Consider the following 72,089-nt stretch of genomic DNA (forward strand, 5'->3'; position numbering starts at 1 on the left):
CAGAGAATCATGAAACACCCCATTGTTTATGCAGCTCATCGCCATGTTCTATAGACAAATTGTTTTGCTTCCTACTTATTTTCTTGTACAATCTGTTCATAACCACCTGTTTCTCTTCTTTTCCAGATTCACACAGTAGTCACACCATTCATAGTCTCGTGATTTAATTTAATTTTTTTAATTTAAAATGTTGAGTGCCTGCTTATTTTGCATAGGTCACTATTCTTCACCTCTATGCATTTGACACCTTGTTTTGTGCAGGAAAAAAAAAAAAAAACGTATGAATTTACACAATTCCCCAGTGCAGCTGCTGTATCCAAGGACATGATGCTACCACAGCAACAAGTGCTGTGCTACTGCCTCTAGCAACAAAGATATTTAACCCCATCAGTGACAAAGAAACCACCAGTGCATTTTACTGAAACGCCATGCAAATTCTTACAGGCAAAAAATAGGTTAAAGCAGACCTATCCCACTTTGTGGCTGCTTTTCTTTTCCTTGTGTGACTTTTTATGCAGCTGGTTACCATGCCAGCAAACCATTTGTTGGAAGTGGCAGCATTATTTGATGTAATTCAGAAGACTGCAAAGCCATTGTGCTCACATCTATTCTTGTCTCTACAGAAGCTGATGCCTGTTCAGCTTAACAGCAAAATGGTGATGTGTTCCTTAATTAAGGGTTCACTTAGATTCCCCCCATATGATTTATTTTGTAGGAAGGAAAGAACATAGTAAACTGAATCGACAGCACAACTTAACCCCTTATAATTAATACAATGGAATTTACCCTTGGTACAGTATGTGCTTTGTGTTACAATAAAATATGGAAAAACCTAATGTGGTGGTAGAGGGGATACTTGCCTATTCCTAGGTAGGGAATCCTATTTCTACCAAAGCAAACCTAACACCAATCTATAGTAGAGTACACCAATGAAAACATGCATGCAATTCGTTATGCATGTTTGTCATTGGGGGCATATTTAAAAATAGCCTGCAAAAGTTGCAGATCTCAACAAACACCACACAAACCATTTCAACAAACTAATGCGCTTTAGGGTCTGGAGTGTCCCTTTAACCATAACTTGAAACAATCGCAGGATTAAGAGCTTTTCTTAATAGATTAATTGCTTCATGATTTATATCAAAGTAAAATAGAAATGAATAATGCGAACTGACAATCACAAAACAGGATGCCATTTGAAGAATATTTTTTTTTTTATATATCTTGTGATTTATCTCCAAACTGACACATTTGTGAAGGTGCAGATTCATTTGTTTATACATTTATACTACGACGCTGCAGATTGAATTTCTTTTTTACATTTATACTATCTATTCAATTTTGCTTCAGTTAACACTTAAGAGTACCAAAAAATCCTCCTTGTTGAAAAAACATTAAAAACCTTTCATATGGACATTTAATATTTGTTAAATTACCTCTCAAGACTTGTAAACTTTAGCAAACCTCAATTGAAGACTATGTTCAACATCTGACCTTGGTTATTCATTTGTTGATTAAACATCTTACTACACTTTGATAAGAAAATAAGGATCACCACCATTAACCCCTTAAGGACACGACATGTGTGACATGTCAGGATTCCCTTTTATTCGAGAAGTTTGGTCCTTAACCCCTTAAGGACCAAACTTCTGGAATAAAAGGGAATCATGACATGTCACACATGTCATGTGTCCTTAAGGGGGTTAAAGGACCACTCTAGGCACCCAGACCACTTCAGCTTAATGAAGTGGTCTGGGTGCCAGGTCGATCTAGGTTTAACCCTTTTTGCTGTAAACATAGCAGTTTCAGAGAAACTGCTATGTTTACCTATGGGTTAATCCAGCCTCTAGTGGCTGTCTCATTGACAGCCGCTAGAGGCCCTTCCATGCTTCTCACTGTGATTTTCACAGTGAGAAGATGCCAGCGTCCCTATGGACTGGCTGAATGCACGCGTGGCTCTTGCCGCACATGCAGCAGATGACTGTGAAAATGAGGAGGAGAGTTCCCCGCGCCGAGGCAGCCCGGTGGTGGAAAACAGGTAAGATTTAACCCCTTCCACCTCCAAAAGCACAGCGGGAGGGGGGCCCAGAGACCATATAGTGCCAAGAAAACTAGTATGTTTTCCTGGCACTATAGTGGTCCTTTAAGGTGTTATTGCAAGCACCATAACTTCAGTGTTTTGAATACTGCAATGGAGCTTTAAGTCTGTATGCGCAGAGTTTAAGTTTGAAACATTCCAATGTTAAAACAACTGTGTCAAATTGTCATTCTGGGATGAATAATTTTAATTCTGTGCATATTGGGTGTCTGTTCGCACACATAGCATGCTGGCAAAAGGCAACCAATGACAGCATAGGCCAGCAAGGATTACTCCAGCCAGAAAACACTTAATATATAATGTATTTCCTAATATAATGCCCATTTTCATAAATCTAAAACCAGCATTGAATATTAGCTTCTCTGTTGTGGTATTCCATTCCCCTATGGTAGGATCATTGAGGTTTTCCAGCTGGAAAGCTATGAAACTATAATATAATTAGTAATGGGTGATTTTATTTTCCTTTTAATGCATGTTCTGGATAGTTTTCAATTTTGCTTCAGTTAACAGTAAAAGCAGTATCTGAGCATAGCTGTGCACTCTTCGCTACACAGGTGGCCCCTATTGTGTGTTTGAAAAAGCAATGTGACATGAACTATATTAAATAGCATTACAACTGTAAGTAATAACCCAACGTATAGTTATTGAGGTTATTCACTAAAGAGAATTCCAGAGAAGTTAATGTAAGTTTAAAGTCAAAATAGCCAAACTATATAGTTCAATATTAAACCAGGTGGGTCGAAATAAATTTCACACAAAATTGATGTCAGTGTGTGTACAGTCTCGTTTTCCTTCTAAAATAACAGTTGACTCCAAGATATTTTTTTTAGCCACTTTACCCCCTTATAATCCAGACTTGTGTTTTGGTGTAGGTAGCCATACTTTTTAATTTCTTTTCTTGAAATGAATTCCTTACATTGAGTAATAACATTTTGGTAATACAGGTATACAATTTAATGATTTAATCTGCATTTTGTTTTGTCTTACAAGATTTATGTTGGGTTTTCTTTTTTTACAAGTTTAAGCCAGAAATATAGAACATTCAACCGATTGAGGAAAAAGTTAAATACATCAATAGAACATAAAAAAAAAAAAAAAATGATAAATCTCTTACAGTTTTATCTTAACTTGATTAACCAGGTTACATACCTCACAATAAAATACATGATTAGCTGTTACAATACACTTTAAAGGAACATACAATTTGTTATAAAATATTTTAATATCTTTTTTTGTTTAATTTATTCACGGCTATATGGATCTGGATCTTTAACCCTTCAGTTAAGGGTAATGAATTATAGTCCCATGGAACCGTGAAGAGTTTATCTTTACATCCTACTTAATTAGCTACACACATTTTGAATACAAGACTAAAAAGGCACCGACAGTACAAAGCAAGTACAAAGCTCTTTAAGTAATCTGTTAAGAGTGCATTTATATGAACACAAAAAGGCGATGACTGGAAAGATTTGACAACTGGTTGCATTTCCAAAAACATTTGCAGCTTTAGAATTTTAGCGTTAGTTTCTGCATCCGCCATTTCTGATCCGAACTATGGCAAATATTCCTCTTTGTAACATACAACCAAAACAGTATTAAACTGGTTAAAAATGAGACTTCAGGAATGGAGCAGAACTGAAATGACGAAGCAAAATACAGTAGATGGTAAACAACTTTTGAGGTGCGTGTAAGTGTAATTTATAATAATTAAAAAAAAAAAAAAAAAAGGCAATTTTTGCTGTTTAAATGCTCCTGGAAAACTTATTACATGAATGCTGCAATACTTTGATTGGAATGAAAGATGCATTTTTCCTGCTCCAATTTAAACAGAAAAGTGAAAGTCTATGTATCGCATGTATCCTACTGTCAAAATGAAACACTTAGAATTCTCTCAGATAAGAAAAGTCCAGTTCTATAGTGATGGCTGCCATCACAGGCCATTGAGCATGCAATACAGAAACTAGAGTAATAAACCCTGCTTCTGCTTGATAGTGGGTTTGTAATTAAACCAGTAAAATCCTAACCTCGTGAACTACAAATCAAGAATTTTCAGATGACATTGTTCAAGGAATGAAAGAAAATTTCTTTCAGAGTTTAAATATGGCTTCTGCTTTCCCTGATAGTCATGTGACAATGTGATCAAGATGATTAAGAGAATTCAGAGGAAAATAATGGAATATGTTAGTGCATAGATGTTCATTTTGTTTTATTTTGCCATTTAAGGTATGCCAGGTGAAATAATTTGAATATTTAAAAAGAAACCCCTCAACCCCCAATTATCCAAGTTTATGGAACTGCACATGGGCCCAATGTTATCACCAGGGTCCTAAAGTTAGTTTCTCTAAGTACCTAATATTCTGCTGTTCTTCTCCATTAAATCAGTTGTAATGCATAACCATCAAGCCAAAAGGAGTACGAGACAGCAATGGATCCTATTGTTAACAATTATAAAAATGGCAAATACCAAACGCACAGTTATAGAAAGGATTTTAAATAGTTTTTGTTATAAAGTTGCGAAAAAAATGAATGAAACAAATAGCATTAGGCTTGGAGAAAAGCAACAAGCCTGCATTTTTTGTTCATTCTCTGGAATTATGCGTAGTGTGAAATTATGGGATATCTATAGATTTCTGGATTGAGCAGTCTGAACTTTTCAGAAGTACATTATAAGCTGAAAAGAAAAACACTATGGGGAATGAGGTCAGGACTATGTAGTGGCTGGGTATACTTAATATTGGGATTGAAAAGTGGAATTTATACATCCCTTGGCATTATAGCACAGTTTGTATTTCCTCAAAAGATTAAAGTCTTAATAAAAAGAAAAGGAATGCTGGCTTTACATACCTAGTTTGCAGATACCCAAGCTGAACAGCAGCTCTCATGCGTTGGGTTGTGTTCAACCAGTCAATAATAAAGCAGACCAGCACATTACAGAAAGAAAATCTTTTGACATGCAAGTATGCAAAAAGCCACAGTGGACAGCTCTTTAGTAAATACAAATATTAAGGACACTAAAAGGTAGTTAGTATGGTAACTTGTTCAGTGTACATGATCATGTGGTAAACCTACTCACAAGGTTACCTATGTTTCGCTCGTTATATTAAGAAATTAGTCACATAAGTGTCCATATCTATGCTGCGTCAAAAAATAAAAATATATTAAGTTAATGAAGAGAATTTTTCAATTTATTTTTATCAATTACAAGTGCATTTTTTGTTCATGTTCCTAGGCAGTTTAGACATAGTTCTGCCACAATAAAAGGAAAGCAGACATGGGGTTCGGGGAGAAAGGAAAAAAGAAAGGTTTAAAATAGAGCTGTTTCATCCTCACGTAGATTATGGGATAACATTTCATATGAACAATTTAGAGGTAACAAATCTTCTTGTATCATCAATCATAGGCATGTGGCACTTAAGACAATTATCATTGCACAGAAAAGCTTAACAGTCATGCGAGGGCACGGCAATTTTAAACAAGGCATATCTTCCACCAAAGAGGGCAATGAGGAAAAGGTAGAGAGGCACTCCACAGAGACATGACATCTAATAAGCTCCACATTATACAACTCCAGGAACAAATACTTTGTAAAGAAAGGTTTACAGGGTAAAATAAGTGTTTAGTGCTAGCTTGGATGCTTGCTCTAACATGAGGAATGGGATTTAAATCTCAAAAAACAAAAACAAAAAAAAACAAAAAACTTTACAGCACTGTGGGTTTCAAAGAAATAGATTCTTAAAAAATGAAGTATGTGAAATATAATCTAAAACTTTCCCTACAGTCCAGAGAAATACACAACAGTGTCGCTCTATTTCCATGTGTTTGTGTATAATATGGATGTTCCACTGATTGAAAAGAACATGATATAGTTCTAAAAATAAGCTGCATGGTAGCCCAGAAGTGAAAATATTCAGTCTCATTATTATGCCCAAAGTTAGTTAAAACGTTTTGGTTTCACCTGCTGTATATTCCTCTGCCCTATAAAATTTCAGTTTCCATGCATGGAACACTCAGACCTAAATAGGTTGGTGTATAGCACAGACGAACGCCCCCAAGATATTTCTGTGTAAATGCTAAATTTTTCATCGATAGTTTGACTTTTGCATACACGTACATACAGACTTGTCTACAGGGGGAATATAACTTATCCTACAGGGTCCCTTAACCACACAGGTTGTTAGACATGGCTTGAAAAGCTCTGCTAAGTGTTAGAGAAAATCGGTAACCGTAATTTCATGATCTCCATCAGAATTTCAAAAGCATCCCACTGCAACTGTTTAAAAAGATATGTGCAAGTAAATAGGGCTTTTTCATTGATTTAAAGTGCCCAGAGAAATTACTCTCCCAAATAATAAGTTTAAAAAAAAAAAAAATTACAATGCCAGTTACCACACTCATCAGAAACATGTGGTTTAAAACACAATATGTAAAGCCCATGAAAGTCAGGACACTTTGTCCAGATAAAGAGAAAGAAACAACTGCATCTTAAAAAAAAAAAGTATATTATAAATGTACAAGCGGTTAATGAAGGTCTCATCAGGTGTGTACTTGCTGCACAACGCTGCAACAGGGCTTTACGAAAGGAGTGTCAAGAACAATTCTCCAGACCAAAAGAATTCATCAGAAGCATAAAAAAGCCACAACTACCAGGAACCGCCTCTCCTTAATGGCTCAAAGGAGTTAGACTGGACAAGCTGAGATGGGTCACAGGACATGGCCAACGAGGAAGAACTGGCAAGAACACAGATGTCTGAGAGTGCGAAGTCCTTCACAGCCTTTACCTTCAACAAAAACAAAACCACCACAATCAAAACAATGCTTGTTCATTTGAAACTCCTTTCAAAAAGTTTAAAACATCATTTGTGTTTAAAGCCTGAACTAGCACATTTACATACAGTCCTTCCTTATAGAACATATCTGCAAAGTGCTTTTTAAACAGATTTGGAAACCCAATTCATTTATTTCTACAGAAATACATTTTACTGTAAAAACTACTTTCTAAAGTTATGTTATTGTTATAAATTAACAATTTCCCTTCGTGTTTTCCCTCTAGCCGAACTATACAAGCCCAGTTTTCACAGCTATATATGCATAAAGAAGGGCCAAGTAAGTAAACGTGCCAAAAAAGGGCATGAGGAATCTGCCCACACATTCATACTGTCACTGAATTTCACACTTCTAGCTCTCCCTAGTCATGCCAACTAACAGAGCTAAAAAGTTGGCGAGAAACATGCAACATGCATTTTACTTTAACTTCACAAAGCCTCCCGGGAAAATCTGAAAACGGAGAATTTGGAAGTTTTGGATTGTACAACAGAATTATGCAGGGGAAAAAAAACATTTCATACGGAAATAAATATGATACATAAACAGCAATGTAGAGTGAAGAGGCTGCAATATTTTGTTGTATGCCATCAGAAAATAATTAATTTATATGGTAATGGTAGGCTGATCACAGTAGTTTGCCATTTGACCACTTTTTTTTTTTAATTGAATTTCAAAAAAAGTAGGGTGTATGAACATTTAAGGTAAAAGACAGGAGGGAAAAAGGCACGAGCATCAGAATGTCTTTACACAAATATAGAGCGGTGCAATAAAGCATAAACACCACCAACCTGATTCTGAATAATTAGAGGTATCTCAGGGTTTGATTCTGTCCTCCCATAGTCTCCCCCCTTTTCGTGTGTGGTGTGCTCGCTGTGTCATCTGAATGCAATGAGAACTGACTGACTGGTACAAGTGTAGTGTGTGCGCTGGCTGTGTGTTTGATGTGTGCGCTGGCTGTATTTAGTTGTTAGGGTGGTACACAATACACAAACATACTGACAAATCCCCCAACACACATGCACTCACTGATCCACACACACAAATTACACATTCTCACACATAGCAGCTGCCTGGATGTTCAGTAATGGATGTGCAGCTTGGCCCATATTTTATCTACCCATTAACAGCATGTCAGCCTCTGGGATATGACAGCACTCTGAATCCCAGCATCCATAAATCCTGTGCATCATAAGTAGTTGGCTGCTGCCGCTTATCACACCTCCCTGTGAGCTATCCGTGAGCTGCAGCATCCCGGTATGGCGTTTCTGAGTTTGTCAGCCCGGCTCTGTACCTGCCAAAAATACAATCCCTGCCCAGCACCAATTCCCCCGCAGCAAGTCTAAAAGAATTTAAAAAACAAAACTACTTTCTGCACGGTGCGCAGAACTGCCTGTCCTGGGTTGGAGAATATAAAAATCGACATTCCTAGGTACTGCAATACCTGTGCTCAGATTATGGTCAGTATCCTGGCTGGAATCTAGCAGTTTCTTCAAAAATAAGCTCTTTCAGCGTCTCCTTGGGCAAATCATCCAACTCCATTTCAAATTTAAATGGTGCTTCAGCTACAGGCTATTAAAGAGAACACAGGGTATATATTTAGCATGACATGTTCACTTATACATGATCTTTAAAAAATATACATTGCATTTGTTTCTGGACACGAGTGTGACATTAAAATCCTACAAAATGCTACATTCAGTATTCGTTTCACGATTATGGAGTTGCTCAACCACAATCAAATGTGAGCAGTTAAACTTGGAACTCCTAAAAAGTTTTAGTGGGTAGAAAAAAAAAAGTCAACTTATACTACATACTTATTAAAATTAAAAACAAAATGTTTGTGGAGGTCTACATGCTACAAATACCCCCATGAGATCCAACCCAATTAAAAAATAAAAATCATCACAGGATGCAGTGTGTGAGCGACATGAATGTCAACTTTGCCTATGTTGCTTTATACATCTTATGCACTGGACATTTTTTTTCCTTTTTAAGAAATTGAACCAAGAAGTTACCCATCTGTAAAAGCCAAGCACTTAACTAAAATGAAAAGTTCTCTCACTGGCACATGCAAGTTGTTTATAACATGTAAATGGAGACCCCACTCCAACAAATACAATTAAATTATTACAAACAAAACATGTGTAATGCATATACCCCAAATGAAAACAAGCATGCATTTAATTATCTAAAAACAGCTTGCAAAAGCTGCAGTTTTCTTGTCAGAAACTTTTGCAAGCCCTCCCATTATAATCCCACCAACATTTTGACACTGTAAAATCACAGACTTCCCAATGCAACTCAAGTCTTTCCAAGGCAGGTACTCTGTGCAATTGTCTGCCTTTAACCCCTTAAGGACACATGACGTGTGACATGTCATGATTCCCTTTTATTCCAAATGTTTGGTCTTTAAGGGGTTAAAATTTCACAAATAGAGAAGCCTACTAGTATCATTTTAGCTAAAACATAACATTTAATATATTGAATAAAAATATTGCTATTAGTGAATCAAAAGGTAAACCAAAAGAAAATTGGAAAATATCAATAATATAAAGCAAAAGGTATAAAGAGAAAACTATACCAGATCAAAAAACATGATAGGTGTTTATAAAAAGAAAAAAAGCCCCCACCCTCAGGGCCCCCCTCCCGCCAAGCTCTGGGGGGGGGAGGGAGGGGGGGAGGAAGGGGTTAAACTTACCTCTTTCTCCAGCGCCGGGCGGGGGACTCTCCTCCTCCTCCCCGGCTGAATACGCATGCGCGGCAGGAGCCGCGCATGCATTCAGCCAGTCCTTAGGAAAGCATTCACAATGCTTTCCTATGGAGGCTGACGTCTTCTCACTGAAAATCACAGTGAGAAGCGCGGAAGCCCTCTAGCGGCTGTCAATGAGGCTTAAACCTAGCGTGACCTGGCTGGCACCCAGACCACTTCATTAAGCTGAAGTGGTCTAGGTGCCTATAGTGGTCCTTTAAAGATTTTCTGTTTAGAAATTAGACCTTGGACATGATGTTTTACCAGAGTTGTATAGGCTGGGCACGTTCATAACTTATTCCTTCCTAAGTGCATACTTCAGATTAGTAGATAGCTTTTTGACGTAGAATAGGTGCCCTCGAAGGCACAGCTTAGAAGTTTACAGCAGCATTTAGGGATTTAAGTTACCGGTATGTACTCCGTGATTTTACTTTTTTTGCTGGTACTAGTAACAACTTTGGCTGAGTTTTTTCCGTTAGAATTAAGAACCTTAGAATAGTGATTCAAACTGTTCCCTTCAAGGAAAATTGCAACAACTGTATCTTACAAATCATCTTATGTTTTTGGATAATCTGGTATAGTTTTCTCTTTATACCTTTATATTATTGATATTTTTATTAATCAAATTCTCTTTTGGTTTGCCTTTTGATTCACTAATAGCAATATTTTTAATCAATATATTAAACGTTATGTTTTAAGCTTAAATTATACTGGTAGGCAAGCACTTCTCTATTTGTTATTCTCTATCTAGGGTTACCCCCTTTCTCTTGCCTTAGAATCTAAGACCTTCCTTGTTCCTACCCTCCACCCACAAAATGCCTTTAAAGTTTAGCTTCACTGAACCAACCAAGTAAAAGGATGGGTTGTCTAAGAGCTAGGGGGTTGTATCAAGGTTATTTATAAAAGTGCCAATTTCTATAGAAACTTGAGCTTTATTTCTTTTTCATTTTACAAAGAGGACACGAAGTATTTCAGCAAGGGCTTTAGGTATTTGGCGTGTTCATTAAAGCAACACAACAACAGGTTTAGTGAATACGCCTTTACACCTCTGGCAAATGTGAACAAAAAGCCTGTGCATTCAGGTAAACATTAAAGGGACGCTATCAGCACTAATACTTTAATTTGATTAAAGTGGCTACAATGTCTAGAACCCTTGGCACAGTTGCTCCATTAATTGTTACGCAATTATATATATTTTTCTCTTTTACAGTAAATGAGAATCCCCAGCAGTCCCTTACGTCTGCCGCTCAGACTAACGAGGAAGCATTAGCCTGAGTAGCAATGGGCTGTGGTGGGAGTCTACTGACTGCTTTTTTCACACTACTGTATGAATTGGTATGACTAAAAGGCAGCACAAGTGGGGGACGGGTTGTGGGAGGCCAGCCTCATTTTAATGTCAAAATGCTCAGAAAAAAGGGACAGCGACAAGAGGCTTCAGGCACTATAACCAGTTTAAACAGATGAAATGGTTATACTGCCTATTGTATCCCTTTAAATAAACTAAATTTTCCACATCTCCCTTAAATCCACATTTTTAATTGCAAGACACCTTAAAGGGACACTATAGTCACCAGAACAACTACAGCTTATTGCATTGGTTCTGGTGAGTAGAATCATTCACTTCAGGCTTTTTGCTGTAAACACTGTCTTTTCAGAGAAAATGCAGTGTTTACACTACAACCTAGTGATAACTTCACTGGCCACTCCTCAGATGGCTGCTAGAGCTGCTTCCTATCTCAGTCTTGCCTAGTTTGAATCACAACATTCAATATCTCCTCCCTCTGCATGCAGACACTGAACTTTCCTCAGAGATTCATTGATTTAATTCATCTCTATGAGGAGATGCTGATTGGCCAGGGCTGTGTTTGACTTGTGTTGGCTTTGCCGCCTTCCCAGTCTAAGCCAATCCTATGAAGAAGCATTGTGATTGGCTCAGAACACTTCTGATTATATCAGCAGACAGCTTGCTGTAAAGATTTTACTATATTTAGGGAGGCAAGAGGGGGTCGGGGAGACTAGATGGTGGTTTTAACACTATAGGGTCAGAAATATAGGTTTGTGTTCCTGACCCTGCAAGGTAAAAAAAAAAAAAAAATAATGAAAAAAAATAAACATTCTATTGTGCTTTACAGCAGGGATGCAAGGCAGAATGCATTACAGCAGGGATGCAAAACATTCTATTGTGCTTTACAGCAGGGATGCAAGGCAGAATGCATTACAGCAGGGATGCAAAACATTCTATTGTGCTTTACAGCAGGGATGCAAGGCAGAAAAACAATGAACAGAAACAAGGATGACCAGGTCCCTGCTCAAATTTCCAATGGTCAAGGTGCAACTACACATTAAAAGAATTAATGAAATAATCAAAGATAGTATTTCCTCAAGTCAATAGTAATTGCAATGCAAGATGCTCACTTTAAGTATGCCTTTAAATTGAAACTAGCAAAGTGTTTGGAGAGACTGTTGACCTGGTGTTGGGAGGGGGAGGTGGAGGGAAAGGGCGAGTCGGATAAGAGGACTGACATGTTTGTGTTTTATTTCTAAAGCCTATTAAAAAAAAATATGAGATTGTATTAACAAAATTATGCAATACCCTTTGCCAATTTGACCTTTTTACAGATAATGTTAAATCCTACCTAAATTCACACAAGTGAGCTTTAACAGTTTGTAAATATCTGAATTCCAGCAAAACCATCCACACCGTTAATTCAGCAACTAGTTTATGGTGAAAAGGTAATGTGGCCAACAGAAAATGACATCAACATCTTCCAGGTGAAGGAGAAGACCGAAACCAATTGGTGTAAATCTTAGTGATAGGGTGTCATGTCATGGAGCTCTGAAGCATTCCCCAAATCAGGAGTGTGAGGATCGTGGGATTTAGCGGTCAGTAAGGTGGACTTGGGGTAGAATGAAATAAAACACTGGGGTAATAAACAAAATCTATAGATGAGGCACAGGGAGAAAAAAATAAAACAAAAATTGCCTGGATAGTGAAAGGGAAAACCGATGGAATATATGAAAAGGGAAGGACAGGATTTGTATAAACAAAGGTCTAAAAAAACGTTGATAACCTGGCCTTGGCGCTTGGTTCTTCGTAAAATAGAGAAGCACATTTGATGGATGACCTAACTACCAAGGTCCGTGATTCAAACCGGTCCTACCAAAGACCTGAGGCCTTCGGCTTGATGGTCCTTATCAGAATGATGACAGTTACATGGAGTTTATTTTCACTAAGGTTGTGGGGCATCCCCTCCACCTTGGTGTTGCGCCTTTCTTTTTCTGTATCTTCTTTACTTAGGTAGGATGAATGCATAAAATGTTATAATATTGTGTACAATGGTGTATTTATTATCTAAAATTCTCATTTGCAGCTTGAGAGAGAAAATAGTTGATTCCTGCATAAACAAAAATCCAACTTGAATATAATGAAGTTACCTCATCACTTGGGTCATAATACTGCTCCAGATAAGGGTGAGCCAAAGCAGCTTCTACTTCAATTCTTTTGTGGGGATTGAAGGTCAACATTTTATCCAACAAATCCAAGGCTAGAAAAGAAAACAACAAAGTGCTGCTTACATGTTGCAAGCCTCATTCAATATCCTATGGTATTTTGGTATGGCCACTGTTTGGGCATTTCAACACTGCCTTAAAATTTCATGCAGGGAATATAAGGCAATGTGGCATACCTAACTCTAGTGGTTCCCAAACAAGTGACAGCACATGTTTGGTACGATATTTTATCCATGTTACATTTAGATGTAAGATAAGGTCATGTACATTATTAGCAACACAAAACAACATATACATTCATGACTGGAAAGTTCAAGGCACAGTAGGGTTGAATCTCTACTTGACAAAACAAGAGACCCAAAATCGAATGAAACCCCAGGCACCTGGTCAACTTAATTGCATATAAAAGAAAACACAAAACTATCTGCAGAACTTGCTTCATTTTCAGGTTCTGCATTCAACTCAAGAAGTCAGATATTTTGACATACTGCCATGAACAATACTGTCAGGTACACTAGTGTTGAATTTTGTGCAAAAGCTTCCAGTGCAACAATTTATACCTCAAAGGATTCCACTAGACAGCATTAAAACGGTCTCAAATGTATGTAACCAGAATGCCACGATAATAAAAAAAATGCCTTTTCCATGGATCTCAGAAGATTTTCTCTTAGGAGAAGTTGAGCTAAAAAGTAAATTCCATTAGCTCCCAATTATATTATTGACTCTGCAACAATGAAGCCCCACGTGTAGCAAAGAAACTGCCATTATATAGCTATTCTTTGCCCAGGTACTAGAAGTGAAATACTTTGAGTGACTACTATATTAACATCTGAGCAAACCAAGTTTACTTGGATTTCTTATTATCTAGTCAGATTTGGTTTTAATCAAGTCAAAGTTTCTATCTCAATACACGAATGCAAAGAAATACAATCATTTTAACAACCAGTAGCTCAAATCTCCCACATGTAACTTTACAACATTTATTCACACTAATAAAACCTGCCTCAAAGCCCACTCTCTGTATCACACGTTGCGACAGACACAGAACCTTAACCCATGCATGTGAATAGTTAAATGTATTGCATGTACAGCTATGATATTATGGGGTAATAATAACCGCTCCTGTCCTGGACCACTTCAATTTCAGTGTTTTGAACATAGTGACATGTTTGAGGTGTCATTCTTTGAAGAACTACATGGTTGCAGTATCAAAAAGGCACAAACTATAAACACACAGTCATGGTTGCTAAATTATCAACTATTTCCATAGCACTATTTCATCTGGAAACAATATGAATTTATGTGGGAAGTAAAGTACTCATTAAAATGTGACAAAAGCGTTATTACCTTTGGGATCTGCATTAGGAAACAGTCTATTCCATGGCACCTTATTTTTGTGCGGTAGAGAAAGCAAATAGTTTCTAGCTTTCAAATTGATTATACAATTGAGGTCCTCTTGTGAGGGAGATCCAAGAATGCCTAAAAGAGTAGATACAAATAAAAAGATGTGTCGTCCTCCAACAATATACCAACACTATATACACATTTCTATAATCTTTGCCCTTTGTTGGCCTTACCAAGAATATGATTGAGCTGATCAAGATAATGTTTCCCAGGGAATATGGGTCGGTTGGAAAGCATCTCAGCCAGAATGCAGCCAACAGACCAAATATCAATTGACTTGGTGTAACCCTGAAAAACAGGAATATATTAGCAACAAACATACATTGCAGAGGAAATGGATAGAACAAGCACTCAGCAAAAAAAAGTTAGAGCCAATGAATTAATATAACAATGTTTCTAATTTGCCTAGTCAGTCTAATGTTCAGAATACAAATCATTGACTGTTTTGCCAATATACGTTCTAGCGATCTGCAACCCTGGCACATCCATGGCACCATCACTAGTATAAAAATTAAAATAAAAAAAACTCAACCTCTTTGTAGGCTTTTATTTATATGTCATCTAATTTTAGTCTACACAGATTTAACAGGCTACATTTATCAATAAACTCTCTAGCTAGTCAAGCATTCAGTGCTAGACTATTGATGCTAAGGACTCCATGTAGGTCCTCAAATGTAATCTGTAATAAAAACTTTTACATGTGTCTGCTGATTACATCAGATTAAGATGTTGACACAGACCTCAGGCAAACGTGGAGGAATACAGTTTGCATTTAGCTTCAATAATCCTATCAAGGATGCAAATGCTGCACTTTTTCCCACTATATGTTTATTTGGTTAACGGATATTATACACCTTCACATATAGACATACAAAAACCGAGTGAAATAATTTGTGTAAGACATGCGCATAGTTTTACAGGTACCTTGAGTAATTTTGGATTGATTTTAGAAATATTCATACAAGCTTTAACTCTTTGCACTTCAAAAGTGAACAATGTTCTAGCAAACCCCTTGATGGTAAATCTAAAATGTGTGCTCTTTTACATTACTGCAATGCTGCTCCCTGGGTGAGGATGAAATGGAGCACAGTGAGTGTAAGGTACTTTTCTGGAAACGATCAATTTGTTTTATTCATTGGTTTTTACGGAGCATAGTATTTTACCAGGCAGATCAATACCGGTCTCTGCCAATGTACAATCTCCAGCAATACGGTTCTTACTGCAGCAGGATATTATTCCTCACAAGGGGTACTGTTAACATTCTCATAAGCTCATTTGGCAAAGTCCTCCACTGCATTTAAAACGCAGCATACCAACAGTCTTGCTCCTAACCTTCAAGGTTCCGCTTTACTCTATTGGTTATTAGACAGCAGAGACCCTGCCGTATGTCAGCCAAGCAGCTCAGCTGATGTCCCTTTCATAATGGCGAAATACTGAGTGGGATGAAGTGTTGATTTACACTTAGTGTGGGGTATTTACATGATGCATACATTTATGAAGAGAAGAAATATGAGCACTTTAGCAAATCTCTGTACAATGAATATTCTTAAATTGTCTTTGAAAAACAAACATCCTGTGGTCCCCACAGACAATCAACAGTCCAGGTTTTGTCAATTTCTCCATTTGAATAAAAAAAGGAAATACATCAATCCTGGACAATTGGTGGTCCATGAGGACTGGTTTGGGGACCACTGCTCTAGATAGTCATATAATGTGCAGTAACACTGGTCCTGTATATATATCCAAGTCTCATTTATCTAAAAAGCATCATAAGCAATCCTTTCTACAGATCAGCGAGATGTGGAAGTGTCATTACCTTGGAATTCAACATGATCTCAGGAGCTCTGTACCAGCGAGTGGCAACATACTCTGTCAGAAAACCAGTGTGATCATGATCTGGGTCAGCAACACGGGCTAGCCCAAAATCACAAATCTGTTTACAAACAAAGAAAATGAGTGAAGGTTTCAAAAGAAGTAGACATACAAATCGATATGTGTATTAAAATACAAAGCTGGCAAGCACATCAGTTGGATATTTAAGATGTTTATAGGATTTAAAAAAAAAAAAAAAAAAATCAGAATAAACTCTGCATTCTTCACAGAATCAAATTCCCGGGACTTTGGCTCAAAACTGGTTGGCGGTGAATAACATTTTTGAGAAGAAAAAGAATCACTCGGTGGAGGTGACCTTATTACAGCAACCGCACAAGTACTGGACCATTATTTAACAATTCTGTAGATATAAAACAAGAGTTTAAATCTGCTGTCCGTGACCGATGATTTCTGGTATGAACTGAGCAGCCGTTCCAAATCGCTACTTGGATGCCGCGTACGTTCCATTGTAACAAGAAGCGCGTCTATGGTAAAAGGGACCCAGAAAACTTTGTCTCAAGATTAAGATATGATCAGCGCAGAGTGGCATTCTGCTGCACATGTGCACTAGCCTCCCAATATGTTCCAATGTAAAGCGTTAGATTTTCTGAGATCACAGGTTTTGATGACAGGACAGCAGTGCGTTAAGTAAAACTACTTTAATTTTCTCCGTACAGGTGTGGGCTAGTAACCTAAGTGGCCACCATGGAAATATATCTTTAGTAATAAACGTGTGTAAATTTCACCTGTTTCATCTCAAACTATTTTTACGTCGTATTATACCCCTGCTACATAAAAGACCACTCTTTAGTAAATTTGCTTGCTAAACAAATCGACAATGCTTAACTTAATGGCTGTGTATACTTGCCAACGCTGTACAAAGCCTGTTCCCGTAAATGTACAGAATTTGCCTACACATTGTGTAAAGCAGGAAGCAAGGTACTAGCTGAATTTCCTATTTAACAATTTCATCAATGCGCTTTCTGGACATAAATAAACTGATTTCTAACAGTTTAAGCCCCAAAGCAAAGCTTTCATAGTAAAGATTTACATAGCCTTTCCATTTTTGTTATCCTAAAACTTTTTACCAAGAAGTATGGAAAATCTGACTTCTTACTTTCAGAAAAAGCATCAACACGGAAAAAATTTTGAAACTGCCTGCCTTCATACCTTGAGATCACAGGTAGTGTTAAGCAGTAAGTTTGAAGGTTTCAAGTCACGATGCAGAACATTGGCTGAATGGATGTACTTCAGTCCTCTCAGGATCTGGTAGAGAAAATAACAGATGTGGTCGTTGCTAAGGTGCTGTGTCTTAAGAAGCTTGTAAAGATCTGTCTCCATGAGGTCCTGAACAATGTACCTGAAAGATTTTGAGTTAAGGTTGCAAAACATCAACCCTACACATTCTTTTTGTGAACCTGCTAATTTCTACAGAAATCTTTATCAAATTGTAAGTATTCAAAATAAAAATTGAATAGACACATCAATCTCCTTATTTCCAGCCAGGTTGAATGCCTGCCTGGTGCCCATGCAATTTGACAAACTTATCTATTTTATTCACTTCATCTCGTTGAAATATTTACTAATGATATTATGACCAATCTGTTTCCCTGATGGGATAGACAGATTCATTTTCCAGTTCATGCCCTATAACAAAATGTTGCAAACGGCCCTAATTCAATGTGAGATGAACTGGAACGATGAGTGGTGCATCTTAAAATGTGTTGTACAATACTCATTGTAGATAAAGACTTCCATGTGAGTGTACAGTTTTGTCTGAAATACATTTATATATATTTCCTTTATTTGGAGAACCCATCTTATTTATTCACATCTGGGCATACTGGCATCAACAGTTAAAGTTTGTGTCAAATGACTTAATCGGAATAAAACCAATAATTGAAAATATACAAGTGCATTTTGAAGAGCTGTTTTTGTTATTTATTGGTCACACTTTTTCAACTTATGCTTCTTATATTATAGCCACACAAAAAAAAAATATGAATAAAATAAAGCTATACAAATTAAAGGAACTCTCCAAGCCCCATAACCACTGCGGCTTGTTACTAACAGCTGGGTGCTATGAAGGACCTATTTGTTTACATATTTAAGTGGTTTCATTAAGGCGATGGTATTGGCTAGGTACCCTATGCGGACTACAATATCCATTAAAAATACTTAGTTGCATATTTTCGTGTTTGGAATTGTTGTTTGATTGCAAACAAAACAAATTGGTAACATTTTGATATCATGCAGCTCTACGTATACTTTTTTGGAGTTTAACTTTTGTAACGAATATTCATAACTAAAAACAAAAAATATTGTCATGTACTGCACTTACATGGTTAGACACTCAAGTTTGGATTCAAGCATAATGCCAGCTATACACTCCATTGGCCTCCTCTGGCCATTTGTTTTGAACATGCTATACGCACATAAACCACTCAACTTGTTCAGTAGGCAATTTGTATTGTGGTCAAGGCTGTAAACTTGTGGCTTCTAACCAGAAATTTTTTACTCCAGGAAAAATAATGCACAATCTGCTCCAAACTAGAGATGTGTGCTTAAAGCGGTACTGGGAGATTTTGCATGTTTTTTTTTTTTTAGATTGTTCGAAAATGACTCCTGCATTGCAATTACATTTTCATCATAAATGTGTTCTTAAAAAGAAGAAAAAAAAAAAGAAAATGAATAAAGGTTTAGCATGAAAACCATTGCTGATCAAGAGTATTTTGTATAGGTCAAGCAATGCAATATGAGTTGTAAAGCAGATAAACATTTTCAAACTCTACAACCTAATAAAAACTAAAAAGGATACACATCTTTCATCGCCTCGATAGTTGGAGCCCGGATAATGTCATTGATTCCAATAATATTCTCATGCTTAAAACGCAACAAGATTTTGATCTCCCTCAGTGTTCTCTGGCAGTATGTTTGATGCTCAAATGGGCTGATTTTCTTGATGGCAACTCGTACTTTGTTGACATTGTCGTAAGCCGAACTAAAAAATAGTAAATTATTACATTATAAATATTTTACATTTGGTTATACCATTACAAAAAAAATTGGAGAAGATTTGTGTTTACAAAAAAGCATGGATGCTTGAGAGCTATGGACACTGATCATTTAACAACACTTATTAAATATATACTAATCGGGTATAGAGTGACTAAGAAAAACAAACAAAAAAAAAAAAAAAACAGTGTTTATTTTCTTGTGATCTGAAACTCTCCAAACAAAATTAAAATGCCATTTTGACAGCTTGACTACAGCAAAAAAAAAAAGTATTAATCATAAAAGAAAAGCGATTAAAATATTTAAACTCATGCTTCTTAGAGAAACAATCACATTTCTAGATTACTTGTAAAGCCAGACAGGCAGGCCATGTTTTCAAACCCTGAGCTGCCTGGTGTCACATCATCACGCATTATTTACTTTAAAGCAGTTGTCACTTATAGGGTCTTTGCATTGTTTTGCAGACACCTTAATATGGTAACATGCCTGCTAATGTGGAGATGGTTGAGGGGGACCCTAAACAGTCCCCCTCCTGTGCTTCACCATTCTTTGGCTCCTGGCAATTTTCTTTTTGTCACACAAAAAATGGGTCTATGAAGGATTCTGCAAGATTATGGGATCTTCCAGGAATCTGTAGCCCATCACGCAATACGGTGCCTTGAACTATCAGACATTTTGTGAGCAAAGACTGATGGAGAATGATGACAGAAACCTTTTGCCAAAGATTGCAAATTACATCAGATAAATCAGTACCTGCTTTGTCTCATGTGTATCTTGATTATACTGGAATTTTAAAAAGATTTCAACGCAGTCAAAGGGGAAAAAAATCCTTTTGATAAGGATTCCTGCAGCATAGCTAAATAACAGCAAATAACATTATTTTGACACTGCTATTGTGAATCAGCAACAAAACATTAAAATATTTGGTGGCTCCTTACCATAAAATTTGTACTCCATTAAAAATGATGCGGTCTACTTGGTAGTATGCATATTGTGTCGCTTTAAATTTATATTTTCTGCTTTTAACCTCAAAATAGTGACTTGAAAACCAAATTGCAAAACGAATGGTAAAAGAACCAAGCTGTGATTATGCAAGATTTGACAAATTTGTGCCCAAACTATTAAATGCGGCTTTTTATTCACTTATGGTTTTCGTGAATTAACTGACAGTTTATTTTCAAGAGACAAGCTTTTACATGGTTAAAAGAGACATGCATCCCTTTGAGACAGTCTCATTCAAAGGCTTTGCCTTTGAGTCAGACATCTCATTATGTCTGCAGGAAAAGCAAATAAATATAACTGCTTAATTTTTTACCAATAAGAACTGCCTAGATGACATCGCTGCCCACCAAATCACCAGGATTCAAGCAGCCCACTGGATTGCCACAGACTCAAGCACTAGAATTATGTAGTAACAACACTAATTGAATAACCCATTTTTTCAATGCAAAACATTTATTGGTTGCAATAACAATAGTACATCTGTGCTGGTCCATCCTAGGTCAGGTAAGTACTTGTGTTTTTTTTTTATAAATGTCACTTGTTTATAAAGAATAAAAATCAAGGGGGGCGGGGCCTAACCGTCGACCAAGCTGGTCGCACATGGAGAGCTCCGAGCAGAGTTTAGCAAAGAAGCAACATAATCAAGATAACTTGAACAAAAAATTGATAACCTGGGATAACAGAGCATCGGTGATATCCCGAGACTCATCTGGGTGGCATTCCACACTCGGAAAACATCCTAAACCAAGCTACAAATTGCGGCCTACCAGCGGCTGCAAATGCGGGAGAGGCGGCTGATCTCCCTGTGAACAGTAATACAAGATAGCGCTGACACCATCGGGACCCCCGTTTCCCCCTTGACGTTACTTGTAAAGTACATACCAACAGAGTTGTGGGGAGGAAAAAAGTGTGTATACACACACACACACACACACACACACACACACACTGCTCTGTAGAGTGAATCCCTCTATATACTGACACACTATGGTTGCCAATCTGTATATAGAGGGACTCACAGTGCAGAGCAGCGTAGCTGCAAGTCTGTGTATAGAGGAATTCACAGTGCAGAGCAGCGTGGCTGCCAGTCTGTATATAGAGTGATTCACTGTGCAGAGCAGTGTATGCACTAAATATATAATCAGTTCTTACACTTTATTTTTCTTTTCTGTATGCACAGAGATGTAGAGAATCAGGTTGTTATTGTTTCCCTGACTCATCCTTTGCAGCAGTCATGAGCGTGCACATAGCTTCTCGTGCATGGTTTGTGCTAGTTCACGTGAAACAAAGATGGCTGGATTAGTGGGTGGACAAGGGGTATAAGGGAGAGGTATGCCACACAAAACAGTATGTGTGTGTGTGTATATATATATATATATATATATATATATATAGTCTTGTGCTTGCCTCGGTGCTGCCTCAGCCGTCAATGCAAACCAGTGAAAGAGTGCACTCAGGGGGGCTTCTTAGGAAAAATATTTTTGATTTATTTCACAAACGTGCAAACATTCAAAGACGATCAAGTCGACGTTTCAGTCCCTGAAGGACTTTTATCAAGACAGTGAATGGCGGGAAGAATAGTGGTTTAAATACGGTAAAATTAGATTCTGATTGGAGAGTGAGCTATACGAAAGAGACTGTGATGTCACCAGTGATGTGTCAGAGTTCAGAGAGCATCATCCCAGATAGGAATTAACCCCATAAGGTACAAACTAGTGAGAAAGAAATAGAAAAGATGTGCGGCCGAGGAACAGATAATCTGCAAACTCAGACGTAATTAAAACACAAGGATGATAGAATGGAATCGGATAGAAATGCCACCCCAAGGTACTGATCTACTAAAGATCTAAAAAAAAAAGTAAATGCTCATGCAAGAAAAGTAATATTCAATTAAAGCTAGGGTGGCAAAATCCTACAAAGGAATTCAATAACCAGGTGAGATACAGTCCTATATAAAACAAAGTTACACGAATACAGTATCAACTGTAATCTAGATACATATAATTCTTAAAGTATAAAGACAGGTATGTAATGAGACCATTCAAACAATTTAGAGAACATTAGAAAGAATTGGCTCATCCCTATCTTTTCGGAATGAAACAATTCAAAGGGTTAATCTCATTCAGTCCCCCTGGAGATAATGTCCCCAGTGTAAAAATCCAAAAAGCAGGTTCTCTCTGTCACCCCCCCCTCAAACATTTCCTCGAGTTGGGACACACATTGCCAACACCGAAATTTATGGGCATTGAACATAAAAAAAATATATATATATATTTTTTTTTAAGTGATGCATGCCCCTTATATAGGAGAAGCAATCCAGCCTATAGCCACACAAACTTGCTGAGAAGGTATTCTATTTTTCAAATAAAACAACCTGTAATTCAGGTTTCCAAGGAGCAGACATCCAAAGAAAATTGTCATTTATAAATCAAAAAGACAAAAAAAAAATGTTTAGGCTCTGTGTGTACATTTGTAATGCACATATATAAGAAAGTCTGGTCTCAAGCATTATCTATACATCTTCCCTATGGCCACGTAGAGAGCTAGCGCACACCAATAAAATCTGGCATGCATGTGGGGTGGAAATCTCAAAAAAGTGTTTTGGGACAGTTTGAGATGTTTAATTTGGACAGAATAGCTGCCCCACTTGCAAAAGAGAAGCCAATATATGTGCTAAAGAGAGTACAATATTATATGAAATCTTTAAGAAAATACGAAGAGGCTATGATAAATGTAATCATTGAAGAAAAAAAAATCGTTAAAATATCCATATTTAAATTTTTTTTAAAAATCTACTAGTTTAAAAATTCAAAGATTGCAGTTTTTCTTCCAACTTTTCAAAATGGTCCACCAAATTCAAAATATATAAAAGCAATAAATGCATGTTATTTCCACCTAATGTTTATGGCATACATCAGCCAGATAATGCCGCTTTTCGATACTTCCTGTTCTTGAGAAAATAAAGCCACTTCCGGACACATTCTTCTAACTTTATACATTCTGCCTTAAAGGCAGAATATGGGATTTGAAAATATTTATGCCTTGTTGTAAGGGCTGCTTAGAACATTGTACTAGTAAAGCATTTGTCTGCATACATGCCCTTGATCAGGGTTACTATGACAACAAAAACACACGAGTAGGACATTTAAGCCTTTGTCAGTATCCTGCAGACAGGATTGGTTCCTATGCATAAAAAATAAATTTATAAAATGATTTTTTTATTGTAATGTATTGATGACATTTAAAGAGACTACAGTACTATAGTTCTGGTCTCTATAGCCTGTCCCTGCACTCTGCCTGAAGGCGCTTAATTCATACCATAGAGATGTATTGATTCAATGCCTCTATCAGTGGATGTCGATTGGCATTTTGCAGCCAATTCACAATAGCCTCCGAATCTTTTCCTATGGAAAAGCATTGGATTGGCTAAGATTATCAAGACTGATAATCTCCGCAATGGATCCAGGGCCATCTATAGCGAGAACAGCTTGGCGGAGGAGAAAAGGTGAGTAAAATCCCCCTAAACAGTCACACAGGCACTATAGGGTCAGCAATACACATCTGTATTCCTGACACTATCCTGTTCCTTTAAGCCTACATTATTAAAATCAACTTTAGAATTTTTTTTTTTACTATTAAACTTATTTAAATCAGTTTAGCAAATCTTAAAATGTATTGATAAGAAAAAAGGGAGCCTACACCTCTTTCTGAAAATCTGTGTTCACTCTAAGCACCAAACCAACTACAGCTTAATCTAGTGGTTTTGGTACATAGATTCTGTCCCCTTTCTCTGACAATGTAAAACAGCAATTCATAAGAAATAATAATGCTTACATTTTGCAGATAACACGCTTCATGTCTGTGAACCAGAGAGCCACTTTCCTTCTTTAAATCTTTAATTTTCGAGGAACATCAAACACTGCATAAAGGCGGTGAACACAGCTAATGCATCTCATAGAAAAGATTTGGATTCTGTGCTTCTCATAAATAACTTTAATCAATACTTCTCACGAAGCACCACTGGATTGGTGGAGAGTGATAATTACCTGCAAATCCACCTTCCATGACATCACTTCCCCTCAGTGCAAGGGGAGGGATGTCAGGAAGGCAAGGTTGAGTGATTATGTAAAGGGGATCAGTCCTGCCGCAAACAATTTATGCTCATTAGATTGAGCATAACATTTCATCTACACAATGTGCTAACAGTTTTGCTAACAAATTTATAGATTAGGAGAAAAACCTATCTAAAAATATTTTTTTTCTCCCAGCTGTCAGTCAATGACTCGGCGTGCCAAGGTGGGTGTTAAATGAAGAGCAACAGCTACAGAGCAGCGCTTGCACAGAGAAAAAGTAAGTTAATATTTAGATTTTACAGGTTGTCTTAAATGTATATAGGAGTGATTTCTAGTTATTTTTTTGCATAACATGTTCACTTTAACGTCTGCATGGAGGGAAGTCCATGCCACTATAGGATATATGTCACCAGCATGCTATTTGTGCTGATGGACATATAGTGCACAGAACTCTCAAAAGCAGCTCAAAATTCTTCTTCTGGGCTGCTAATGATGCGGTCGGAAGTAGTTACACTGCATAATTAAACATCCCTGTATGTGCAGTGTTCCACATTGAAATACTTCACATAAGACTTCATGCATCATGACTACCACTAATGACTTCAGCTACAGAACAATATTCTGATATTTCAAGCAGAGAGTTACACCAATAAGAATGGTAAACTTTAAATCACCATCATAAACAAAAAAATCCCTCCATGCCACTAGCATCATTGTATACAGTCAGAACCAGAAGATGTCCAATAATACTCATTTCTAAAGATCTGGTTCCTACAACTTTGTTGTCAAACTGCACAACATATAGATTAAATAATTTAAAATAAAGTTATAATCATGGAAGAGAACCTTCTCAGTTTAACGTGTAGATTCATGTACATTATGGGGCCATTCCCAACTTCCTCAACCTCTCGAGAATTAACCAGGTAAAGAAAAACTACTAAAGCAATGCACAAAAAATGGTAAAGAATCAGAGCTTTCTTCACTCCCACTACAGTGATTGGATTCGGTATCAAAATAATTACTTTTAAAAGATCATTTCACTTTTCTCTACAAATGCAGTGGTAAAGCTAAAATCCTACACATCCACAATGAATAGTTTATTTTTAGATTAAGCTATTAACTTGATCGTCAAGCCAAGCATTTCAATCCCAATAATTATAGCGAACAAATTACTACAGTAGTTTGTACAATGGATATAAATTAACTTGTCTTATACCAAGATCTCTTTACTGATCAAAAGTCTTAAAGTTGCACTAATCAAAAGTAATCTTGTTGTGTGTTACTTTAAACAGTAAAAAGTGACAATCACTATCAGTGGCATAATGTAATAAGGAAAACAATTCACATTGTGGTCAAAAGTGTATTATAGGTGCACCACCTGCTGTATTTAACCCTTTGTAATGCAATTACAAATATATGCAAAAAACTAGAACCCCAAATAACGTTGCATACTTGTTTATTATTTATATATCGCCAATAAATTCTGCAGCGCTGCACAATGAAACAGATGAACTGATTTCAATATGGAAAAGAGCTATGGCATACAGTTTGACATGTCAATTTTGCAAGAATAAAACCCAAACATTTTACTCCGCTTTTCACAGATAACTAAATTTTACACTTACATTTGACTCAATATATTGATATTTTATACAACTTGTACTTAAATATTTCAGTTAGAATAATTTGAGCATTTCGATTCACAATTCCTACACACTGAAGAGTCAGTCCATAGAAGAAACCATGTAATTAGGACATCAAGAGATGTGAAGCAAACTGCAATAATTACACTTGCAGGGTTAAGGGTAGTGGGAGTTGGCACCCAGACCACTCCAATGAGCTGAAGTGGTCTGGGTGCCTGGAGTGTCCCTTTAAGCAGAATCTGACTGTACTGGCACATACAGTCTCTTTTATTCCCAATGCACAAACATAGTACAGCCCACAGGGTTTTACAGAACAACCAATCAATCCGTACAATACACACAGACACTCCCACACAAAATCCTCCCCTCTGCCTGTGATATGATTACTGAACACAATGGGTAATCTCATTATCACAGGCAGAGGAATACCGTTTTTTTTACACAATATTCATAACTTTGAAAGTATGCATCACATTCACATAAAACTTACATTTTCCAAATCAGCATACTCCAAATACAAACATATGTCAAAATCATCCAAAGTCCTTTGTGACCAAATGAAGCATGGCTTTTCTGCCCAAAACCAGTTCCACAGAGTCTTCTATCCTGGAGATAATTGAGAAGTAATCCAATTATCTCCAAGGACAGAGGCAAAACATTATTACCGGATGGCGCTCAGATCACATACATACAGTTCAATCGCCATGGAGCCAAAGTCTTTCATACAGTCTTTCAGTATACGGCTGGGCTCCATGGCATAGCTATCTGGGGTAGCATGGCTTTAACAGTCCGCAGAAAGGCACAAACCAGCCTTTCTGCAGGGAAAAAGAACAAGGGCCATAGTCTAAAGGCAAGAGGCGGGCAAGCAGCCCCCTCCAAGGACACGTGGCGATGTCTGTTTCGCCACAGAGACCAACTTTTTAAAAATGATAAAATACACAAATAAAACTCTAAAAGAATGGCGTCCCTTAGAAATTTCTTGGTGGGGAAGAGTCAGTACAATAAAAGCCTATGTTATGCCCAAATGGGCTTATATTTTCAACATGATTCCATTGAAAGTTCCTAAACCTTGGTTAGATGTGCTTCAACATTCACTTTCTATTTTTATTTGGAATGGGAAAACACCAAGAATAAAATCCCAAATTTTAACAAAAAAAATAATCAAGGAGGAATGGCTTTTCCACGCATTAAAGAAGAGAACAGACGCAGGGGGACTCCCTGAGATGCCAGGTAAGTCTCCCATCGCGATAGCCGGCGTGGAATCACCGGTATGCAGGTAAGTGAATAGGACGGCAGGCGTTCTATGCCCCTTTTGGTCTTGGTTCCAGATACCGCAGGACATGGTCAGAAGTCTTGCGGAGCTGATGCATCAGAGCGGTTTTAACAGCATAAGAGGTACCTATACAATATTAAGCAAGTAGTTTTAATGTTGTGGTAATCAGTGTATATGCAATTTCTAAGGTTGTGTGATTTGAACAACAAAACAAACTAAAACTATAGCCAAAAACTAAATATGAATGCTCAACAATCAGAATATACCAAAATTGAGAGACCACGACAAGTGTATTAAGTGTTGTGATAAATGTTCAGGGACTTGTAAAATTGAAAATATATTCCAAGTGCCGCTGTGCACAGATAACATGCACAATTAGCAAAAACATTATCATTCTTAGGTGGAACACAACCTGATTTTCTTGTGCCAACAAAAAAGTTAATTTAATGATTGCCATTCCCAAAGTACATTTCCATATCCATGTGAACTATTCCTTCATTTTTATTGCCAGCCCATTACTACTCGTACCCCACACTCACCTGTCAAAACATCCCATTTCTCTAATTTACATTAACCCCTTAACAGCGTTCTATGCCGTTGCGGCTTTAAAGCCGCTGCGGCGGCATAGAACGCCGTAACGGCTGAAGCCCCCAGGAAGTAAGCTATACTTGCCTCCGCCGTGATCCTCTTCTGGGGGGCTGCCTGAGAGCCCAGGCAGCCCCCCTCCGGCAAATGAGGCCCCCAGGGGCCATGTGATCGCTCTCAAAGAGCGATCACATGGCCCCCCTATAGCTGGCTATGGATCTGCCAGCAAGGGGGGGTGTCTAAAATATTAGACAGTCCCCCTGCTGGTAGGAAAGTATTACAAAAAATTAAATACACATGTTAAAATAAAATAAAAGTATTTTTTATATATATATATATATATATATATATATATACACACACATATATATACACACACACACATATATACACACACATATATATACACACACATATATATACACACACACATATATATACACACATATATATACACACACACACACACATATATGTATATTATATATAATATATATACATATTATATATGTAACGTCATACGTAATGTATTTTAATATTAATATTAGTATATATTAGTATTAAAATACACTTAGAATGACGTTACATATATAATATATAATAGATCTACATATACATATACATATATATACATATATATATATGTATAATTACAATATAAATAAAATAAATAAATAAAATATTGAAACAAAATTTAAAATAAATTATATATTCATATGTAATTTCATTTTAACTGTATTTTGTTAATATATATATATATATATTGGAAACAGAATACACTTAGAATGACATTCTATATATATCTATCTATATATAAAATACAAATAACCACATATATATATATATATATATACACACATTAGTATACACGTAGAATTTAAATACCTATAAATGCATATATATTAAAATTCTACGTGTATATTTAAGTAATTTTTTAACATAATTATGTAATTTGATTAATTAAAATTTGATTGACATGCCTGACAACACAGGGAGAAAGTGCAGAGAATTTAATTCGCAACCACTATATTTGACCCTGTAACTCTCCAAGACACCATAAAACCTGTATATAGGGGGTATTGTTTTACTCAGGAGACTTCGCTGAACTCAAATATTCGTGTTTCAAACTGGTAAATTGTATTAGAACGTTGATATTTTAAGTAAAAGTGACGTTTTTTGCATTTTTTTGACATTGAAATTTGCCAGATTAGTTATGTTGCCTTTGAGACCGTATGGTAGCCCAGGAATAAGAATTACCCCCATGATGGCATACCATTTGCAAAAGTAGACAACCTAAGGTATTGCAAATGGGGTATGTCCAGTCATTTTTAGTAGCCACTTAGTCACAAACACTGGCCAAATATTAGTTTTTTGCTTTTTTCACACAAAAACGAATATGAACGCTAACTTTGGCCAGTGTTTGTGACTAAGTGGCTACTAAAAAAAGACTAAACATACCCCACTTTCAATACCTTGGCTTGTCTACTTTTTCAAATGCTATGCCATTATGGGGGTAATTCTCATTCCTGGCTACCACACCGTCTTAAAGGTAACATTACTAATCTGGCAATTTGAAAATGGAACGTTCTATATTTGACCCTGTAACTTTCCAAAACACCATAAAACCTGTTAATGGGGGGTACTGTTGTACTCGTGAGACATCGCTGATTACAAATATGTGCATTTTGTTGCAGTAAAACCTAACAGTATTATGACATTTACAGGTAAAATGTGAGGCGGAACTACAAATTAAAAAAAAAAAAAATTCAGTTTTTTTTAATTTTATTCATAATAAATTGTTTCATATATAAATATTTTATATGAAATGAAAGCCCTGTTTCTCCTGAACAAAATGATATATAATAAGTGTGGGTTCATTTAATATGAAAGAGGTGAATTACGGTTGAACAGACATAGCGCAAATTCCAGTTTTTGTTTACGTTTTGTTTTGATCAGAACGTGCACTATTGACTCGGTCCTGAAGGGGTTAACACCTGCATTCAACTAGATTGCAACCTGGTCAATAGCCTTGGCTGCAAAGGGGTCATGCGTATTTACAATTTTCACAATGTTCATATGTTTGTGCGTGTATTTACCAAAGATACAGGTTTATGACTGAGATTTGATGTCACACTTGCATCAAACGGCATAGTACACCCGCCGTCCTTAAGGGGTTTAAGGGCACACACTTTACAATATTTACAAAAACAATGCATGCCTTCAAGCAGGTGAAGATTAATGGAGCGGAGGACTGAAATGAAGAGGAAGTTAGTTGCTTCAAGAAGAGAGGTTTAGTCAACCATTATATTTAGATAGCACCAGCAAATTCTGCAGCGCTTGGCACCTTCATGGAAGTGGGCATTTAAACTGGGTTTGTTTAATTTTGTTTATTTTTAAACAATCTAAATAATAACATGCAAATTAACCCCTTAAGGACCAAACTTCTGGAATAAAAGGGAATCAAGACATGTCACACATGTCATGTGTCCTTAAGGGGTTAAAGGACAACTAAAGGCACCCAAGCCACATCATCCATGGATCAGAGTTGTTCCAGCACATCCCACAGATGCTCAGATTGGAATTTGGAAGCCAAGACAACACCTTGGTTATATACCTTAAATCAAGACACTATAAAACCTGGGCAGAGTGGCCATCTAGTTGTAATGCTTCAGTTTAAAACACTGCAGTTTTGTATTATTTTATTATTTATATAGCGCCAGCAAATTCTGTAGGGCTGTACAATGAGAACCAAATGCACATTTAGTGGACATCATACTGACAGTCACCAAAAGTGCTTATCCTGTAACAGTCATGCTATAGTCTCAAAAATCTTAATCCTAGAGACCATTTGACTGGCGTAGGATGGCGATTTGATGTGCATATGCCTCCCAATGGGATAGGCAATCTTAAAGATCTCAACCAGGGAGGAGTTGCTGCTGTTATACCAGTGAAACAAAACTCACCTTCAAAACTCTCACCTAACCAAGATCGGTAGGGGTACACTATATAGTGTTAGGCATACATATTTGTATTCCTAACACTGTAGTGTTCCTTAAACAGCAAGCCAATAAAAAAACAAAAGTGGGTGGAACTCAAGAGCAGAAACCTGGTCAGTTAATGCAGGGCTTGACAAATTTGTTTGGAAGCTAGGAGCCAGCTAAAAAAAAAATGGGAGCCAGTGTTTACATTGCTACCTACTAAGACCTCTAGTGACAGTCACTCAGACGGCCACTAGAGGGTCCTGTGTCAATACTCTGCATGGAGGTGCTGAATGTTTCCCCATAGAGAACATGCGTATACACACACACATATATATATATAATACACAAGATCCAGCGCACTCTCCTATCTACTAAACAGCAACTTCAATGTTGACAGATTTTATTAGTTTTTAAATTTTTTTATTTAAAAACACCTTATCTAGGCAAAAAATAATGGGGATTTAGTTACATTATATGATCATACATTGATATATACACACACTTTCCCTAAAACTCACAACTTTATATTTTTAATTCTAATCCACCCAGCCTCCCCACCATGGGGAGAGATGAGTGGACTTTACCTCGGGTCCAGTGGGGCTGCTATTCCTGCGTTCGAGGGAGCAGTGATCTTCCTGCAACAATGCCAGGGCCGGAATGACGTCATATTCCGACTCCCGGCATAAATACACAGCGTGAGGGAGCAGAGAGGAGCTGCAGGAAGACTGCAGGGAGCCTGACGCCTCTATGCTCTCCGGGGTGGTCGGCTACATGCTCTCTGTGTTGGCCACCTCCATTACAGCCCAGGGAGGCTCGCTACAAAGCTTCCTAAGCCGGCTGCCTCCATACCTCCCAGGGCAGCCGGCTACAACGCTCCCTGAGCCGGCTGACTCCATACAGCCCAGGGCGGCCGGCTACAACACTCCCTGAGCCGGCCGGCTATTTGCCCAGCCGGCTGACAAGTCTCAGGCACGAGGACAAAATTTCTAGTTGCCATGGCGACCTGGGATTTGTCGAGCCCTGAGTTAACGTTATATCAAATTACGAATGGCACTTGTTCTTTCTTCATGTAAAGAAAATCTACACCTAGAAATAAATGAGGGCCACTAATGATAACTATTCATGTTTGTGCCATCAGCAATAATAAAAAAAAAAGGTTCTATTTACATACTTTACTGTAATTAAAGCCATTCAAGGAGAAATAACTGACCAAAAATAAAACAGGCAGAAGAAATATTCTAACTGGTTAATTTGCCTGGCTGAAGGCCCAAACTTCCATAAAGAGATCTTTGCAAGAGTCTTTACCCTCCACTCAGCTCCTTCAATGCCAAATGTTAATGTTTAACCTCATCAAAAAATATGTTTGCATTAAGAGCAGACAAAAGATGGTAATAACTACCACTCCTCATTCCTAACACTCTTAACCCCGTAAGGACCAAACTTCTGGAATAAAAGGGAATCATGACATGTCACACATGTCATGTGTCCTTAAGGGGTTAAAGCAGTACTGTGTGTCATCTGGTCATTAACAGTCAATGCAGTGTAAAAACAGTTAAGGTTTACATAGCTAGCATATTAAATTAAAATGGCTGGTGCAGTTTTACCAGATTGCATGGCTTGAATATTACATACGATTTTACACTCCCACCTCTGTTTCATTCCCCCACGCACTAATGCTTAAGGCTTTCTTTACAACAAGCACTTGTGTACAAGCCAACACCCCCTTCAGGCAGCCCACATGCTCTTTTATTGCTCTAGCAAAGAGCTTAATTTTCACCCTAGCTGTACAAAGACAAGCCATGTACTGGATAAAATGCAATCCACTTCCACAATCACATTCAAATATGAATCAGACAGTTGAGAAGCAATACTTTGAAAGGGATGATTTTAGAGCAAGAGTTACATTTGCCAAACATTGCAATGATTAACCTACCTAGGCCTTCTTAAAAGGACATGCATCACATTTTTTTTAAACCAGCAAACACATTTAAATATACAAACCAAAATAAAACAAGAAAAACTTTGACCAGGTTTATAAATGTTTTTGCACAATTTTAAGATTGGATTTTTGGGCACACCACTTAACAAGGAGAGTTTCTTCTGCCAGCCTCCCCTTACAGATCCTTCTCAGGTTTTCGACCAGTCCACTGATAACAGAAACAGAAAATTGTGCAGCAGCAATAGAGAAACCTGCTCTGCATGATCACATTGATCATACTCCCTCTCTTCTCAGGTTGTAGCAAGGTAAAGATATCTAACTGCACGTGTAAACCTGTCAGACATACCCAATGCACTTTTCTGGCATTCATAGGGCTAGGACACCTATTGGTCAGAGCATGTTTCCCATGGAGTGTGTGTAGTGGGATAGAGGGGGTACAAGAAGGGAAAAAAAAAAAGTAAATATGGATGCCTGCATAGTAAGGAAAATATGTAATTCAGAGGTAAAGCTTCTGAATGAAAAACAGTTGTCTCAAAGTGATGCGTTTTCCTGGCACTATAGGGCTATTAGGACCCCTCCTCCCGCTGGGCTAAAGGGGTTAAAACCCATTGAGCCACTTACCTTAATCCAGTGCCAGGCTCGCTCAGCGCTGGTAACCTCTCCTCCCCCTGCCGTCAGCATCGAATGCACAGCCAGAGCCATGCATGCATTCAAACCGACCATAGGGAAGCATTACTCAATGCTTTCCTATGGATATCCAGCGTGTCCTCAATGCGATTTTCGCATTGAGGATTGTGGAAGCGGCCTCTAGTAGCAGTCAGGAAGACAGCCACTAGATGCTGGATTAACCCTCAATGTAAACATAGTAGCTTTTCTGAAACTGCTATATTTACAGCTGCAGGGTTAAAACTAGGGGGACCTGGCACCCATACCACTTCATTGAGCTGAAGTGGTCTGGGTGCCTATAGTGGTCCTTTAAAGAAACAAAATAGCATTAGGAATGTTCTAAAGAGTTGACTGTACTCACCTTTACTCTCTTGCTGTGCCGATCTAATGATTTGGATGGCTGCGGTAGGTTTAAATCACTGGTTAGGCCAGAACATATATTTTGTGCCATTATCCTAATCACAAATCTTTATTCTTTCCTCAAACACTTCTGCCTGTTTTTTGTTGTTTTAGATAATTATCTTCACCTATAAAATAACTGTTCAGAAACATCAAAGATCGCATCAGGCATCAGAGTTCTTGGGATCTAAATTTTAACTCACAGGGAATTCAGACACACAAGCGAAAATAAGACATGATTCACAGTTTAATGCTTAATATAAAACTGTATGGCTGGTCTTCATTTGACATATACATGAGTTATTATCTATATATCTATCTCGTGTTAAAGTGACACTTCAGAAAACTTCATCTCATGAGAATGAGCTGGGTGCCGTGTCACCGTCCCCTTAAACCTGGAATGCTTATAATGAAGGGTCAAGACTACATCTAGTGGCTGTGAAACAAGGCTGGACATCCTCGCACTAAACTTCAGGAGGTCCAGCACCTTGCAAATCCTCTTAGGAAAACATTGAGTCAATGTTTTCCTACGGGAAATGTATAATGTGCGTGCTTACTGCGCATGCACATTATGTTCCTGTATTGCGTGGCATGTGAGGAGGCAGTCTTTTTTTGTATCCCTAGCACTATAGTGTGCCTTTAAACGCTATACATATATTTGCATAAAATATATGGCTCTTTTGCTGAACTCCGTTCATTTGTTTTGCTACAGGCAGAAGCAAAATACGTGTAAATCAAAATCCTTATAACTAGATTGTAAGCTTTATGGGATTTCCCTTAAAGGAACAATCCAAAACACAAGAACCCTAGCACCGCCCCTCCCCGACTTCTTACTTAGTGTCCCCTAAGTGCTGCTCCCCGTCTGCACTACTTCCAACATAGAGCTGGAGGCTAGCTGTTCAACTCTGCTGAGCTAATAATGCAAACCAGGGCTAGCTCATTTGCTGAGAGCATCAGCTGATCGTGCTCATTTAGATGGTATCTAACCCCTAAAAGTGGGGTCCTTAGACAATATTTTTATTGGACATGCCCATTAATACAATATTGGAACTCAATTCATACAATTATTAAATTAATACCATCAGATTAAATTATAAACCTAACCCCTGAAATTTGCCTTTTTAAAATATCTCAAATTTATACAAAAACAAATTGATTATACCAATTCATTTATTGATTGCAGCTAATTATTGAATATATTGGAAATGATCAAATATCCCATCCATTAAAGAAGTTTTAAATTTAACAATAGAAAATGAGATGTGAATAAATTTTTACGCAAACTACTATTAAAAAAATATGAATTTTTAAACCAGATACCCAAGAAGTTTACTTCTTAGGAACAAAATAAATAGGCTAAGTCACCCCTATACCAAGAATATCCCGGATGGGGGTTGGCCAGTGGAGATGATACCAATTCCACCCAGGGTTTAACCCTTATAGTACAGATATAAATAAGGGAACCTCGTGTGAGAATGCCTGGTTTGGTATTTCATAAAACGAAGTAATTGAATGAAATGTCTTCAACAGTAAACAATGTGTGAGAAGATTGCTGCAATATAGCAAAAAGATAACCATTTAATCATCTATTCAATGATATAACAGGCTTTATCATCCATTGCCAAAAATAAACATAAAACTGACAGTTGTATCTATATTCTAATTGGATATAGTGATCCTAAAAATCAAGCCAACAGGTTATATATTGTGTCTCTATATATTCCCTATTAGTATAATAAACATCCCTTCAGAATAATTTCATGATTTACATTGTCCAAATAATCTGGAACAATCGTTGAAAAAGGAGAGGGGAGTTTAATGGAAAAAAAAAAAAAAAGTATAATAGGGAGAGATCACCCCGATGTCGGGTCCTTGGTCATGGACCGAGAAACTGACAAGTCACTCTGCCCTATTTTCGGCAGATTTGACCCATTTTTAGCCGAAATGGGATAGGCCCATTTTCGGCAGCTGAAATTTCGGTGCATCCCTAATTGATAACCTAGTAAATATATAAATTCATACCCTTTAACCAATTAAAAGTAAGATATCGAATGTATTAATTTGAAAAATTAGATTTTGGGATTTTGGGAGGGGATGGCTCTAATGAAATAGTATTTTTGGCAGAATGCATCTCTACAGTGAAAGTTCATGCAGAGCATAGAGACGCTGACCGTCCGTGCTGACCCAGAAAGCACCTCTAGTGGCCGGCTAAATGACTGCCACTGGAGGTGTATCTAGGGAGCAATGTAAACACGGCTTTTTCTCTGAAAAGGCAGTGTTTACATAAAAATACCAGCAGGGACCGACTATACTCACCAGAACAACCACATTTAGGTGTAGTTCTGGTGACTATAGTGTCTCTTTAAGAACTGACCTGTCGAGTCAGTGATCAGAAAACCAAAGTTGGGTCTGATAAAGCTGACATAACTGCACACAATACACAACATTCAGATCAGTCATACATTTCTACAGTTCTTTAGTGTCACACTAGGTCAATTCTTTGAACATTAGTTAGTACTGTGTTATTTATAGCTTAAAAATACAGCAGTGGAAGAAGCATAGCACCTTAAATCTCCTTAAGAAACACTGCCTGACTATAATAATCTGGGCCTTCTGCCAACATCAACCACCCTTTACATAACTATGCCTCTGTATACAGATGCTGTAATGTGGTCCATGCCAAGCTAGGGCCACATAACCAAGGTTATGATAAAACCATAGGTTATCATAGGACCATGTGGTAACCTTTGGGGACTATGTATATTTTTTATGCAAAGACAATGTGATATCTGACTACATGGTTGTGCCGGTTAACCTGAACCTTCAGTGGTCTTTTCACTGTAATCGTCTATGGGTCTATGGAAGATTCCTCAAGTCCACATGATCTTGTATATGCTCAATTAGATTGCATTGACATCTATTGCTCAGCAAAAAAAATAAAAATAAAAAATTGTTCATCTACAGTGGTATCAATTTTGTAAAATTGTAAAAGAAAGCTAATCTCTAAAATTCCAACACAGACTAACTTTAATGCAAATACAATCTATACAAAAAACAAAACTCAAAAGAAAATGACAACTAGTATTAATGGTTTAAACAGACAGACAGACAGACAGACAGAAATATTTTCAATTCTTTTCGCTCTGCCACAGAGAGGAGTATTAGTGCGGTGGAAGGACTGTCTGCTTCACTGGAAGAGGCAGCAAGGGGCTGCAGTAGACTGCCGAGCGTAGGGGGATGCTCCTTGTGATGCATAAGACAAAACCTTGTGGCCAGCACTTTGTGCATTGAAGTCAAGGGGACAAGCTGCAGACCGACTGTACGATTAAGGCCGCTAGTAATATGAAACATGTAGAGCAAGCGTTTCAGATTTGGTTTGTGTGTAAATAGGTCAGTATGGGTGTATGGAGTGTATATGGGTTTGTGTGTGAGTATTGAGTGAGCATTTGGGTCAGAGTGTGTATGTGGGTGTCAAAATGACTGTGTGGGTCAGTGATTGTGTGTGTAATGACACTGATTCAACAAATACAATTTATACTTTAATTTATGAGTATCATGCATATACATTCATACACACACACACACACACACACATAATACACATACATGCAGCCATCACACACACACTAAGACAAAGGGATAGACTACACTCCGGGTAAGACACAAAGCTTGGAATTTTTGCAAAATAAATCCAAATTTCTAAATTAAAGCACAAATACCCATGGTCTAACTATAACAAAGTTACAGAATAATTCCAGATAATCTATATTTGCCTCCGTTTTGCCAATTATATATAATTTGTGAAAATTTGTTAAATCATTTTATAATATTCCACAATGGAATGCTGTTGTGAGTTCTCAGGTTAGAAAAATAGTAAGTCACGTAATTATGGGCAAATAGAGGCAATTTGTTTTGAAACTTAGCTTCAGAGCTTTATCAATGTATCAAAGGGGTATCCAGTAGAAAGGTTTGATGTCATAATTGAAGACTACTAGCTGCACCATACAAGGTCGACTGTGAGGGTGATGGTTCATAATATCAAAGGTGTGGCTTATGCACTCATTAAGTAGTATTTTTAACAATAAAACCACTTAAAAATGATGGCAATGAGACTTGGCATTCAATGGAAATGGAGGGATATAGCTGAAAGTTGAAGCAACAAAAATTTAGGACAAGCATGGGACATAGGTACAGTGCTACATTAAGTCAGTTTCTTAGCTTTTAAAGAAAGTGATAGGTTTATGATCTAGCAATGTTAAAATATACTTTAGACAAGATGAACACTGACTGCCACTATATTGATGAATTTAAAAAAAAGTAGCATAAAATAATGTTTACACATTTAAATGTAAAATAACCAAGATCTCGTTTGAAGCCTTTGCAAGCCCTGCTCTCTTCTAAAACAAACCGCAGCTTTAAAGTATTTGCAAGGGGGCGGGGCCGGACCGCCGAGCTGGATGGTCGCAAGACAGACCAGCTCCAGCAAAACATGAGCTTTTCAGTGATTAATCTGCAGTTTTGGCCAAGTATTCCGACCGGCAGCGGCGGCCCTCGATGGGCATAGTGCCCGGGACCCAGGGAGAGGCTAGCTCGCTGAGTTTTAGTTCCCTGGGAGGGTAATCGTCGAGGCTGAAATTGAGGCCTACTCCAGTGGTGAGTGGAGCGGACGGCCGCTGCCCCGCCGAACGGTACCCAGCCGAGGGCCTGGGCCCTCGAGGAACCGGACCCGTTCTCCCACCCCCCCCTCCCGGTCCTCACCCTGAAACCCTGACCGCCACGAATGGGACTGAGGCCTTGCAGTACCGCCAGATCTTAAAATGGCGGAGAACACGCACTTAACCTCAAGATCTTGGCGGGAGAGACCTACCCCACAACCGCCGCATCCAACGTGGCTCCATAGCGCTGCAGGATCAACCACCCATAGACTCCAGCCGTATACCTGCAAAAGGGCGCCCTACTGGGACACTTACCTCGTGGAACCCTCCTCAGGCTCTCAGCTCCGGTAAGGAGAGGGATCAGCAACCAGCGGCGGGAAAAAGGGCACAATGCACCAAGCCTGCAACCACCAGACCGGCAGAGCATATCAGCCCTCACTCTGCACCACATCACCCCTTGGAAACTCCGGGGTCCAAGCCCAGAAAATCACAGCACCCCATGCAGCACCGGCTAGCCAGCCCACAGCAGCAAAACACCAGACAACAGGGAGACCAAATTGAATCCACAGAAGGCAGGACTTTCCAGACACAAAGGGACCTTCTAAGCATGACCTGAATAGCCCTTACCCTCCCTAGTGTAAATATAACGAAATGCTACCTGCCTTACTGTATTGTATGTATTCATGTATAGCTATCAGCGGCTAGGGGTTAACAGTATATCTCTCGGGCCTTACCTACTGCATCCATGTGTAGCTAAGGGGAGTAAGGGGTGAAATTAAATCGTTCATACCCAAGCATGTACTTACCTAAACTAAGCATATTACCTGCATGTAACAATATAATTCTAATGCAAAGCTATCTTCCTATATATCTTCTTGATGTCTCATAGAATCTCAATCTATACAATACCTACTCAGCATGATTTAAGCATGACCATATATATAAAAAAAAAAATAGTGCACCGTACTACTATACCCTAATGCTCTCTATGCTATGTACTCTTTGTTTTGCAATATGCATGTGGATTGCCTTTGGGGTACCATGTGCCTGTATGTTACCCTCATATGCACTACAAAAATAAAGAATTAAAAAAAAAAAAAAAGTATTTGCAAGGCAAGTGCTCTGCACAATTTCTGCCTCTAGAGTTTCGCTCCACTGAGCTAAAGAACCAGAAAGTACCAGGGCCAGTTGTCTGACAGTCAAGGGTTGTAACAAGTTTAACATCTAAATAGCTTGTCATCCACAGCCAGACCCTGGAGTACCAGCTCCAGGCGCTTCTTCTCTGCCTTCTCCATCTCCTGCATCTGCTCGCTGACTGCCGCCATCTTTACCGACAAACCCTTAGACCCAGAAATACTAGAATGGCCAATCAGAATCTAGCACACCGGAAGTTTGTCAAACTGCTTCCGCCAGGAGATAGGAGTGGGCAAAACTAGCCTGTAATGTGTGTGTCTATGACTGTTAATCCACTCTAAAAACACAGTAAGATCACAGAACACATACATAAAGTGCAAAATATAAATAAGCACTAGCCTTATAAGGCTACTCCTCTACCAAGTTACAGCTGTAAATATCTGTAGAAGATCTCCAAAGTAGTGCTTAAAAACTTAAGTACATGAACTTTATTAAAAAGGCTTGTTTTTAGCACAGAAACTGTCCCCTTGTATACAGACAATAGATCAATCTGGAAGATAGACAATAGGTTAAAACATAAAATACGTTGGAGCCTGGGGAAACTGGAGGTAAGACCAAAAGGTACTAGACCTTTGGTCTTGCATCCAGTTTCCCTTGGCCACCTCCAACATATTTTAAACTGTGTCTAAAGTTACTTACCTTCTCCCTCCTATCTCTCCAGATCTTCCAAAATCCTCTCGCTTTGCATACTTCTCTTACTATTATTGCCCTACTTTTCTACTCCAATAACCCCTTGTGCTAACATTACAGCCAATAGACAATTTAGGTGATCTCTCCCTATTATAACACTTTTTTCCCCATTAAACTCCCCTCTCCTTTTTCAACGATTGTTCCAGATTATTTGGACAATGTAAATCATGAAATTATTCTGAAGGGATGTTTATTATACTAATAGGGAATATATAGAGACACAATATATAACCTGTTGGCTTGATTTTTAGGATCACTATATCCAATTAGAATATAGATACAACTGTCAGTTTTATGTTTATTTTTGGCAATGGATGATAAAGCCTGTTATATCATTGAATAGATGATTAAATGGTTATCTTTTTGCTATATTGCAGCAATCTTCTCACACATTGTTTACTGTTGAAGACATTTCATTCAATTACTTCGTTTCATGAAATACCAAACCAGGCACTCACATGAGGTTCCCCTGATTTATATCTGTACTATAAGGGTTAAACCTTGGGTGGAATTGGTATCATCTCCACTGACCAACCCCTGTCCGGAATATTCTTGGTATAGGGGTGACAGTCTATTTATTTTGGTCCTAAAAAGTAAATTTCTTGGGTATCTTGTTTTGCGCTACTTGTTTGTTGTCTGACTGCACAACATGGCCAGTAATGTGCATCTGTGATTTTACAGCAAAGCCTTTAATATGTGTTTGTACAACAGCCTGTAATGTAGGGATGCACCAAAATGTTCGGCCTAAAACGAGCCTATGCCATCAAAATCATTGTGGGGGAAAAATAAGTAATTTGGTTTTCGGGCAAGAGCATCCTGAATTTTCGGTTTCGGCCCAGAATTTTCATTTTGGTGCATCCCTAGCTCTTACAGATAACACTATTCACATAAAGCACTTAATCAAGCTAAAGTTTCCTTGCGTAACCAATTCGGTGCAAGGAAACAAAGTCAAGTTTATCTGTCATGGAATATACTAGATCTAAAATGAAAGTACAAAAGTAAGTCAATATATTGTGGTAGCAGAATTGCCAAAAATGTAGAGGTTTTCTAAAAACCATTTAAAAATGTGCCCTGACCTGTATGACAGCATGAAGTGTTGTAGTGCAATTACTCTAGCAGGTATGTCTCGCACTTGCAGGGGGAACATGGTGACAGATCACAGTTTAAAAAAAAAAAAAAGCCATGAAAATTAAGTTGTGGTGAGAAGAGGTCCTGGGTGTGCCTTCATGGGTTAAACCATTAGTGCGCAATTTTACCCCAAAGTCTTAACAACAGATTAAATGACCAGAGGCAAAACTTGCTTGTGGGAAAAGGCCCAGAAGGAAAAGTAGGTAACAATCAAAATTATCCCTGGATGGATGATCGGCAAGAATGTTTTTCTGCATATAAAAAAAAAACACTGATCTCAAACTTTTATAAGATGTAATTAGAAGATTAGTCTCTTTAAAGAATAAATAGAGTTAAACGCAACTTTACACCAACACCAGGAAAGTCTCCTTACTACAGCTATAAACAGTCTCCTGTGAAGCCATCACTGCTTGTCACTTGCATCCACTCAGAGAAGCAGTGATGCACATGTCCGATGACCGTCAATCTCTGCTATCACCAGTACATGGCTTTTCATATAAAAGCTCTGAAATGAACTATTCTATGTGAGAAGCATTCATGTGCAATTTGAACAGTAGTTCATAAGCACTAAAATGCCTTATGGAGATAAATAGTGTATTAATGTTTGACTGCTTAAAAGGTATTTGTGAATAACTAGTTTTGGGGAGTTTCTTTTTCAAGTCAAGCACAGTAGCCTTGATAAAAAGGAGCAATTCTTGAAAACGTGTTTTTCAAATTACAGCAAAAAAATAAATTAAAAAGATACTGCATATGTATCCAAACTATAATCATGATATAGATATGAGTGTGAAATATACATATACACACTTGCCAAGAATCAAGAACAACCCATTCTAAGAATGTATTTGGCCTAATGGAGCTGAATCAATGGGTGTGTACAACATTCCAGTGTAGGACAAAGATTGCCTGAAACCAAAATGCACAAGAAGCAAGCAATAGTCTTCAGATTTCTCCATGACACAAATAATCAAGCCAATGGCCTATCCAATTAAGTTAAAATACACACTAGAGACACTAAATAGTATTGTTTATAAATATATATGTGCATAAACAAAGAAATCATAAAAAGAAAAGTATACAAAGGATATTGCAAGTTTAATGGAATCATACCATGAAATGTATACAATAAGATCACTGAGCAGTAACACTTGCCATTAGGCCAGTGCAGACATGAATAAGCATTCCATAAACCTTTAAAAAAGGGAAACTATATAAAAAAAAAGTTAAAGGAAAAAAATAAGATTCTTTGCAGCTTTTAAGGCAAATTATGCTGCCACCACCACGTGTCTGCTCATGGCAACTTTTTCTACTTGGAGTATTTCAAAATAAAATACAAAACAGACTAACAGGATCAATAAAAAGCACATGCTTCTGAAAACGAAAATAAAACGAAGGGGGGCAGGGGGGAGAGTGCCTAAAGTGAGTTTTCTATTTTTTTTTAATACATTTTAATTCAAGAGTTATTCAGCATGAGTTATGGATTAGTTATGTAGCACAAGGCTGTATATTCATGCAATATATAAATCGTGGGCAAATTAATTCCATTACGGCTACTCCTCATTTACCAATCGGGTTCTGTTCTTACGAGAAGACATACGCACCAGAGCAGGGAATTCCTCTAATCTATGTTCTGGGAAAATTCGGGGAAACATAGATCAGGTCTCTAATGTGGGGAATCCCTTGAATCCCCACGCGAGAGGGCTTGTCGTAAGTGCGAGCCGCCGTAAAGCAGGTAGGTCGTAAAGTGAGGACCACTTGTATTCAAAGAATGACTACAGCGTCAGGAATACAAAAATTTATTCCTAATGCTATAGTGTACTACGAGAGATATCTGGGCACCTGCACTACGCAGCCTGGTTGATACCATCAAGATTGATGATCTCAGTCAATCCAATGCTTCATCACATTTGGAGGATAGTGTACATGCATAGCAAAACGCAATACTGCACCAAATGCTCTCTGTGAGCAGTATTTGATTCCTGACAAAGTCTGACTGTTCTCACAGGAGAAGCGTCTTTAATGGCTGTCTGCCACAAAGCTGTAAGGTGTGTTTAACTCTGCAATGTAAATATTGCTTTTCCTACAAAAAACAGATAATGCAGGGTTAAATGGCAGAGGCATGGCACCCTGACAACTTAATTTAGATTAAGTGGTCTTATAACATGCAATATTTTTTTTTTACAGATTAGAAAAGAAAAATCTCAATCCCATTGTTATTCTGCAAATCTAGGTACACATAAAGAACATCTTACATTAAACAGGTCACTTCAAGCACCGCGATCACTTCAATCATTTGAAGTGGTCATGGTGCTTGGAGTCCCTATGTGCAGCTTTTCAAGCAGAAACTCTAAAGTAACTCCACCTTGGGCAGTATCATTAGTACTTTTACTAGCCCGGAACACAAATTCCAGCATGACTAACGTCAATTCTGTGCATATTCTTTGGAAAGAAGGTCATTCCTAGGCTGAATGATCAATGGGATCAGGATCTATCTTCGGCAGCTCTGCAGAAGTCAGATGCATATCGCCCAGCATCAGAGAAGGGAACTCAGATATGAGAGCAAACCACTGCAGTTTACGTTTTATGGTTGTTTATTTTATACTAATTCCTTTTAGTTCATGTATATTGACATTTTTGCATAAATTCCTTGCCTACCTTCCTCACTCACGAATGACAGTCCTATTTATGCTCTTTCAGTCGGAGTGTCAGTAATCTGCCCCAATATCCACTATAGTTCAAATTTATTTTTAAATTGTGTGCTCTTCCTGCAGGACATTGTCAAGTGGATTTGAAAAGTAAAAGGCATCTGCAAAATAGTAATAATGGCTGTCCTAAAGAGTAGAAAGTGATTATTAAAGTGAGTATTAAAAAAAATTCAATATACATGAAAATAGAAAAAAATAAATTGCCATTACAAATATACCAAGATAGTAAAATCTGACGTTGGTGTTCCTTTAAGAATTATTTTGCAACTTCTTTACCAAGGTTTGCACATGTTAACACTTTTCACAATCCGATTGTGACATTTCCTATCTTCCTCATCCCACAAAATGCCACTCAACCATTTACTCAGATGAGACATGCAGAGAAGGCATTAAATACATTTATCTGCTCTTCCATTAACCAGCAGCAACATATTACCAAATACTCTACATCAGGAATAGGCAACCTTCGGCACTCCAGATGTTGTGGACTACATCTCCCCGGATTATATGCCAGCATTATTGCTGTACGAGCATTAAGGAATATGTAATCCACAACATCTTGAGTGCTGAAGGTTGCATACCTTTACTCGCCATCAACATACATGTAAAGCAGACCCCCACCCCTTTGCATTTGATGCAAACATTTTTTATATAAAAATCTTAAAAGGGACATTGTAGTCAGAGAAAAGGCAGTGTTTACATTACTGCCTAGTATCACTTCTAGTGGCAGTCATTTAGATGGCCACTGGAGGTGCTTCCTGGGTCAGTGTTGTACAATGTACAGAACAGTTGTTCAATGTCTCCATACTTTGCATGGAGATGCTGAACTTTCCCTATAGAGATGCACTGTTGTAAAGTATCTATCTATCATGAGATGCTGATTGGTGCAGTGCTGTGTTTTGCTGCACATGCACAATAGCCGCCCAAAGGTTTCCCACAGAAAGCATTGGATTAGTTAAAATGAAATGTAATTATTCCAGCCCAGGAGGCGGAGCCAGCCGCAAGGAGACCCCATGCAGCGAAAAGGGTAAAGTAATCTTTTAACCAGCGAAAAGAAGGGGGAGGGGGTGGAATGGAGGAGCTATACGGCACAATTAGACCTATAGTGTAAGGAATACATGTTCCTGACACTATAAGTGTTCCCTTAAAATCGAAAAGCATGACCTTATGAACAGGGTATGTGGCAGGAAACTAAATGTCAACTAGGGAAGAATAAGCATCTCAAGTTATGAAAAAGTTTGACTACTGGAGCTTACATGAATGTGCCAGTAAGTTTACCACAACACATTAGTTCATCATGAGTCCTAAAATGTTTTTCAACTAAGGACATTACTGACCAAATGAAGTGGGTATTTGCATCACAAAATCAGAAATATATATCAAATTATAGAAAAAAAAAACAAGCAACTCCAACTATTAAACTCCCTTTCGGTATTTGGCTGTGAATAAGAGTCATAGGCACAGTGTAAATTTTGTTTACATTTTTCTAATTCAATTAAATTTCTTGCTGCTTTTAAAGAAGTATAATTTGATAAAAGGTAGGTTTAAAATAGTTACAGCCTTAAAGTACATGCTAAATAAGCAAATGTTCATGTGACAGTTATTGAAAGAAGAGAAGGGAAAAAATCCACTTGGCATTTGCCAAAAGAAAATGACGTCTATGTGGTCACACCCACTTTCCACATAATCAGTCCTTCACTAAACAGAATCACAGCTCATTCTGTTTCAACCATTTATATCAAATTGAAGGATATAGTTCCCAAGCAAGAGCTACACCAACATTTCAGCGACAATAGAAAGTAATTTACCATTTCTATACTAAGAACAGAAAGTAATTTTACACAGATTAATGTAGGCATAATATGCATTTTACATTTATTTTACACCGCAGGTTAAAGAGGAATGAAATAACAATATACAATACTCGCAGACTGACCAGGACCAAAGGCCCTTTCAATTTACCAGTCCAATCCCTGCTCCTTGATATAGCCAATGTGGACATTACACTACTTCATTAACAGTGGCAATTTCATTCATATTTTATGGCACTGGCTGCGTGGTTTACCTGAGGGCCCCCTGCCGTTTGCATCTACAAAGCAGGTTCTTTTTCAACAAAGTAATTTACAATGTAGTAACAAAGTGCATTTAACAGCTATTAATAAGCCTTGATATCAACAAAAGGAATTGTTACACAATCAACGTGGAAGCATGTTGGTGGTGGAATTACAGTAGGACAAGTCTGAAAAACTTACACCAGTGGCACAGTAACTTCAGAGTTTTTCATTACATCCTTATGGGTAAAGAAAGCAAACAAAGAAGAAATGTAACTAGTCTCAGTATGAAAATAATCCTGAGACCAGCTACAGCACCTGGAAATATGTATAGCAATGTAGTGTGGTAAAAACCTGGCTACAACATATATAGTGAATACTACTAGAGACAAAATATACAGAAAAATCAAACAAATGTATATACAGGTGGTACTAATACTCCTATGCCAACCACAGAGATCATATGTTAGGGATATAAATCCAAATAATGTATGTATAATCTATACCCAAACCTAAATTCCAGCTTTAATGAAAATTACTATATAGGGATGAGTATATCGTGATAACAATACCCTGATCATAGGTTTCTTCTGGGAAGTGTCTAGCAGTTCCTGTGTCTTGTCAAAACACAAAATGAAGCTGTACTTGTTTCCAAACAATAATAATAAACCCCCATCTGTAGGGTTTTAGAGTACCCATTAAGTTAGGCACAAGTATAAACAGTCAGCGTTTTAAGAGAAATAGGTAGCAAACAGGAACATGTCCATAAAAAGGAACACCAGAGAGAAATGGGAAATAGTATAGAATGAGAGAATCAGTCTATAACAGACTGACAATGTTAAATTGTATTATAAAGCCTATATCTGGTAAACTAACTAGACAGGCATAGAAGAAAAAGAGTAAATAAGTGAAAATTAAAAAAAAAATCCATAATTTAAGTGCCAATCATGGTACTAAAACCACCAGTGCCCATATGATATAATATGAGAAAAATGCCCAACGCACATTTCGGTGCCTTAAGAGATGCATCCTTATGGGTAAAAAAAACAACACACACACACACACACACAAAAAAAAAAACCACCACATTGCATTGTAAGCCTCCAAATGCTACTTCTGGACGTTTAATTTGCAACTGCCTAGAAGAACCGGTATTTTCCCACATGATGAGCAATGATATGGTTTACTTTGCTTTGTGTATAAGCCAACCTTTGTGGCAATGTCCAGACTTTCTACAACCCCATTCTGCTCTCTCACATGAACAGAATAATGTGAGCAAACGTGATAGCTCTTGGAAGAAGCAGACAATATTTGTATAACACTGGACTGTTCCTTTAAAAGAGACACTATAATCACCAGAACAGCAACAGTTTAATGGGACACTCCAGACCTCCAATTATTTTAGCTTGCTGAAAAGCTTTGTGTGTGAAGAGTATATTTGTCTTCACTTTGCAAAAAGTGCAGATTTTATTGGAAATTAACACATATACTGGTTACACCCCCTTGACTTTTTAAGCCGACAAGTCCTGTTACCTCCTGGTTTGGTTAGCTTATTTGCGCTCACATCAAGAGGCAGCAGTTGCCCAGAGCAACTGCCTTGCAAAGACTTTTCATTGAGCTGCATTGGGAAGTCTGTGATTGAACAGTCACATAAAGTCTGGGCGTGGTTAGAAGGAAAGGGTTTGCAAGACAAGAGAACTGCAGTTTTTTTTAAAAAATTATCCCAACGACAAAATGCATAATTAAATTATTTTAGGTATATCTGCTAAACAGTGATTATTTTGTATTTGAGCAGTGGAGTTTCCCTTTAAAGGGACACTAGTCACCCAGACCACTTCAGCTCATTAAAGTAGTCTGGGTGCAGTGTCCCTATTTAATGCTCTGATTTCAAACATTACAGTTCCAGAGAAACTGAAATGTTTACCTTGCAGCACTAAGTCTGCCTCCAGTGTGTCTCCCAGATAGCCACTGGAGGCGCTTTCTGGATCCCAACGGACTTTAGATATGGTAACTAATGCTGGACGTCCTCATGCTCTGCATGAGGATATCCGGTGTCTGCTATGTATCCATAGAAAAGCATTAATTCAATGCTTTCCTATTGGGAGGCCTAATCCTCACATTAGTGCTCACTCGTCGAGGGACGTCTGAGGAGGTTGTGCTGTGACCTGTGATCAGGAAAGTAAATAAAGTGTTTTTAACCCTTTATTTACCAAGTCGGAGGGGCTGTAAGAGAAGGGGGAGGTAGAGGGAGTTATAGTGCCAGGCATACAGCTTTTTAATCCTAGCACTATAGTATCCCTTTAATGTAGTTGCTCTGGTGCCTATAGCAGATTTCTGCAGGCTTTTCAATGTAAACCAGGGGTGGCCACAAGGTAGAACCCCAGTTGTTGTTGTAGAACTACAACTCCCATGATGACAAAGCATCAATGAAGCTGTAGTTTAAAACATATGTGATCTACCTTTTGGGCACCCCTTCAAAGAAAAGGCAGGGTTTACATTGCTGCTTAGTAACACCTCTAATGGCCACACTAGAGGGACTTCCTGGCTCATGTACAGCATTGACATTCAACCAGCGTCTCCACGCTTTGCTTGGCGTAACGGAACACCCCCGTAGTGATGCAGGTTGACGCAGAGCGGCGTTTTGCAATGCGCAATTGCCCTCTTTAGTAAAGCATTGGACTGGCTGAGATCAGTTACATGATTTCAAGCCAAGGGGATGTAGTGTGGGCAAGGTCAGTCGTGACAGACCTGCACGCCATTGGAATAAAGGGAAGTAAAATCACCTTTTAAATTGCTTAGAGGGGGGTAGGGGGCCTAAACAGACTCTTTAGAACCAGAGTGACAGGAATACACATTCTTGTATTAATGTCATTATAATGTTCCTTCACAGTGCAAACAATTGTTTGGGTAAAGAAAACAAGCCCTTTTTGAAATAATTACACTTTCTTTGTAAATGATTAGAGTAAATCGTGAAAAAAAGAAAAATAGGCAGAGTTAAATGAGCGTTACAAGCATCAAAAACAAAACTGTAGTGGTTATAGTGCTGTAAGCGCTTTGATGCCATTCTAATGTTCAGAGTAAGACAATTTTTGAAATGTAGAATAGTTGCCTGGGTGCTCCATGCATCAGGCTGCTCCTCACATTTATTGCTGAAGTGGAATTTCTTACTTCCTCATCAGAAATCAATTTGGTCTACGTTTGGATTTACTACATTGACTGAGAGTGTCACAGCATTCCTCTAAGAATGAATTCCATCTGAAGTTGGATAAAATGGATATTGCAAAAATGAGGGTAACTTACATGTTAGCTAGATCTGTGAAGAAGCACCAGATCAAAATGTACTAGGGGGCACCAGGTAAGTGTCAAATCATTTGAAAATGGAGGATGCATGGAGCCAAAAAATGGCCAACACTAACCGGATGGAGCCATGGGATGGCTAACACTATAACCGCCACAGCATGCTGTAATGATTATTACTTAAAAAACACATTCCTACAATCTGATTTGTAATGTGTTAAGTATATAGGAAAGTGATAAGTACAATGGATTTGTTCAAGGTTTGCATTACAAAAGACAGTAATCATGAAGAAAATTTTTTTTTAGAGAACGAACAAACTAGTAGAAGAAGCAATTTTACAGCAGGTCTAAGCCATTTTTAGTAGCATAATAGTATTAAAATTCTGTGTATTTGCCCTAAAACTTGTCCTGTTTTAAACTTGTGGTGTAAGGAGTACTTCACCATTGTATGGGCACATCTACCTGGTTTCAATATTAGAATAATTTGTTGTGTCCTGCTTTGTGAATGGAATGATAGTTGATGTCATGACAGTTAATGTGAAACTTAAAAAAAAAAAAATATATTTATATATATATATATATATATATAATAACTTTCTGTAAACATGCTCATTTCTTGTCCAATTGCCAATAAATTATTATTTTTTTAAACTTGCCTTCTACGGTGTTTCATCAAATTTTCAGGCATACTCCCCTCGTCCTAACGGATCCAGAGCAGCTATTAGTCCACCTTTGTGGGCACAAATCTTACTCTTTGTACTGCCTCTCTTTGAGGAGCCAACAATAGCTTCCCCAAGTCTGGCACAGAACCCATGATGCTAGCACATTAGCCCACTGAACGGAGTGATGTCAGTCATCACTCCAATACTCCATCCTTGTTCAAACGCCTGCATGATTGGAGGGTTCATACTCTGTATTTCCTCATCAATAACCCTGTTTATGTTTTTTTTCCCTATTGTCCGTATTCTAAAATTCTCAGCAACAATGTGCTGTTTTATGTTTGCAATATGTTTAATTTCATCATTTATATATACACTGGCAATTGCCAATGCATTGTCTGCAGTGAGCCAGCACGCTTTCTGTCTGACATTCAAAGAGTTAAAATGGGGCCTGGACAATTAAATAGCACACACAGGGGTTGTTAACTTGGTGTGCTTATGACTAAATCAATTAACCTTTTCAGTGCAATATTACTCGACAGGTTTCTCATACAAAACTGTGCACCAACGCACTTAATACTGGCAAGAAAGGTCAATTGCCAGTTCTTATAGCAATGGCACTCAGACCAATGATACGGGCAGATCAAAACATGCGCACAACATGAAAATGGCAGGCATGTATTAAGGTATATAGACATTGGCATAGTGTCCATGCCAACAGTATGTCTGCCAGGAGTAAGGTTGAGCAAGAGAGATTTCAATATAAATATATAAGTTTCCTAGTGATTTGGTTAGCACAATGTATAGATATCAGAAGAGAACATATATAACCATAATGATTTATGCTGGAGAAAAAAAAAATCACCACGTTGTCTTAATCTATTGCCATGTTTTAGAACAAGGAAAAAATAATTGACATTCTATTTGTGATTTACTCTGCTGAAACATTTACAGTATTGTACTTCAATGCCATTTATAAACCCTTTATAAAAAAAAACGAAACCAATACACTTTAGAAAAATAGATAAGCAATCCTCCAAAACATCAATACCAATTTTAATTGATCAAATCTTAAAAATAATAATACGTTTGTAGATTTAATGCCACTCCCAATAGCACCTCTGCAATATCCAACAACTCAGTTGCATCTTCATACAAAACGATCTAAATCATTATTAAGAAAATGTATAGGTACCATGTGGTGTGCAAATTTCTAAATGTTGATTTATTCTTTTGGTTTCCATAGGGATTGTTTCTTATTTAGCACAATGCTCCAGGTTAGCACCCGTTTTTGTCTTGATAAATGTCTCCTATATATACACACACACACACACACACACACACACACATATATACATATACACATACACACACACACTGGTGCAAATATATTGCATTGGAGGTCACTATCAACATATCCTTCCATGATGACCGTGTATCTACTACTAAAGACATTTGTGAGTAGCAAAATGCATAAATCCTTTAAATGTGCAACATACCTATATATCACAGATGTAAGACAGTAAAGAATGGATACATTTTGGGTTAAGCCATGCAAAACCCAAAGAGGGGCAATGATACAACAATGACATAAACACTGCTTTTGGGAAAGTCAGATACATTAAAAAGGAATTGGGGCATTTGCCAGTGATAAGCAATAACAGTGCTACATGGTTCACAACTAGCACTTGGCTAACTGATTTCTTCTTTTGCATTCTGGACAACCTCTATACAACAATTACATTTCAAAAGCATACAAATAACACAAAGTCAAGTGCAACAATAAACCAGACACTGTATATGATTGCAAAAAATACTGGACTGACACAATGTCATCCTAAATAGCACAACAAACTGAATCCTGTATAGATCAATCCTTCTAACCATATTCAAATTGGAGACTTCAAGACACTAAAAGAAAAGCAAAAAAAAAAAAAAAAACACTGACATGCACAATAAAAAGCAACAAAGTTCACGTTCAGTCTCACAACATTGTGTCTCAGACAAAATGCAAAACCAAGGCAGCAGCACAGTGAGATAGGATGTATAAATGCTGCCATGCAGGATAACCTGCCTGGGAGCAGATGGCTGAGATTTATAGCAGCATGGGAAGATTTGACAAGTCCATGGACTAATACCTACAACCAAACATAAGCATTGCACAGGGCTAGACAGCCAGCTTAGGCCAGCAGCTAACACCAATACATATATATTGTACACCGTGCCAGGCGCATGTCCCACCAGTGTACACCGTGCCAGGCGCATGTCCCACCAGTGTACACCGTGCCAGGCGCATGTCCCACCAGTGTACACCGTGCCAGGCGCATGTCCCACCAGTGTACACCGTGCCAGGCGCATGTCCCACCAGTGTACACCGTGCCAGATACATGTCCCACCAGTGTACACCGTGCCAGATACATGTCCCACCAGTGTACACCGTGCCAGATACATGTCCCACCAGTGTACACCGTGCCAGATACATGTCCCACCAGTGTACACCGTGCCAGATACATGTCCCACCAGTGTACACCGTGCCAGATACATGTCCCACCAGTGTACACCGTGCCAGATACATGTCCCACCAGTGTACACCGTGCCAGATACATGTCCCACCAGTGTACACCGTGCCAGATACATGTCCCACCAGTGTACACCGTGCCAGATACATGTCCCACCAGTGTACACCGTGCCAGATACATGTCCCACCAGTGTACACCGTGCCAGATACATGTCCCACCAGTGTACACCGTGCCAGATACATGTCCCACCAGTGTACACCGTGCCAGATACATGTCCCACCAGTGTACACAGTGCCAGATACATGTCCCACCAGTGTACACAGTGCCAGATACATGTCCCATCAGTGTACACAGTGCCAGATACATGTCCCATCAGTGTACACAGTGCCAGATACATGTCCCATCAGTGTACACAGTGCCAGATACATGTCCCATCAGTGTACACAGTGCCAGATACATGTCCCATCAGTGTACACAGTGCCAGATACATGTCCTATCAGTGTACACAGTGCCAGATACATGTCCTATCAGTGTACACAGTGCCAGATACATGTCCTATCAGTGTACACAGTGTATGAGTGCAGCTGTTCCCATGCAGAGCCCAGCAGTCAGTGTTACATGGCAGCCATCACACAGATCCTGTGATTACCATGTCCTATAGGCAGTGTGTCCCGGCCGGCCCTGTGTCAGGGTGGGCAGACGGGGAGCCCGGGCGGGCCGGGATAGTAGGCCGCACGGCGGAGCTCGGCTCCCGGGCAGGGCGGGCGGTACTCACCACACCATGCCGTAGGCCCCCTCCCCGATGTAGGAGAGGTTGGTGTATCTCGGACCCACGTCGAACGCCTGTCCGCGGACCATCTCCGGTCCACCCCCGGGGTTAGACGAGGCCCCTGGCGCAGCCGCCATGTTTCCTGCTGGCTTGGAGAGAGAGAGAGTGCGAGGGCGGGTCTCCGGCGGGAGCTGCGGTGTCAGTCGGCGGGAGGGAGGGAGGGAGAGCGAGGCTGTGCCCCGGGTGCTCGGCTCTGGCTGGCTCGGTCACTTGCTCGGTCGGTCGGTCGCTGAGTGTGAGGCGCTGCCAGGCTAACGCCTTCCCGCCTGCTGGGTGTGTGAGGGGCGGAGCGGTGGGCGGGGCGATGTGGGCGGGGACTCTTTTGCTTTGCTGCAGTGGGTGTGGTTACAATATGCCTTCTTTTTTTTTTTTTTTCCTCAATTGAACAAGCTTTATTTAAATAATGCAGGGTTTATTAGTTCAACAAGGAATCTTGTCGAAATGGTTGGGGAGTGTAACTATTAGGTCAGGGATAGGCAACATTCAGCACTCCAGGTGTCATGGACTACATTTCCCTTGATGCTCTGCCAGCGTCCCATTTTGCCTATCTCTGAATTTAAATTGGTAGGCCAAAATAGCCAATCTGGAAGTATAGCTGACTTTGAGAACCTTTACAATTCAGCTGTGTTGGGTTTAAAGGGAAGCTATAGTCACACAAAAAGACTTTAGCTTAATGAAGCAGTTTTGGTGTACGGAGGGGGGAAGAAAAAAAACAAGCATACAGTGCAGAAGATGGTGCTAGAAGAGAGAGAGTAAAAAAATTAATTACGCAGATTAAGAATACATGAATTTCATTACATGACAGGAGGCTTCCTATTTTGCATAACGTTCTTTACTTATGCCTCCAGCAGCACAAGTCAATCAAGACACTTTAAACCAATCAGAAACAAGCATCACATCCATATAAAGCCCTGACAGGCACATCACTTCCTCTTTCTTTGCTGCTCCAGCCAGGCACAGGTCGGAGTATTTTGTTCCCAGATCACTGACTTTGTTTATATATTTGAATTGTACTACATTATTTATCTTTATATTTACTTTTCTTATTCATGCTGCATTCCCCTCTCCTCCACTTGTCTACGCTTTTCATTGATAATTGAAAATTTTCACACTCTGCTGTCCCTTCACTCTACCTCCCTGCTGCGATCGCTCCTTTTTTGACAGGGTCTGGGGCTTGCAGCGAGGGTACTGCGGGTGGGGGGAGTGTGGGAATCTTTGTTATCATACTGGCGGACCGCGATCGCGGACAACACTGGCAAAATGCGCGAACGGGGGCCATCTTGAATCTTGCGGTCCCGCGAGATTCACATCAGCCATTTTTTACAACCAGATCGTGATTCCCACAATCTGGCCTGCTTCTTCTTGCACTCTAACACCCTGCTTTATGGCTATTAACTGTTTCACAACTGTGAAACAATATCTATTAAAAATACTAACTATGTGATATTAATGCCAGCCCTGATTTCTGTATTGGCAATGTCCTGAATGAACTAGCCTATTTACATTATACACTCAAAAACGTGTATCTGACCTGGGGTGACCCTCCATTCAAACATGGACATATATTCCTGCCACTGCATTAACAGGGGTGACCCCCCTATGCTGGGTGACACCCAAGCGAGACTTGCACAGACCCTTCAAGGGCAAGCATACTATAGGGGTGACCCCCCTTATGGCTCTATAACCAAGGCTCTATACACCTTGCCATATGCAGACCAAAGGTCATACATATGTAATACGGCACCTTACCGGATACAGGAGGGAGAACTCACAGGGACATAACAAGGGTGACCCTCTTGGTCGATTTAAAGGCTTCCCACGCCTCACCTTACATGGTCACCTTACACGGGCTCCAACCCGATTACAATTGACCACTCATCCCGGTCTTATAGTGGGTGACCCCCTCCTCAGACAACCTACTGCCATTACCTTAAACCAAGTGGTTCTGATTGACGGACTACACTGGGTGACCCCCAGTTGTACATGGAAGTCCACTGTGTAACAACACCTGTACTTCTGTACCTGAACCTATTCGGTCTTCCACAGACAGGAAGATTTAATTGTTCACAATGAGCGACTCACCTCAACCACTCTCTCCTGACTTCCAGTCAATGATAAATGCGGCGGAGTGACAGGGCTAGGGGGGTAAGTGTGGCAGGGCTAAGGAGTTAGTGTGACAGGGCTAGGGGGGTTAGTGTGACAGGGCTAGGGGGGTTAGTGTGACAGGATTGGGGGGTTAGTGTGACAGGGTTAGGGGGTTAGTGTTACAGGGTTAGGGGGTTAGTGAGACAGGGTGAGGTGAATGTGATAGAGTGTATGGCAGACCTAAAACATGTTTAATACATTTTGCTTACCTTCTGTGCAGGCAGGGAGGCAATAATTAATTGCATGGTGGTCCAGTGGGTCCTTGCTGGTTCAGTGTGCTGCTGGTTCACTCCCTGGTTGTCCAGTGTGCTGCTGGTTCACTTCCTGGTGGTCCAAGTGTGGTCCAGTGTGTTGCTGGGGCAGCTGCACTCCTGCGCGGTCCCAGTGCACTGTGATGATGTCAGAGTGCATGCTGGGAACCTGGCGCCTGTGCTTTGATACTCACTGTGCGCCGGAACCGCGTGGGAGTGCAGCTGCCCCTGCAACACACTGGACCACCAGGGAGTGAACCAGCAGCACACTAGACCACCAGGGACCCACTGGACCACCATGCGATTCATTTTTAAATTAATTGCCTCCCTGCCTGCACAGAAGGTAAGCAGGTGGTAATCTAGTGTAGGTGCTGTGATAGGGGGATAAGGGCTGTAGTGTGGGGAACAGGGGCTATGGTGGGGGATTGGGGATTCAGGGAGGGTAGGAGCTGAGGTGAGGGAACGAGGGCTATAGTCTGGGGGGATGCAACTGTAAACTGTAGTATGGGAGGGATAGGGGCAAGTATTAAAAAAAGAAAAGAAACTACAAACTTAAGTTTATTACCCCCTTTCTGAAGCTTACCTTGGGCCACGAAGTGAATCTTTCTGTTGGCCATCAAGCCACCTCAGACATCCCAAGTCTCCCAGTAAATGTGGGAGACTCCCTCATTTTGTATGTGGCTCCCTGACTCCTACATATCATGTGTATGTGTAATATCCTGGGGCTGGAGTTCTTCTGTGGCTATTACCTGTGCTTCATCTGCGGCAGATCGCTTATCAACCGGGTATTTAAGCATTGCCTCGCCCTGGGAACATTGTCGGTTCTTTGACTCTGGTGATTGTGTGTAGTTCCTGTTTTCTCCTGAACTTGTTCTTCAGATTGAACCCGGCTTCTGACCTTGACTCCACTCTCCGTTTATCCTGACCTCTGACTTTGGTTTACCCCTGACTATCCTTCTGCTTGTGACCTTGTCTTTACTGCGTATTGGAGCATCTTTCCTGCACAGCCCCCGTGCACAGATTCACAGTCCTGGTGGCTTCAAGGGTGAGCTCCAACCAAGGTAAGGAGGTCCAATTATACATGATTTGTGCCCCCCTTCCCTCATACTCACTAAGCAGGGGCTGGTGGGGTGCCGGCCCTTTAAAAGCCAACCATAGTATCAGCCGGCAGGGAGGAAGTGACAAGGTCACAAGCAGAAGGATAGTCAGGGGTAAACCAAAGTCAGAGGTCAGGATAAACGGAGAGTGGAGTCAAGGTCAGAAGCCGGGTTCAATCTGAAGAACAAGTTCAGGAGAAAACAGGAACTACACACAATCACCAGAGTCAAAGAACCGACAATGTTCCCAGGGCGAGGCAATGCTTAAATACCCGGTTGATAAGCGATCTGCCGCAGATGAAGCACAGGTAATAGCCACAGAAGAACTCCAGAAGAACTCCAGAAGAACTTCCTCCCTGCTTCACAGAGAGCCACACAGGAGCACTGGAGGGAGAAGGCAGCATGGAGTCAGCAGAGACACAGCAGCATGGAGGCAAAAGAGAGGCTGGAGTGAGCATGCAGTAGCCTCAGCCAGGACCAGAGCACCAAACAAGCCATCCTCCAGGATACAAAGGTAAGCGAACAGGAGTGTATCTGAGTGTTTGTGTCAGTTTGTGTATCTGTATGTCATTGTGCGTATCTCTGTGTCAGTGTGTCTCTGTGTGAGTGTGTGTGTGCATCTGTGTGTATGTGTCAGTGTGTGTGTGTGTGTATCTGAATGTATGTGTCAGTGTGTATCTGAGTGTGTGTATCTGTGTGTATGTGCCAGTCCATGTATCACTGTATCAAGGTGTTTATACATGTTTGTGGGCTGTGTGGGGGGAGGGTGCACGCGTGCTTGGGAGTGGGTGGCGCCAAAGCTGGTGAAGCCACCTCCCTGAAATTCATTTTTGCGAGTTAGGATGTCTGCCACCCCACCTCTCGTTTCTGGCACTCAAGTAGCACCAGCCCTAGCTCCCCTGCCCCCCACTCATATACAGTCAGAGACACAGATGTTCACATGCTCACAAACACACTCACACAAGGTTACCCGGGCCATACACACACACACCTCAAGCAAATACACAGGTACACCATGATAGACACACATAGAGACACAATCAGATACACACTGTGACACTAACTGTATATCTGTCTGTCAATCAATCTATGTCTCTGTAAATCAGTGTGTTTCTTATTAAAGTTGTTATACTAAACTTGTTATATCCCACCCCTCCCCTGCCCCTCCACACTCACAAACACACATGACTAAAACTCTTAAAGGACCACTCTAGGCACCCAGACCACTTCAGCTTAATGAAGTGGTCTGGGTGCCAGGTCCAGCTAGGGTTAACCCATTTTTTTATAAACATAGCAGTTTCAGAGAAACTGCTATGTTTATAAATGGGTTAATCCAGCCTCCAAATCCTCTAGTGGCTGTCTCATTGACAGCCGCTAGAGGCGCTTGCGTGATTCTCACTGTGAAAATCACAGTGAGAGCACGCAAGCGTCCATAGGAAAGCATTGTAAATGCTTTCCTATGCGACCGGCTGAATGCGCGCGCAGCTCTTGCCGCGCGTGCGCATTCAGCCGACGGGGCGGAGAGGAGGCGGAGAGGAGGAGGAGAGCTCCCCGCCCAGCGCTGGAAAAAGGTACGTTTTAACCCTTTTCCCCTTTCCAGAGCCGGGCGGGAGGGGGTCCCTGAGGGTGGGCGCACCCTCAGGGCACTCTAGTGCCAGGAAAACGAGTATATTTTCCTGGCACTAGAGTGGTCCTTTAATTTCAATACTCAGAAGGCTTGCAATCATGGTTTCAAGCCACACCTCCAAACCCTCTGGATATGAGAGCAATAAATCTTACTAGCAGGTCTTATACCGTAACGTCACCAAAGTGCCATCATGGTCTGCCATAGATAAACACTGTATTCAATGACTCTCTACAGCAGATTCTGAGGCGCATGGCAGCAAGCGCCGTACATGCGTCAGACTCGAATGCTTCTCTATCTAACTGTTTGATAATGCAATACTATATCCCCCAGTACTGTTTGACAGTAAGAGCAGCAATTTTGTCAAACCACTCCCAGACAATTGGAAAAAAACAAAACCATGAGCCACAGAGACTCTTGCTGTGATAAGCACTAAACTGAGCTGTAGTGATTATGGTGCATAGAATGCTACTTTAAATGGACACTATAGTAATCAAGACTTTAGCTTAACGAAGCAGTTCTAGTGTTTAGACATTCCCCCTACAGTCTCACTGCTCAATTCTTTGCCATTTAGCAGTTAAATCACTTTTGTTTCTGTCCAAGCAGCCCTAGTCACACCTCCCCTCAGTGTACACCTAGCTGTGACTCACACAGTCTGCATGAAAAAAGGTTAATGTTCACTCAGATGTTAACTTACTTTAGACGTGTTTTCTCATACTATGTACTTTGAACTTTAATCACACATAGGAGGCTCTAGCAAGGTCTAAAAAGCTATTAACAGTGCAAGAGTTTCTGGGTCTAACACGCTAGCACCTCTACTAACTAATAGCCAAACTAGCGCAGGTGGCATTGTGGCATACGCCCCCAGGGGATTTGAGGTGGATGGACCTGGAGTCCTGAATAATGGGGGTGGACATCCCAGTAAATTTTGTATATGCACTCTGAAGGAGCAGTGAGCACTGCTGTGAACGGATTGTCCACCTATCTGTGATACAAGTGTAACAACATTTTCTTTGGCTTCCTACCCTTCCCCTATGATGTCGCTGTTGAGAAACAGAGCCTTCCTACCGGGTATGAGGGTATTGGAGTTTACAGGTACAGAGATCGCAGTGATACAAAGCCTACACCAATTGTACGGGGGGAGGAGTAGTGGTACCCTTTGGGGACCTACACAGCACAAAATTTTTAACGCCGGCCAATTATTTTAGATGTAACCAAATTAGAGACTTTAAAAATCACTCGCTTATTAAAGAAACGATCCACAAACAGATGACTGTGTCTAGACCAGGGGTGCCCAAAAGGTAGATCCCCAGATGTTTAAAACGACAGCTTCCATGATGCTTTGTCACTCTAAATGCTTGCAAAGCATCATGGGAGTTGTAGTTCTAAAACATCTGGGGATCTACTTTTTGGGTACCCCTGGTCTATACGAATCACATAAGAGGGGTGTCATCACCTTACTATATTCAAACCTGAGTTCCAAAACTCCAGGCTGGGGGAGACTACACTACACTGACCTATGGGAGGCAAACTTGGGGAAGGTCCTAGAGGCAAAGCAGTATGTGTGCAAACATACAAAATGAAAAAGTGGATCTGGCAAATTAATTTATGGTGCATATCAGTGGTTCCCAAACTTTTTAGGTTCAAGGCGCCCTTACTTTTTCAATATTTTTCCAAGGTACCCCAAGTCAACAACAATTCTAAGTTGTATGTATGTACAGCGCTTCGGCATATACTGGGCTCCTAATCTTGTGAGTGGCACTAGTAGATTATTTAAAGAAACAATCCAGGCATAATAACCACTTCATTACATTGTAGTTGTTATGGTGCCAGTAATGCCCTCCCAAGGTAAGTAGTCAAACTGTTTAAGAACAGTTTGACAACTTACCTTGGGTCTGCCGGGATAGGGACTGTAGTGTGTGTGTGTGTGTGTGTGTGAGGGATGCAGTGTGTGTGTGAGGGATGCAGTGTGTGTGTGTGTACAGGGGTGCAGTGTGTGTGTGTGTGTGTGCAGGGGTGCATTGTGTTTGTATGTGTTTCTGTGAAGGGTGCAGTGTGTGTTGTAGGGGGCTAGGTTGTGTGAGGGATACAGTTTGTGTGGGGGGGAGTGCAGTGTGTGTGTGAGGGGGTGCAGTGTGTGTGTGTGTGTGTATGGGGGATAATTGTGTGTAATTGGGGCGGTGTGTGTGTGTGTATGGGGAAGCTATTGTGTGGTTTGGGGTCTATGGGGGTAGGAGGGCAAATTAATAAATATATACTTTTTTATTTTTAATTAAAAGTAAAAATGATGTCCCCCCTCCCTGCTTACCTTTGCCTGGGAAGGGGGACATTTCCTGTGGTCCTGGTGGGGAAGCCCTGGTGGTGACAGTGAACTCTAGCAGCCTCAGGAGCTGCTAGAGTTCTTTCTAGCGAGATTCGTAGTGTTGCCGTGGTAACCATGGTAACGCTTCAAGCTCGCGAGAGGAGAACCCGGCGGAGCAGCAGGTTAGAGCTCCCCCGGGTCCTCTCTCCCTCCCCTGCCGGCTGTCAGCAAAGTGCTCCCGGTCCTGGAGGGGAGAGAACAGTTCCCGGTGCTTTTCTCATCCGAGAAAATAACTTGCGGCTCCCCTGTGTGGGAACTGCTGGTGTAAGTAACAGATGAAATGTTTATCCAGTTCACTCAGTAGAATTCACAAATTATGTAATATTTTCCTTCTGGCTTTTCAGCCATCTTGAACTAGAAATTAATAATTTATTGCAATTATACAGCCACCTGGCAGCACTGCCTATAACCAGAATGTTAGCTTTACTGATTTACATAAGCTCTAAATATACTACTATAATTAACCAGAATGCCTTCTCTGGGAAGTAAAGGTAAAACAGGGAGACAAGTTGGACACATAAACCAATTTCAAACGGCCTTAAAGGGACACTATAGCACTGCAACCATTTCATCTAATTGAAGTTGTTATTGTGCCTGGAGTCAGATGGCGCCATATCTCAGTTCAGTGTTAAACTGTTTTTAAATAATTGTTTTGGCTATATATATATATATATATTTTTTTTTTTTTATCAATAGGAGTTTTTATTGACAATTTTGCATTAAAATAAAATAAGTCAGTATGAAGTATGTAAGTAAGGGGGGAAATGAAACAATGTGTAATAAACAAGACAAGAGAATAATTATGGATAACATCTGGGTTGAAACCTCACATAAAATGCGATGTACATAGGTCAGTTATCGGTCCTTTAATTTTCAAGTTACCAACACGGCAGCGTTCCTCATAAAAATAAAGCAGAAGCAGAAAGAAAGTAAAGAGGAAAGAAGATACCCTAGGAATATCTGTGGAGTGCTTGGCATGGACTCCTGCCCTCTGCACCCCCCCTCCCAACCATTGACAGCGACAACTAAGCTGCTCCCCCCAGCGTGGACCACACATTGCTTGACTGCTCACAAAAATCCTCCCACGTTCCCCAGATTCTATTGTAGGCTTTCGTTGTTACCATTGCTGAGTGTGCCACAAATTTCCACTTGTTTTGGATCAGAAAATTAATAACAGTGGAGAGGGAATAAACCTCCATGGTCCCCACATCCTAACTAGAGGATTTAGTTGCAAAGAACATTTGACAGCTGAACAGTCTCATACCCCTTGTTAGGTCATCTGGGAACACATGCAACAAAGTTATACCAGGGCATGAGAATATTTTCCTCAGGAGCACCTTTGAGAGAACATGGCTATTTTTGGGCAGCTCCACCATATGTGGCCGTGTGTTCCTTTAGACAAACATCCTCGCCAGCATAGTGCTAATTGGTCTGAAAGAATATGAGCCAATCTGGCTGGGACCATGTGCAACCTCAGAATGACTTCATACAAGATCTCTAAGTGGGATACATTATGGGTCAGTCCCCTTATGTTACTATGGGAAAGTACCCAATCCTTATCTGATATGGTAATATTCAGCCCTTTCTCCCATATGTATTTATGGGGGAATAAGCTCTGAGTATTATCACCTAGTGTTTGATAACACACTTTGATACCCTTCCTAGCCAACCCATGTCTCTGTGTGAGGAGTAGCATGGTGTAGGGGGAGAGGAAAGACATATATGTCATTAGCACTGCACTGCATGTTGTATACACAATCTTTCTGTTTATTCTCCTTGGCTTATGGAAATCTACATAGTTGTTAAGAACTGCTTGAATAGACTTTAGGAGAATGTTTGGAATTTTTTTTTTTTTAAATTTGACAATTTTTATTTATTTTGTCAGTAAGCAACATATTCAGGGTACAGAAAAGAATGGGATAATAATTAATTAAGATTAGATTTGTACAGTTGCTCCTTATACCGGGGGAGGGTACATAACAGAGGAAGGGGAGGGGGGAGGGGGGGTGCATCACAGGTTGATACAGACAAGCTTTTTTGTTACAGCAACAGTAAATCCACATTATTTCCAGTTCAGAACGACAATATGTCCCCACTGTAGCATGTCACACTATATCTAACAACATATCAACATCAGCATCCCACGGGTGGCTGTGGGAGTGTGAGTAAGCATATGCAACTTGGGTATGTTGAGGACATTACAGCTCATTTGCTAGGTACAGCCCCTGGTGCTTTACCCGGTACCTTACCAGATCTCCATGTTTGCCAAAGCTCCCAAGTTTTCCTATAGAGCGTAGAGGGGGGGAAGAGGGACGTGTAGGAGGTTTCGTAAATCCACTGCTTATGCAATTCCTCTAAGAGGTTTTCCTTCTTGGGAAGGATCGTGGACTTCCATCTCCTTGCTATCAATTGCTGCGCCGTCAAGGCTATGTGTAAGGTCAACTTTCTGACGTGTGGGGGCATTTCTCTAGGTAGGTCCAGCAATAGACACGCCTGTGGGGTGAATGGGGGAGAGCTCTGTGTGGCTTCTCGGATCAATGTGTGGACATCAGTCCAGTAAGGGAGTAGCCTTGGGCAGCTCCACTATATATGGTGCATTGTGCCCTCTGCTGCTTGGCATCTCCAACAAAGTGGTGAGGTGGAGGGGAAGATCTTGTGCAGTCTGGTCGGCACTAAGTACCACCGGTATAGAACTTTGCGATGCTGTTCAATGTGGGAGGTGGATTTTAGTAGCTTTAGTGGGTCAGATATGATAGAGTCCCAGGATATGGGTGGCACTGCGCAGCCTAGATCGCTCTCCCATTGTTGAGCATATTTTGTGGTGGAGGAATGTTTGGAATTTTAATGGGGATGGTGCAAAGTAGGTATAGTAATACTGACATCTTGAGAATTCCAATTCTACACAACCATGAGAGGTCGAGGTGTCTCAATCTAGTAAAACTGTGCTGTAATTTGGACCATTATTGTGGTAAAGAGACTATCATCTTGATATTTTTTAGGGATTAATATTCCAAGATATGTGTTAGAGATACCAAGTGAGTCAGAGTGAAAACCCAAAGATACTACCAGAGCAGTAGGACTTTGGTAAAGAAGTTTGACAGCATCTATAGAATAATCTAAAAACCCATAAAGTTTCAACACTTCCCACATGTATCTCCAATGAACCCTGTCCAATGCTTTCTCAGCATCTAAAGAGGAACAAGAATGTCCGGGAGTATCAAGGGGCATGATCACACTTGGCCTGGATAGTTGGTGGGTTAATAAGTGGTTGATGTTTGCCAGAACCCTCACGTAAATTTTCATATCTGTATTGATTACCGAAAAAGGGCAAAAGTTCTGGCATGCCACAGGTGTTTTCCCGGCTTGGGAACTGTGATAATATGTTCATGCAGAAATTCTGTTGGAACATTATTGGTTGATGTGAATGCGCAGAAGAGCCGATGGAGATGTAGGAGAAGGATTGGAGAGAGATTCTTATTACAAAGGGTTGTAGGGCCATCAGGTCTGGATTTTAATGGCAGCCATTATTTATCTGTTGGTATTGGATCTGCTAAGGCTTCTAGATGTGAGTTGTGGATCTTGGGAAGATGGATATGGTCTAAAATGCACAGATCTTTTGCTGGGTAGGTTGGTGCATAGCGCAATCATCTTTCAAGTTATAGAGTTTGGAATAATAAAGGGCAAACTCCTTGGCTATCTTGGCTGGGTTATGCTATTTAATTCCCTGAGAAGAATTGACATATGGGATAGTAGTGTGTGCTCTGTGATCACGAAGCCAACATGCCACACATGTGCCAGCCTTGTTATTGTTGCAATGGTGATTGAGCCTTAACTTTCTCTGTGCTACTTTGGTTTGATGTAGCTGTGCAAGTTCTTCTATGTGTGAGGAAATGGAGTTTCGATAATGCCTATGTAGGATAGGATTTATAGACCTGAGTGTATGTGTCCAAGTCTGATTCTAATTTTGATATTCATTTAAGGCTTTCCCTCTTGAGGGTAGATACATAATTAATGAATTTACCATAAAACCAAGGCTTGTGAGCATTGCATAAGGTGGAAGGGGGCATATCTGGAGTTTTATTAAGGGTAAACTATTCCTTCAAAAATTAAGAGAAATATGCCTGTGCCGACTTGTCTGCCAATATGGAGCCATTAACCCTCCAGAAACCTTTGCTCTGAAATGCTCCACCTGCCTTAAATGTCATGATAATGGCATCATGATCCGACCAATGTATTGGCGTGGTAACAGGTTCCTCTATACTTTGTAGTATATGTTTACCGCCTGGTCACCTAGGACTGGTACATTATCCCAACCGTCACCTTCAAAAATAATTATATCACTGTTATTTACTCCTCCAGAAACCCTTTCCCAGAGCCCAGGAACAAGAGCAGGCTGGCCGGGAACCTGCTAAGGCATGGAGCGCCTGATTGGGAACAACCTGCAAATCCTCTTGAACGCCTGACCGGATCATGGAGTTGCTGCGGTCCAGTAAAACTTTGACAAGTGCTCGCTCAGGTCCCAAATCCACATAGCAGGGAGCTTTTTGGAGGGGTGACAGAGCAGGTGGTGAGGCATCAAACTACACCAAGGACTTAAGGGAGCTCCATGTACCGACTGAAAGTGCCATCATTTTAGGTGGCCGGGATTTTCACCCAGTGCTGTAGAACTCGGAGTCAGATCAGAGGATGGACGCAGCCCGCTGAAACTTCACCTTCCACCTAACTCTTGCTAGCCATCTCCGATCCAAGTGCTTTTTGGGCAGCTTGGCGCTGAGAAGTGAGCTTCTCAAGGATGGCACAATTGCGGGGATGGTTAAACTGGTGTCTGGCCACTAATTAAATTATCTGCTTAGGTACAGACACCAAGGTGCTGGGTATGTCGCAATTCTATTGTTCTCCCTGGGACCTCCTGTTAAAGGTAGAAAAGTGTGACCTGCGTGACAATAAACCATATCTTCTTCACCCTTTACTAAGTCTCGGCTAGTGTTTGGGTGAGCCAGTGATAAGGCAGTGGCAAGGAGCAGGGGCGGTGCAAGGATTTATGCCGCCCTAGGCAAACAAAAATTTGCTGCCCCCCATATGCTCTGCCCACCAGGGCCGGTGCAAGGATTTTTGCCGCCCTAGGCAAAAGTAAAGTTTGCCGCCCCCCATCCCCCCCCGATATGACATCACGGGATGCAGTGTGTGCGTCTGTAAGGGGTGCATTGAGTGTGTGTAAGGAATGCATTGTGTGTTTCTGTGTGTGTAAGAGATGCATTGTGTGTAAGGGTTGAATTGCTTGTGTGTGTGTGTCTGTGTGTAATGCATTGTGTGTTTTTCTGTGTGCAAGGGGTGCATTGTGTGTGTGTGATGGATGTCAATCTCTCCCCCCTCCCTTGTCACTCTCTTCTCCCCCTCTCCCTCCCTCGTCACTCTCTTCTCAACCCCCCTTGTCCCTCTCTTCTCCCCCCCATGTCCCTCTCTTCTCCCCCCTCTTGTCCCTCTCTTCTCCCCCCTCCTCCCTTGTCACTCTCTTCTCCCCTGCGTGTCCCTCTCTTCTCCCCCTCCCTTGTCACTCTCGTCTCCCCCGTTGTCACTCTCTTCTCCCCTCCCCACTCTCATTCCCCCTCCTAATCCCGTCAATTCCCCTCCCTGTCAATTTATCCCCCCCCTTTCAATTTATTCCCCCCACCCTGCCTGTCCATTTATTCCCCCCCCCTCCCTGTCCATTTCCCCCCCCTCCCTGTCCATTTATCCCCCCCTCCCTGTCCATTTATTCCCTCCCCCTCCTGTCCATTTATTCCCTCCCCCTCCCTGTCCATTTATTTACCCCCTCCCTGTCCATTTATTTCCCCCCCTCCCTGTCCATTTATTTCCCCCCCCTGTCCATTTATCCCCCCCTGTCCATTTATTCCCCCTTCCCTGTCTGTCCATTTATTCCCCCCTCCCTGTCTGTCCATTTATCCCCCCCACCCTGCCTGTCCATTTATTTCCCCCTCCCTGTCCTCCCCCCTCCCTGTCCATTTATCCCCCCCCCTGTCCATTTATTCCCCCCCCTCCCTGTCCATTTATTTCCCCCCCTCCCTGTCCATTTATCCCCCCCCTCCCTGTCCATTTATTTCTCCCCCCTCCCTGTCCATTTATTTCTCCCCCCTCCCTGTCCATTTATTTCTCCCCCCTCCCTGTCCATTTATTTCTCCCCCCCCTCCCTCTTCATTGATTTCTCCTCCTCCCCTCCCTGTCCATTTATTTCTCCCCCCCCCCTTCATTGATTTCTCCTCCTCCCCTCCCTCTCCATTTATTTCTCCTCCCCCCCCTCTCCATTTATTTCTCCTCCTCCCCTCCCTCTCCATGTATTTATCTCCCCCCCCCCCTCTCTATTTATTCCCCCCACCCTCCCTACCTCTATAGTAGCGTGGCCGAGCTCTGTATCATGGTCCGCGGGTACAGGGAGCTTTTGTTTCCTGTACCCGGCGGACTAACAGGAAGTGAACACCAGTGTTCACTTCCTGTTAGTCCGTCCGAGTACAGGAGACAGATGCTCCCTGTACCGGCGGACTATACTGCGCTCGGTCACGCTACAGAGAGGGAGTGACAGGAGGGAGCGCTGAGCGCTTCCCTCCTGTCAGCCCCCTCCCTCTCCTCATGCTGTGCCCGGGCGGTGCGCCCTCATGGACGCACCAGCCCGGGCAAAGCTGCAGCCGCCTGAGGCTCTCTACAGAGCGCTCGGGCGGCTGCAGCATTAGGGGGGCCGGCGCTCCTGGCGGCGCCCCTTCCCAAGGGGCGCCCTAGGCGGCTGCCTAGTCCGCCTTACAGGTAGCGCCGGCCCTGCTGCCCACCATGTGACATCACCATACCCCACCCATATGATCTGCCATATGAGCCAACGCCAGTGCTGCACACAGTGTCTTTTCTCTGAAAAGGCAGTGTGTTTACATTAAAAAGCCTGCAGGGACAGGTTATAGACAGCAGAACCACTACATTAAGCTGTAAGGGTTCTGGTCACTCTAGTGTCCCTTTAATGTGAGGTAGATTAGAGATTAGTCATTAGTAATAATATACTGGATTGCCTACTTAACACCAGATGAGGCCAAGAGGATGATGATGGGCTCAGGCTGCAGTCTGGCTCCACTGGTCTGGTGTTAAAACCGGCTCTCTGGTGGCAGTGCTCCCAAAAATCAAGAAACAGGAAGCAGCTCCATTTTTTTGGGGCCCCTTACACAGATCACAGTCTGGGCCCCCAGGGCATGACCGCATGGGCATAGGAACCTCCACAAATCTGGGGGGGTAGCATTTTTACTCGCCGGGTATATTCTTGGTCAATAAAATGGGAGTTGTTTATAACGTTAAATTTTAAATGTGTGTGTGAAATTTCTCACAACAAAAAAAATATGCAAAAGTGCTCTCTCCTACCCCCTGTCCTTTAGAGCTCTCCCCTGCCCCTTAGTGGTCTCTCCTCTCCTCCCCTGTCCCTTAGTGGTCTCTCCTCTCCCCCCCCCCCTTTAGTGGTCTCTACTCTCCTCCCCCACCTCCCTTAGTGGTCTCTCCTCTTCTCCCCCCTTTCCATTAGTGGTCTCTCCCCTGTGTGTGTGTGTGTAGGATTCACTGTATGTTTTGGTGTGTGAGTGGGGATGGATTGTATGTTTCTGTGCATGTGTGTGTGTGTAGGGATACATTGTGTGTTTCTGTATATGTGTAAGGATGCATTGTGCGTCTTTCTCCTCCCATCCCCAGGTCCCTCTGTGCGTCTCCCTCGTGCTCTCCCTTGCTTCCCTGTTTCTTAGTGATCTCCCCTGTCCCTTAGTGGTCTCTCCTCTTCCTCCCACTTCCCCTGGTGGTTTCTCCTCTCCCCTGGCACCAATGGGTGGTGGTGATTAACTGAGAGTGTAAGCTAATAATTCTCTGTCTACTACAGCTTCCCATTGTTGGTATAGCTAAGGCATGGTGTACCTATACCAAAGTGGAAATTACACAGCTATACACAGGAGAAACAGTACAGAGGGTTTGTGCATCTTTAAATGAACTTGCATTTTTTTCATAACATATGTAAAAGAAAGGGAATTTCGGGGGGCGGAGCTTGCTAGCGGGTCGAGACGGACGCCATATCTGTCAGCTCCCGACATCTAATAACTTAAACGGCACATACCGTACAAAACCGCCGCCGCACAATAACGAGCACCTCACCATCCTACCCAGGGTGAAACGCTGCACTGATTGATGTCGTTCCGGTATCCCACAGGGTGACCCACACCGAAACGCAAGGCCGCGGCCTACCTTCAGCCGCCATGCTTCTCCCTGGAGACGCTCCTGGGCGGCCCACTAGCATACAGAACACCCGGGAATACTCAATACTCACCTCCTCCACCTTCAGAATACACCATGGGCCGACGTTCCCAGAAGCCTGAAGGTAGGGACATCGGAGCTATGCTCCAAAAACCCCAACAAGGCAAAGCAGGCCAGACAGGGGAAAATCCAGACGCAGCCTCATCCCAGCAATCACAGGAGGCCCAGGGAACAGAGCCCAACCAGACACCTGAGGCTATGACACAGCCTTCCCAGGTGCTCACACGGGGATCAACACCAGCCACAAAGGATGACCTCAAGGCCTTATTAACAGACCTGCACAGCATGATTGCAGCTGATAGGGCCCTAGCACAAAGAGAGATCCAGTCAGTCGCCACCAGGGTACAGGCCACAGAAGGCACTATACGTGAGATACAACAGCGGTCACTACGCTTGGAGATGCGGTCCACCAGCTCCAAAGTACTCAGCACTCTATGCTTATGCAACTGACAGCACTGGAGGACCGCCACCGCCGCACCCACGTTAAAGTCCGTGGAGTACCCGCGGAGATAACCGCGGAGGAATTGCCCCATTATATCCAGAGGCTATTGGCAACCATACTGCCACCCGGGACCGCCAAGAAGATGACTCTAGATGGGGTCTACCGAATCGCCAGGAGCCCACAAAGTACCAATGTGACGCCACGGGATGTTATCGTGAAATGCATATCATACGCAGACCGAAACCGCATTCTGTCAACCCTGCGGGGAAAAGCTCCGGTACAATTTGAGAACTCCCACCTCTCGTTTTACCAAGATTTATCTAAAGCTACACTGCAGTGGCGCAAGACCATGACTCCCCTTACAACTCAACTACGAACTGCCGGAATACCCTATAGATGGGGATGTCAGGGTACCTGAGGCCTCTACCTCTAAGGGAGGTAGAGACTTGGTGGTGTATCCGTCCAGGCGAGCTGTCTCCTCCGTTCCTCGCGGTTCATCCAGTCACTTAAACACCGGCCGCGAGGAATCCACGTCCTTTTCTAGCAGGACGCTCAATACGTGACGTCATGACGCTAGCACGAGCAATCTGTCACTCAAGTGTCCGATATCCAATCGGTACTTTTCAGAGGCGTGATTTCCATCCAGAACCAGGGTATTTAAGCTTACTCCTTACTTCAGCTCATTGCCCTGTCGTGGTTCTAGCTTGTCTAGTCACTCAGTGCTCTGGTATTCTAGTTTGCTCTATTGGTTTTGACTCGGCTCGTTGTACTTCCCTGTTTCTCCGTTATCCCTTGACCCGGCTTGTCTCTCGCTTATCTGTCTTCTCGTTCCCTCGACCTCGGCTTGCCTCTGACTATTCTTTACTCTCGGTACGTTAGTCCGGCCATTCTAAGGCCCGGTATACGTACCTTTCCACTCTTTGTACTCTGCGTGTTGGATCCCTGTCCCGATCCTGACATTACGACAGGGCCAATGGATCCTGCAGGTACAAACAGTCAGCTTGGTTCTTCGGATCCCAGGTTTGACGCCATGGAACATAGGATGGATCAGATGGCTTTGGCACTACAGGCACTTTTGTCTCGTGCTAGTAATCCACCTGAGGAGACACGTACTCCTTCCATTTCTCCTGCAGTCTCAGGTCTAGAGGTAGCCACTGTAGGTGCTTCTTCCCGTATTACCCCACCAGTACGTTATGGCGGGTCACCGGAGAAGTGTCGTGGCTTTCTAAACCAGATTAGCATCCATTTCGAACTACAACCCCGCTCTTATCCTACAGATAGAGCAAAGGTTGGATTTATTATTACTCTACTCATTGAAAAAGCTTTGAGATGGGCCAATCCTTTATGGGAGAATGATAATCCACTCGTCTATAATTATAATGCCTTTGTAGCTGCGTTTAGAAGAACTTTTGACCCCCCTGGCAGAAAGGTCAATGCAGCTAGATTAATGTTGCGCCTTAAACAGGACAATCGAACACTTGTGGATTATGCACTAGAGTTCAGATCCTTGGCGGCAGAAGTTAAGTGGAACGAACAGGCTTATATAGATGTGTTTCTGAATGGGTTATCAGATGTAATTCTTGACGAGGTCGCTACTAGAGAACTCCCTGAAAATTTGGAGGATTTAATTTCTTTTATATCTCGTATTGATGAACGCTTAAGAGAGAGGCAGAACACTCGAGATAGGACCCGTAGACCCTCCTTTAAACTAGCGCCTACCTTTCAAATCTCTGAGTTCGAAGACTTACGTATTCCTGAACCTATGCAGATAGGCAGTACTCATCTCACTGAAAGAGAGAGACAGTACAGGAGAAGGGAGGGTTTATGTATGTATTGTGGAGTCAGGGGTCATTTACGCCTAAATTGTCCCAATCGTTCGGGAAACGCTCGCACCTAAGTTCCTCTAGAGGACAGGCCTTGGGTGTTTCTACTTTGTCCTCTATGCACAACTACAAGGAGCTCAGGCTTGTGTTACCCGTTTCTTTAAAGTGGGAGAAGGGAGTAGTTAAGACTATGGCACTAATTGATTCTGGAGCTGCTGAGAGCTTTATAGATCAGGGTTTTGCTGCCAAGCATGCTATTCCAT

At 40.7% G+C, this 72,089-nt stretch overlaps 1 protein-coding gene across 1 annotated transcript; it reads right to left on the minus strand.

Moving 5' to 3' along the window:
* Positions 1–3,045: 3,045 nt before the first annotated feature.
* On the minus strand, positions 3,046–54,061 carry MAPK1 (mitogen-activated protein kinase 1). Its single transcript, XM_063454467.1, has 9 exons — positions 53,707–54,061; positions 19,276–19,458; positions 17,628–17,817; positions 16,402–16,518; positions 14,759–14,873; positions 14,529–14,660; positions 13,107–13,216; positions 8,364–8,491; positions 3,046–6,876 (listed from the first exon to the last, which is right to left on the minus strand). The coding sequence occupies exons 1-8, from the start codon at positions 53,835–53,837 to the stop codon at positions 8,381–8,383; spliced, it is 1,089 nt and encodes a 362-aa protein (XP_063310537.1). The 5' UTR covers positions 53,838–54,061; the 3' UTR covers positions 3,046–6,876; positions 8,364–8,380.
* Between the last annotated feature and the right edge of the window lie 18,028 nt (positions 54,062–72,089).

Source organism: Pelobates fuscus, chromosome 5 (assembly GCF_036172605.1).
Source record: "Pelobates fuscus isolate aPelFus1 chromosome 5, aPelFus1.pri, whole genome shotgun sequence".
Classification (NCBI taxonomy): domain Eukaryota; kingdom Metazoa; phylum Chordata; class Amphibia; order Anura; family Pelobatidae; genus Pelobates; species Pelobates fuscus.

Excerpts from the sequence above, each read along its gene's own strand:
- MAPK1 (XM_063454467.1), bottom strand. The coding sequence starts at position 53,837 with ATGGCGGCTGCGCCAGGGGCCTCGTCTAACCCCGGGGGTGGACCGGAG. Across the intron at positions 19,459-53,706 it reads GGGGCCTACGGCATGGTGTG|TTCGGCTTACGACAATGTCA; the intron begins GTGAGTACCGCC and ends ACTATTTTTTAG. Across the intron at positions 17,818-19,275 it reads ATCGAGGCGATGAAAGATGT|GTACATTGTTCAGGACCTCA; the intron begins GTATCCTTTTTA and ends AAAATCTTTCAG.